Source organism: Zea mays, chromosome 6 (genome assembly GCF_902167145.1).
Source record: "Zea mays cultivar B73 chromosome 6, Zm-B73-REFERENCE-NAM-5.0, whole genome shotgun sequence".
NCBI lineage: Eukaryota > Viridiplantae > Streptophyta > Magnoliopsida > Poales > Poaceae > Zea > Zea mays.
Genome location: NC_050101.1, coordinates 19,768,855 through 19,840,453, shown reverse-complemented (window position 1 = coordinate 19,840,453; position 71,599 = coordinate 19,768,855). Strand labels below are relative to the sequence as shown.

Sequence of the window (71,599 nt, the reverse complement as noted above, 5' to 3'; positions counted from 1 at the left end):
AGGCCCAGAGCAGCCCCACCGCCCCTGAGGCGGTGGGCAGCTTTTCAAACCCCTCTACGCGCCCGCAGGGGGTGAGCGTGGAGGGTTCCCTCCTGGCGGGGGGCGTGGGCATCCTGGTGACTGCCTCCGCCATCGCTGTCGGGGGTGAAGTTGACCCGGACCCCTAGGGGAGGGTAGATATCCCCGAGCCCGGGGTCAACCCCGACGATGAGACAGAGTCAGAGGACAGGGAGCCCGGGGTGTCCTTGGCAGCGGAGCCCCCCGGAGGCGGCCCCCGACGATCCGTTGGAGGCAGACGTCGAGGGGGCAATGGAAGGAGCCCCGGTGGGTGGTCCTAGGGAAGCGGCCCCCGGGGTTGCCCTTAAGGTGGGCACTGACTCCAGCACTTGGGACACGGCCACCCAGGCGCTATGGGTTCCTACAACGCCGGAGGACAACGCCGCCTGGGCCAACACCGAGCCCCCAGCCCTAGAGCTCCCCCAGCTAAGGCACCGATTTTCTGAGGCCCGGCGAGATCTATGGGACTTGGAGGACCACGTGGCCTCAGAGTGGGGAAGGTTATAGAGGGGGCTGGCGGCAGCACAGGCGGCGGCGGAGGCCTAGGCCTCCGTGACCAGCCCGAGGGTCGGGGCTGGAGAGCTCGCAGCTGCCACCGCTTCGACGGAGACGGCGATGGTGGAGCGGGATGCCGCAGTGAAGGCGGCTGCAGCAGTGGAGGAGCAGCGGGACAGGATCGCAACGCGGTTCCTAACCATCAGGGAAGACGTGGACTTGGCGCTGGGCCATTACCAGAAGGCCACCGAAGAGTGCAGGACCACGCGGGCCTTGCTTGAAGAGGCCCAGCGGGAACAGGACTTAATGTGGGCTGCGGTGACGTCCGAGCGGGACGCCGCTCGGGAAGAGGCCCGAAAGGCCACGGAAGAGAAGGACGCCATGGTTGCTAGGGCCCTCGAGTCCTTGAACCATCGGGAGGAAGACCTGGAGCTGCGACGGTGGTCTTTGGATACGGACTTTGCCGTGTTCAAGGCGCGTCTCGCCAAGCTCCAGGCCAAAGAGGGCAAACTGGCCTAGGGCCTCTAGGGGGTGGCTAGCCGGGAGGAGGCGCTGCGGACGAAGGAGTCCAAGTAGGCCGAACGGGAGGAAAAGCACCTCGAGCGGAGCCGAATACTGCAAAATGCAATCAAGGCACTCGAGCAGAAGGAGGCCAAGGCGAGCCTCGAGTGCTTGCAAGGGCAGCTGGTGGAGCGCGAGGCCACCATTGGCCCTCGGGAAGAAGCCGCAATAAAGGTGATCGAGGAGCGGGATGCTCTCTTGGAGGTTGCCTCCAAGGTGAACTCGGTTGAGGCCGAGCTAGCGCAGGCTCGGTCTCTTCACGAGGATCACTTGAAGATGTGCTCCACGATGAGCCTGCTGGGGTGGTGGTCATACTGGGAGGTCCGCGAGGCGATCAAGGCCCTAGGACTTGACCCGCCCATGCACCCCAATGCATCCGGGAACATGCTCAGTGGGTTACGGCAGGCCATCGTGGGGCTTGCCCCCACCATAGCCGGCGCAAAGGCCCTACTAACGGAGGTCATGGAGACCGAAGGAAAGGAGGTCGACCTTCAATGCGCGCTTGATGCGCTCGTGTTGGTGAAGAGCTGACAACCGGACCTTGACGTCTCCCGGCTCATGGCTGGGGGCTCCGACCCGGACCGCACGGAGTGGGCGGAGCGAGAGTGCCAGGCTGCTGTGGAGCAGATTGCCACAGCCTGCCTTAGCGCGCGCGGGCCGGCTGGTGAGGACGCGGAGGAGACCGACGAGGAGTAGACCCCCTGTCGCCTATTTTGCTTGTAAATTTTCTTGGATACTTTGTTTTTTTGTACTGTCTTCAAGTCCTTACTGTAATTGTAGTCTTGTTTACTTGTCCGTGTCGAGAAGTCCCCGGGGCAACGCTCGGGGGTTTACTCTAGTGTCCGGGGAGTAGCACCAGGAAATCCACAAGGCAGCGCCCGGGGGTCCACCATAGCGTTGGGGGTTGTAGCGGGAAGTCCCCAGGGGCTCATTCCACTATCCTCCCCGGGGCGGCGCCCGGGGGTCCAACATAGCATTGGGTAGCGAGGCCGCCTTTCCTAAGGCCCCCGGGCCCTTACCCGGGGCTGATTATCTGTAGAAAAAAGACTCAACAAAAAGGATAGTAATTCTTCTTACGAGGACCGCTCTTCGTGCCTTACCTACTACTGCAATCTAGATCCCTGAGGGCCTACTCCGAGCTGGGCTCGAATGGCCAAGGTTAGGAGTTTTAATAATGGAGAATTGCCCTAGTTGATAAGCGACAATCTGGTGAAGGTGGGCCAGGCCAGGAGACAACGACCCATCGTAGAGGCTACGACTTAGCTACGCCCAGGGCAATGCTTCGTACCAGAGGCGGTGAACTGGTAAAGGTTGGTCAGGTCAGGACACAGCGACCCATCGTAGAGGCTACGACTTAGCTGCGCCCAGGGCACTGCTCCGAACCAGCTCAACTAGGTTCCCTAGTACTGACTCCTAACCCCGGCCCTTGCCACTGGCACTGGCTCTCCCCTAGGCTCGAGATTAGGGTAGTTTTAGGCGTTCACAGACAAGACCACGCAAGGATAACTTAATAAGTACATAAATGAATTCTCATTAAATAATTTACAATTCTATGAGCACCTAAGGTACATAATGGATGGCCTCTAGGCAGGGCAGTGGAACCGAGGGTTTGACTGCACTGCCTTAAGGCACTAGTAGAAAAGAGCTCAAAGCCTGTGGAACCGAGGGTTCGACTGCACTGCCTTAAGGCACTAGTAGAAAAGAGCTCAAAGCCTGTGGTGGGGTTTAATTTTTACAGTCGGATTAGGTTATCAACCGCCAGTGCTATTTCTAGTGGCGGTTCCTTAAGAAAACCGCCACTAGAAATCGATTTTTAGTGGCGGGTTTCTTAAGAAACCGCCACTAGAAATCATTTTTATCCTTAATTTTTTGAGTTTTTCAAACGGATGATAAAACCACCAACATAAAAGTTGTAGATCTCGAAAAGTTATGAAACTTTGTAGTTGACAACTTTTTTATTTGAAATCATCTCGGCTCTAAAAAATTGTATTCGAATTTGTCAAATTCAAAATGCAAATTTGCAAACGACCTCGGATGGAAAAAGTATCAAAATAAAAGTTGTAGAACTTCAAAAGTTATGAAACTTTGTAGTTGACAACTTTTTCGCTTGAATTCATTTACAGCCTCAAATAGTCAATTTATACTCGGATTGTTCTAATATGTGGGCAACAAAACTACAATATAGACACAAGAAACCCCCACGAACTCCCGCACTAGTTTAATTACCCCCTCTCGGGCCCAACTGTTTGGCCCAAGGTGTGGACTGGCCACCCTGCCTGGCCCAAGGCCCTTATGTTTTTGTAACACCCGGATTTTAGGGGTCCAAAACCCGGGCGCTAACATAAACACCAGGTATGCTGGGACCAAGTCTCACACATATGATGTATAGTGGCACAGGATCGAATGTCACAACTTTATATATAACAGGAGTTCTATACAAATAAATAGTTACATTATAAGGAGACAACGGTCCAGCAACCCAAAGTTGACTGGGAGACGACGGCCTAGATCTCTCACGAACACATTGCAGCATCCTCCATGAGCATCATCCTGCAGTACCTGGTCTTGACCTGTGGGGTGTGTGAGACAGCAAGAGTGAGCTCACATACGTTCATCGCTCAACAAGTTGTGGGGAATAATGTGCATGAACTCGCCAAAGGTGGGAGCTCACGTGAAGTGTAAGGCTTACCAAAGGAGATGGTTTGAAGCTGAGCATTGCTTTTAAAGTTGGTCAAAATTTTATTAGCAGTTACTAAGTATAAGTAAATACCAACCCAGTTAATTAGTAGAACAAAAGTAACAACTTCACCTGCGATGCAATGCATATGACAAATTGAGTTTAAGTTCCATAATTTAATCATGTGAGGGTCCGAGCTGCTCATGACCGTGAGCACGGCTAGTATACCAGTTTTACACTCTGCAGAGGTTGCGCATCTTTACCCACAAGTCGTGTATCCCATGTCGCCAGGGTTTGCAAGGCCCTAAGACACTTCCGAGGTGAATGGCTAGGGATCCACTACGAGGCCTTTACAAAGTTCCACTAGCTTCCGAAAACCCGCTACAGTTTATAGGAAGATCCAGTACAGGAATCCCTTGCAGGACCGCCATCGCAGCAAAATCCTCCCGAGGGCCTCCCCGCACTGACCTCTCCCCTACTGCCCTTGCCCCTTTCGGGTAAGGTAGTCTTCCACTAGCTTTCCTAATTAATCAGCCAAGGGGTCCCATTCCTCCCTTGTGGTAGCACTGTTTTCCCGGGTGGTCGCTCCATGTTCCAATTAACATAATGATCTTATCATGAACAGTAATAACAACTGATAATAAAAGTATGATCATGAATATTGTATCTTCATACCCAAAACCACGTAAAGCACTAGCAAGTACTACCCAGAAGGTTCAGTGGTAAACAAGGTATAAAGATAGACAAACTAGGGTAACCTATTGGGTCCCATCAAAATTAACCTATGCAGATCATTATGATTAATTAGAACATGAGTGGGTAAAAAGAAGTGATCAAGGGCACAACTTGCCTGGGCCTTGAGATTCCAGGTACCAGGATGATCTTCAGGTGATACGTATCCTCACTGCTAGTCGTAGCAATTCAAACAAACAGTGTATAGGCAAAATTAACATTACACCAAACATGTATGCCAAAATACATATTAATAATCTACATATTAAAATAGGATCACAGGAAAAAGAATTATTAATTTTGGAGTTGTAGATTTTAAGTTATGAATTTTCAAAGGTTTTATGTGCTTAAAATGGATTAAGTGAGAGATTAAATTTCTAATTGTTTTCATGACCAAACAGAGGTACAAAATAATAAACAATAATATTACAAAATTATAGGAATTGGAATGGATTAATTTGGACTAAATATGCATTTTCTATGAATTAAACAAATTCTAGCATTTATTTTTGTATTAAAAATCATTTTCTAATTCCTTTTACTGAATTTCTAATTTCCTGGACTGGGCGTCAAATACTGGAAAAATCAGGGGCCATTGCGCAAGATATCCTAGACTCAGGAAACAGTATAACAGGGAGGGCAGGTTTATTCCAAGAAAAGGCAGGGTCTCTTTAACAAAAAATGACCCGCGAAGGGGTATCTTCTAATCTGGACCGTTTGATCAAACGTGGATGGTTCGGATTAGATCCACGCCCACCCGAACCGGTACGCGCCCGCGACGGTTGGATTAAAGATTAACGGCACGGATTTAATGAATCACAGATCTACTCTGCACCGCTGGATCTCGCATCTACGGTCGAAGTTCGTTTGAACGAACGGGTATGCTCGATCTAATCGGGACCGTCCACGCGCCATCCGACGGCCCGAGGATCGCCCCCCCCCCCAACCCAACCGAGCCGCGCAGCGGCGTTACCCTTCCGCGGCGGCGCCCTCACCGGCGAGGTGGCCGACCCGCGCGTCCGGGTTCTAAACTTCGATCCTAACAGCGCAAAATAATGCTGGGACCATGGTGATTAAATGGGCAGGCGACATACCCACGGCGATGATCGGAGGGAAGCTGTCCACGGAGGTGTGCGGATCCGCGGCGGTGTTAGATCTCCGGTGAGGAATTCCGGAGCCGCCGGTGTACGATCCTCGGTAATTCAGTCGCGGTTGCCTTCAACGTAGCCAAAGGGAGCCCCTGGGTTCCCCAATCCGAGCCGGGTCGTCGGCGAGCCCGGATTTGCCCGCGGCGGTATCTCTCGGCGAACGCGATTATGGTGGTGGCGGCGGCGGCGGTCTTCTTTTGCTTGAGCTCACGGGTGGATGGAGGGAAGGGGTCGCGGAGCTTCGGCTTTTATGCACCACGGTGAAGTCCGAGCGGAGTGAACCAAACGGCGATCACGGCGGCGTCCGCGCGGCGAGGATCACGCAGCGTTCTGTTGAAGACGGCACTGACGACTGGGTCCAACCGGTCAGTGGCGGAGGAACGGGGCGCGATTCTGGGTCCACGCGCCAGCGATCGATCGCGGCAGCGAGCGCACGAGAGGCCGTTCGGCGGGCCCCGTGCGGCAGTGAGGGAGCGAGGCGTGAGCGCGAAGGAGGCTGACGAGGAGGGCCCAGACCGCAGTCACAGAGAAGGGGCAGCGCGGTCGCGGGCTGAGAGACTGAAGTGAGGGCCCCGCGACGTCAGCGAGAGCAGGAACGGCGGGGATGAAGTTGGGCCGCGCGCGCGTGGAAATGGGAGGATGGGCCGAAATGGCTTAGTCCGGCCCAGGTGAGGTTTTTCTCTTTTTCCATTTTATTTTCTATTTCTTTTCTTCATTTTCAAATCCAATTTGAGTTCAAGTTTAAATTCAAACTTTGTGAAATAACTTGTCCTCAGTTTGAATGGTATAATTTAATAATTTAAGGGTGAAGGATGTTTATTCTGATTTTTATTTTATTTTATGTAGTATTTTCTTAGTTCTTCCCTTCTCTTTTTCTTTTATCTTTTATTTTCTGTTTTATTTTATTCCTAACTATTTTGAATTTAAAATTTGAATTTGAATTTCAACATTGAGTAAAGTATACAAATTCAAGCTCCCAGTGGAGGAATAATATATTTTTATTTACTTATTTTTATCCACAAAATTCTTATTTTCTCTCTTTTCTAAATTCCACAATTCTTTTTTTGGATTTTAACTTCCACTTTGGATTTTAATATATTTCTTGTCACATTTATTATTATATTGTCATAAAATGCACACAAAATAAAAATCTCAGTATGATGCAATGATTTAGTGGCATATATTTTATAATTATCTGTTTTAAAATATGGTGTTCACATGTGATGATGTATAAAGATCAAACTCACAAAAAAAGGAGAAATTGTTTTCTCAATTGGTACTTTATCTAGCAATTACAAAGTGGGTGTTACAAATTCTACCCCCCTTAAAAATAATCTCGCCCTCGAGATTGCCAGAAAGAGGATATAGGAAGAGTGATTTGAAATTTAGCTTTTAGTTTCTAATTAGTTCAAAATCAAGAGTCTCTCTTTTTATTATTAGTAAGTGATAGGAGAGTATGGGTAATATATGTATGTCCACTTTATTATGTAGAATAGAAGATGTCTTTAGGGCATATATAGGTTTCGGTAAGAAAGAGTAGGATAAGAAAAGACTCCATCCTAGATTGTGGATCTTGACTCATCTTGGTGACCTCACTTGATCCTTGAAGACTTGAGTTGGTGTTTATTCCTTTCTTAATGAGGTTGATCATCTTCGGTCTCCAATCTTGGTGTCTTCATCTGAGCTAGAGAGATATAGTTAAGATAGTTGGGTCTATGAGTAGGACATTCTTTTAATCAATAGGTTCACATAAATGGATTGTGCAATTTATTGGGAGTGTATGGTTGAGTTGATCCATGGCACTAACTTAGGCTTAAGTGACTTAAGAGTATGGCTTAATCCTTGTACCAGCATTAAGTAACTCACACTAGATTAGAGCATATTAGGTTAGATAGGATCTAGATTAGACTAGTTTAGGTTAGATAGGTCCAACAGGGTAGAATATGTATTATTAAGATATGTTAGGATGTTTTGAGATTAGTTAGATATGTTATGATAAGATAGAATCTCTTGCTAGGTTAAAATTGAGGGGTTATGCAACTATCAGATGGTTAAGGTAGTTGCATATGGCCAAGTCGATCTGTCATTCTTTATTTAGTGCAGGGTGAACTAAGTTAAGACCTGTTCTATAGGGGTAGAGTCTAAACTATTTCATCAGGATTATCTAACATGTTTGATGAGTCACTTTGGATTTGATCAGATCTAGGTTAGATTGGTGTGACTAGTTTGACTAGATACGATCTAATTAATTTGCATTAGATCATGGTTGTTAAACTAGGGTGAATAAGTATGCTTATTAGGATAAGACAGATCCATAAAGATAAGATAGAATCTTCTGAGGTCAGTTAGATCTATTAGGGTAAGGATAAAATCTTTTCAAGATAAGATGAATTTATTAAGGCAAGAAAGTATCTTGTAAGATAAGATGGATCTATTAAGATAAAAGAGTGTCTTTTAAGATAAGAAGAACTTCTACGAGATAGATACCTTTTAGTGGAGGATAATCTAAGTTGTTTAGTTATCTTATGAATTCTATTTATGCCTATACGTATATGCAGATGTAATTGTGGACATTACTCCACAACTAATCACACTCAATCAAAGATCCAAATCAAACAAGTATCATAAGAACAAACATTCAAGTTCATAGATATCTATAAAAATAGTTTTGTTTTTGTTCCTAAGAGTAGGTCTCCTATTCCTAAAGGTCACTTTAGGCACAGGATTTCAAAGGGTGAAATCCACATTTGTCTTTAGAATGAAAAGGTAAGAATAATCAGAGTAAGCGGAAATAGATGAGAAAAGATTAAGAAAAGTTTAGAAAAGAATCAGAGTAGCAAAGGTAACTAGGTAAGGGTTGTCTAGTTCTATCTAGGTTTCGTCTTACAGTCAACATTCCTCTGATACCACTTCTGTAACACCCGGATTTTAGGGGTCCAAAACCCGGGCGCTAACATAAACACCAGGTATGCTGGGACCAAGTCTCACACATATGATGTATAGTGGCACAGGATCGAATGTCACAACTTTATATATAACAGGAGTTCTATACAAATAAATAGTTACATTATAAGGAGACAACGGTCCAGCAACCCAAAGTTGACTGGGAGACGACGGCCTAGATCTCTCACGAACACATTGCAGCATCCTCCATGAGCATCATCCTGCAGTACCTGGTCTTGACCTGTGGGGTGTGTGAGACAGCAAGAGTGAGCTCACATACGTTCATCGCTCAACAAGTTGTGGGGAATAATGTGCATGAACTCGCCAAAGGTGGGAGCTCACGTGAAGTGTAAGGCTTACCAAAGGAGATGGTTTGAAGCTGAGCATTGCTTTTAAAGTTGGTCAAAATTTTATTAGCAGTTACTAAGTATAAGTAAATACCAACCCAGTTAATTAGTAGAACAAAAGTAACAACTTCACCTGCGATGCAATGCATATGACAAATTGAGTTTAAGTTCCATAATTTAATCATGTGAGGGTCCGAGCTGCTCATGACCGTGAGCACGGCTAGTATACCAGTTTTACACTCTGCAGAGGTTGCGCATCTTTACCCACAAGTCGTGTATCCCATGTCGCCAGGGTTTGCAAGGCCCTAAGACACTTCCGAGGTGAATGGCTAGGGATCCACTACGAGGCCTTTACAAAGTTCCACTAGCTTCCGAAAACCCGCTACAGTTTATAGGAAGATCCAGTACAGGAATCCCTTGCAGGACCGCCATCGCAGCAAAATCCTCCCGAGGGCCTCCCCGCACTGACCTCTCCCCTACTGCCCTTGCCCCTTTCGGGTAAGGTAGTCTTCCACTAGCTTTCCTAATTAATCAGCCAAGGGGTCCCATTCCTCCCTTGTGGTAGCACTGTTTTCCCGGGTGGTCGCTCCATGTTCCAATTAACATAATGATCTTATCATGAACAGTAATAACAACTGATAATAAAAGTATGATCATGAATATTGTATCTTCATACCCAAAACCACGTAAAGCACTAGCAAGTACTACCCAGAAGGTTCAGTGGTAAACAAGGTATAAAGATAGACAAACTAGGGTAACCTATTGGGTCCCATCAAAATTAACCTATGCAGATCATTATGATTAATTAGAACATGAGTGGGTAAAAAGAAGTGATCAAGGGCACAACTTGCCTGGGCCTTGAGATTCCAGGTACCAGGATGATCTTCAGGTGATACGTATCCTCACTGCTAGTCGTAGCAATTCAAACAAACAGTGTATAGGCAAAATTAACATTACACCAAACATGTATGCCAAAATACATATTAATAATCTACATATTAAAATAGGATCACAGGAAAAAGAATTATTAATTTTGGAGTTGTGGATTTTAAGTTATGAATTTTCAAAGGTTTTATGTGCTTAAAATGGATTAAGTGAGAGATTAAATTTCTAATTGTTTTCATGACCAAACAGAGGTACAAAATAATAAACAATAATATTACAAAATTATAGGAATTGGAATGGATTAATTTGGACTAAATATGCATTTTCTATGAATTAAACAAATTCTAGCATTTATTTTTGTATTAAAAATCATTTTCTAATTCCTTTTACTGAATTTCTAATTTCCTGGACTGGGCGTCAAATACTGGAAAAATCAGGGGCCATTGCGCAAGATATCCTAGACTCAGGAAACAGTATAACAGGGAGGGCGGGTTTATTCCAAGAAAAGGCAGGGTCTCTTTAACAAAAAATGACCCGCGAAGGGGTATCTTCTAATCTGGACCGTTTGATCAAACGTGGATGGTTCGGATTAGATCCACGCCCACCCGAACCGGTACGCGCCCGCGACGGTTGGATTAAAGATTAACGGCACGGATTTAATGAATCACAGATCTACTCTGCACCGCTGGATCTCGCATCTACGGTCGAAGTTCGTTTGAACGAACGGGTATGCTCGATCTAATCGGGACCGTCCACGCGCCATCCGACGGCCCGAGGATCGCCCCCCCCCCAACCCAACCGAGCCGCGCGGCGGCGTTACCCTTCCGCGGCGGCGCCCTCACCGGCGAGGTGGCCGACCCGCGCGTCCGGGTTCTAAACTTCGATCCTAACAGCGCAAAATAATGCTGGGACCATGGTGATTAAATGGGCAGGCGACATACCCACGGCGATGATCGGAGGGAAGCTGTCCACGGAGGTGTGCGGATCCGCGGCGGTGTTAGATCTCCGGTGAGGAATTCCGGAGCCGCCGGTGTACGATCCTCGGTAATTCAGTCGCGGTTGCCTTCAACGTAGCCAAAGGGAGCCCCTGGGTTCCCCAATCCGAGCCGGGTCGTCGGCGAGCCCGGATTTGCCCGCGGCGGTATCTCTCGGCGAACGCGATTATGGTGGTGGCGGCGGCGGTGGTCTTCTTTTGCTTGAGCTCACGGGTGGATGGAGGGAAGGGGTCGCGGAGCTTCGGCTTTTATGCACCACGGTGAAGTCCGAGCGGAGTGAACCAAACGGCGATCACGGCGGCGTCCGCGCGGCGAGGATCACGCAGCGTTCTGTTGAAGACGGCACTGACGACTGGGTCCAACCGGTCAGTGGCGGAGGAACGGGGCGCGATTCTGGGTCCACGCGCCAGCGATCGATCGCGGCAGCGAGCGCACGAGAGGCCGTTCGGCGGGCCCCGTGCGGCAGTGAGGGAGCGAGGCGCGAGCGCGAAGGAGGCTGACGAGGAGGGCCCAGACCGTAGTCACAGAGAAGGGGCAGCGCGGTCGCGGGCTGAGAGACTGAAGTGAGGGCCCCGCGACGTCAGCGAGAGCAGGAACGGCGGGGATGAAGTTGGGCCGCGCGCGCGTGGAAATGGGAGGATGGGCCGAAATGGCTTAGTCCGGCCCAGGTGAGGTTTTTCTCTTTTTCCATTTTATTTTCTATTTCTTTTCTTCATTTTCAAATCCAATTTGAGTTCAAGTTTAAATTCAAACTTTGTGAAATAACTTGTCCTCAGTTTGAATGGTATAATTTAATAATTTAAGGGTGAAGGATGTTTATTCTGATTTTTATTTTATTTTATGTAGTATTTTCTTAGTTCTTCCCTTCTCTTTTTCTTTTATCTTTTATTTTCTGTTTTATTTTATTCCTAACTATTTTGAATTTAAAATTTGAATTTGAATTTCAACATTGAGTAAAGTATACAAATTCAAGCTCCCAGTGGAGGAATAATATATTTTTATTTACTTATTTTTATCCACAAAATTCTTATTTTCTCTCTTTTCTAAATTCCACAATTCTTTTTTTGGATTTTAACTTCCACTTTGGATTTTAATATATTTCTTGTCACATTTATTATTATATTGTCATAAAATGCACACAAAATAAAAATCTCAGTATGATGCAATGATTTAGTGGCATATATTTTATAATTATCTGTTTTAAAATATGGTGTTCACATGTGATGATGTATAAAGATCAAACTCACAAAAAAAGGAGAAATTGTTTTCTCAATTGGTACTTTATCTAGCAATTACAAAGTGGGTGTTACAGTTTTCCCCAAGCCATGCTCATTTAGTAGGAATATTTTCCACTCCTAAATAATCGTAGAAATAATGTAGAAACTCCGTTTGGACCCCGAAAAATATGAAACCTGTCCCGGCAAAATTCTACACTTAAACTCTACTATCTAAAACCAACTTACCCACTCATGACCAACCTTAAATATCTAGTGAAGCCTATTTTTAGTTATAACAATGGTAGATCCCAACTTAGGAAACCCCCAATAAATCTGTTCTAACTTCGAATAATACCTGATAACTTCCCATCTCCACCTAATGAATAAACCTAACCCCGGTATTACCCATCTTGCTTGGTGTTGCATCTTTTTGCGTCTTATTGAATGTTTGTGCTCCCGATTTGTTCGGGATCTTGTCGATACTAGGACCCGAGGAGCCTGAGGAGGAAGCCGACGACTCGGAGTATGTCCCCGAGCTCGAGGAGGACTTCACTACAATAGGTCACCCTAACATCCTCGCCCTTCCTATAGACATGATTATATGCAGTAGTGCTAGGCCAAAGTTCCGAGCGACAAATGGGAGTGAGACCCCTAAAAACCCGAGATCTCATTCCTAGCCTTCATGAATGTCTCGCCTTTTGATATTCATGCCGTTTGATTGATAAGCCTTTGTTGATATCATTGCTCCTACTTGATATCATGCTACTACCCTATACATATACTATTCATGCGACTTGGTGTGTGTATGTGGTGTGTGGCTGTGATGGATGGGATTGTGGTGGATTCTTGGCGTGTGTGAAGCAGGATGGGAATGAGCGGGAATAGTGACGTGAGTTGGGATTACTGGCAGGGGCAAGCATGTGTGCGTGTAAAATATTTAGGGGATGACTAAGACATCCCCTGTGAGTGATTGTGGAACGAGAAAGGTGGATGGAGTGAGTGGCCCACCATTGAGGGTGGCAACCGTTCTTAGAGGAGGCAAGCCCTTGCCATGTAAGGACCAAGATGGGTTAACAGCGCTTTGGGAATTTCCGTGCATAACATACGCCTTGTGGGTACCGGCCCAAAAGGTGGTCTCCCGTAAGCGGCACCACGAACTGTGGGCATAAGGCGTAAGTGTTAGGAACGGGGCTGATGGTGCGCCCTGCCCTTATCCAATAGACTCCTCTCGAGGGCCCTGGGTGGGGGAGTTCACAGTTCCGTTGTGTGGGAGGGAGTACCTCCCACAGATCTTGGCTTGAAAAAGCAGGTTGGTGCCGTGAGCGGGGGATTTACTGGAGGGTGTTGTGTCGAGGCTCGGCCAAGCCTCCGCTTCGTATGGGTACAGTTGTACAACCTCTGCAGAGTGTAAATCTAACGTATAGCCGTGTCCATGGCCAAGGACAATCCTAGGGACTTAGTTTTCTCGTCTTAGTATGGGAATCTTCTTTTCTACCTCTGATCTAGGATCCGGCTTTAGGCCATTGAGACAAGGACGGGAGGGAGCTGCCCTTGTCACAGATTTAGTCTAAGCATGTGTTGGGTGATGTGCTGGTGATGATGGTGAGGTGTGTGCGAGTGTGGATTGGGAATGGGAGATTTGGTGATGTGTGTGTGTGGTGAGTTAAGCCAGGAACCAGTGGTGTGAGACCGGACCTCCTGATTTGTATCTAATATACTACAGCAGTATTTTAGATAATGTCGCATGCCTGCTAGGAAACCAACAGCCACCTAAACTACTAGATTCCACCGCTGGCTAAATGCTCGAGGATGTTAACGTGGCCTGCACGCTTATCGGCAGGTTTAGGAGAGGACGAGCCGGAGTACGACTTCGCCAACGACGGGTGGTATGACTAGGTTGCGGGTCTACGCTCAAGGATGCCTGTGGAGGACCGAAGACCACGGCTGCTACTCTGAGCTTCTAGATGCTAGGAGTACTCATGTGTGTGTGCCGGCCTGCGAGCCGATGATATTTACCCCAAGTGTTAGGGGATGTAAGCGAACTATCACGCTTAAATTTTGGTATGGATGTGCTGGCAACTGGAATCTCATAATCTACGATAGCTTGATTTCCTGGGACTATCGTAGTTGTGTAAAAACCTAGTTTTCCGGCACCGCGGAAAACGGGGTCGTTTCAGTTGGTATCAGAGCCATACTTGACCGTAGCCCGCAACCATAGAACCGGCGTTAGTTAGGAAGCCAAACCATGCACTATCTAATATTTGTGAAAATCTTATCTCCTTTTTAAAGTAATGCTAACACTAAACCCTGCCTTGTTTTCCTAGGAAGATGGCTAGCTGGGAGGACTTCACCATAGAGCGCACCTGACAAAGATGGTGGACATGCTGAAGGATTTGCTTGCCTACCTGGGAGTTGGCCCCGACAAGATCCACTACTCGGCCAAGATCAAGGAGGATTGGGACCCAATGATCCTCAAGCTAGTTATCGACGAGGTGCCCGACGCTGCCCCAGGGATCCACTTCACCAAGTTTGAGCTCACTCAGCTAGTCCCGACAGTGTACCAGGGGATCCAGCAGGTTACGAGGGCTGCACTCAATGATCTCTGCAAGCACTACCACGCCCGACTGAGCCGCTCCCACTTCAGACTACTACCCTGAGCACTGACCAGAGAGTTGTTCCCCGATGAGGTTCGAGAGGAGATGGAGGAGGCCCCCGGGCTCGAGAGCGACCCCTGCCTCCGAGAGACAGGCCGGTACGTAGTGTGTCTGGACTACTACCTTGCCATGGTCACCATAAATTTCAAGCAGCTCGACAGCCACTATCTGACCACCGTCGAGTTCACCAGGCAGCAGGAGAAGGACATCTAGGAGCTGTGAAAGGAGTTACAGACCACTCACATCTGACAGAAGTCCCTAAGACGAGATGGAATTCCCACACACACACACGAGATGGATACTGGTGTATTGCTATTGCAAAGGCCACACATTCTCTGTGGTTGCTATCTCTATTTAAACAAAGAACTGACTGCATTACATGGTAGGAAATTATTCTGCTAATCAAGGCATGCTCGTGATCGGTAGTTGCCATCCCAACTCCCTGGGCCATGCCATGAATGGTGCTAATCACCTTTACCTTCTATAGTTAACTGCCTCATGGACTTATTCAAACATTCTCCTCCTAAGTCCTAGAGCGACTATCCTAGTTTCTTCATACCAATCTGACCACGGAGCTCTTGAAACCGAGTGCGCCCAAGTGCTTTTGTGAGTATGTCACCCAGTTGCAGCTCAGTGCCAACAAACTCGACGTCGATCAGCTTCCTGTCATAGCATTCCCGGATGAAGTGAAACTTCACGTCAATATGCTTACTCCGGTCATGATGCACAGGGTTCTTCATCAAAGCAATGGCGGACTTGTTGTCCACCTTGAGCTTGGGAGCGAGCACTGCTCCTCCTATGAGCTCAGCCAGCAGCCGTGCCAACCAGACTGCCTCGCAAGCGGCCGCAGCGGCTGCGATATACTCCGCCTCACAAGAAGACAGAGCAACAACCTTCTGTTTCGCCGATTGCCAAGCAACCGGCCCTCCAGCCAGGAAGAAGATGAGACCGCTGGTGCTCTTCCGGTCATTAACATCTCCTGCTAAGTCACTGTCAGAGTAACCCAGCAGCTGTGGTGCTCCTTCATTTTTCTTCCTCGGATGGTAGTGCAAGCCCCAGTGCAGCGTGCCTGCGACATACCGAAGAACACGCTTGACTGCAGCAAGATGTTCTTGACACGGCGCCTCCATGAATCGGCTAAGATATCCCACCGGATATGTCAAGTCCGGTCTAGAGTTGCACAGGTATCTGAGACTGCCGATAAGACTGCGATATTCTGTGACATCCACACTCGGCGTTGTCCCCTCCTTGAGCAGCTTCAGCTTTGGCTCCATGGGCGTGGCACTGGCATTGCAGCCAGCTAGGCCCGCCTTCTCAAGCACTTTGGTGGCGTAGGCGCTCTGACGCAGCGTGATCCCTTGTGCTCCCTGGGTCACCTCGAGCCCCAGGTAATAGGAGAGGAGCCCAAGATCACTCATCTTGAAGATCTTCTGCATCTGCACCTTGAACTTTGCCACAGCTCCTGCATCACCACCTGTGATAATCAAATCATCAACATATACGCCCACGATCAGACGTGCTTCTCCCTTGCCTCGAGTGTACATGCCATGCTCATCAACACAGCGCGCGAAGCCAAGGGCCAGCAGCTCGGCATCAAGCTTCTGGTTCCAGGCGCGTGGGGCTTGGCGAAGCCCGTACAACGCTTTGTGAAGTCGGAGCACCTTATACTTGTGCTTGTCGTCGACGAAACCGGGGGGTTGCTGGACGTAGACTTCTTCCTGGAGCTCCCCGTTCAAAAATGCCGACTTCACGTCCATATGGTGGACGCCCCAGCCGTAGTGTGCTGCGATGGCGAGGAGCAGACGCACGGACTCCAGTCGTGCGACCGGCGCGAAGACCTCGTCGAAGTCGATGCCAGGCTGCTGCACATAGCCTTTGGCGACGAGGCGGGCCTTGTACTTGACGATGTTGCCTTTCTCGTCATGCTTGACTTTGTACACCCACTTGAGGCCTATGGCACGATGACCACGCGGGAGCACGGCCAGTGACCATGTCTTGTTATCATGGATCGACGCCAGCTCCTCCTCCATCGCGGCAACCCAATTTGGGTCACCATCGGCCTCCTTCAAGGTCCTGGGCTCCTCCACGCTTACAGCATGTAGTTCAGCCTCCTCGTCATCATGGTGGACCAGCCCGGGGGCTGCACCCACGCTGTGAATATTGTCCAGCGTCCGGTATCGAAGCTCCCCCACACCACTGGTGTCGAAGCTAGAGTCGGTGGAGAGCGGCGTTGCGAACTTGATCTGAGTCCGTGGTGCCTTTGGTGTCGAGGGCGAGGATGTTGTTGCCGACGCGCTGGGTGCCGTTGGAGACACTGTGCGTGGCGCCGGTGACGATGAGGCTGACGCAGAGCGCGGTGTCAATGCCGCCGGAGCTGGCGTGCGCGCTTCGGGAGAGACGGGCTCTAGGGCCGGTCCCTCAACTTGCTGGCGCCGCAGCTCGTACTCCTCCGCGACAGTGAAGGGGTGCATGTCTACAGTGTCTGTAGCACCTCCCCAGTCCCAGCGCGCTCCCTCGTTGAAGACGGCGTCGCGCGAGACGTGGACGCGCTCGGCGACGGGGTCGTAGAAACGGTAGGCCTTGGCCCCATCTTGGTAGCCGATGAAGACCACCTTGCGCCCGCGATCATCAAGCTTTCCAAGATGTGGGCGTACATTCTTGATGTAGGCCACACATCCGAACACACGGAGGAAGTGCACGGAGGGCTTCTTCCCGTACCACGCCTGGTAAGGGGTCTTGCCGTCGAGCGCGCTGGTGGGCGCCCGGTTGAGGAGAAAGACAGCAGTATGTACTGCCTCCCCCCAGAAGTGCCCGGGCACTCCACGTGCCCGCAGGATGCTCCTCGCCATTGCTACGACTGACTGATTTCGGCGTTCCACTACGCCATTTTGCTGTGGCGTGTATGGAGCCGAGTGGTGACGTTGTATCCCTTCTCCTGCGCAGTATTCACCAAATGTGACAGAGGTGAATTCACCTCCATTGTCTGTCCGGAGCACCTTCAGTTTCTTGCCGGACTCACGCTCCACCCGCGCCTGGAATTTTATGATGGCCGCCGGTGCGTCTGTCTTGGAGCGTAGCAGCGTGAGCCACATGTACCTGCTCATGTCATCAACCAGCAACAGAAAATAAGCGTTCCCAGCCGGCGTGTGTGGCGTTATCGGGCCACAAAGATCTCCATGAACCAGCTCGAGCTCCTCCTGAGCTCGGTACTTGGCGGCCTTGGGGAACGGCTTCCTCTTCTGTTTCGCCAGGACGCAGTCTTCACAGACCTGAGCAACATGATCGATGGCTGGCAGTCCGCGCACCATGCCACCGTGTCCAAGCTTGCGGAGTGCTTGGAAGTTGACGTGGCCATACCTCTCGTGCCAGCTCCATGCCACATCCCCGGCGCGCGCAGTGAGGCACACAGGAGCGGCGAGATTCATATTGAGGAGGTAGAGCCGGCTTGGTGACCGCAGCACTTTGGCGAGCAGTTGCCGCTGCGGGTCGAAGAGACGCAGGATCCCCTTCTCGATGACGACCTTCAAACCCTCCTCATCCATCTGCCCGAGACTCACAATGTTGGTCGTGAGCCGCGGGATGTAATAGACGCCGTCGAGCCGGCGGTGTTCACCGGATCTGAGGGCGAAGAGCACAGTGCCCTTCCCCTCGATGTTGACCACCGACCCGTCACCAAACTTGACGGTGCCGGTCACGCTGCTGTCGAGCTCGGAGAAGACATGACGCGAACCCGTCATATGGTTCGTCGCGCCGGTGTCGAGGACCCATCGACAGGGGCCCTCTGCCTCCTTCTCTTCCTCTCTAAGGTGGAGGAGGACCTTTGGCTCGACGAGGTGGACGCGCTGCGGCGAATCGACGGCGCACAGCGGTGGCGGCTCAACATCGCACAGCGGCGGCGGCGGCGCTGAAGAATGGGGAAGAGGTGCGTGCGGCGCGGTTACCTCCGACTCAACGGAGATGAGCATGAGGGCCCGGTCTTCTTCCTCCTCTGCCTGGGCCACATGGGCCGCGGCCTTTTTCCTCTTGCCTTTGCAGTCTCTGGCCCAATGCCCTTTCTTCCCGCAGCTGTTGCAGAGGGTTCCTGGCGGCGGCCTGCCACCGCCCGCGTTGCCAGCGCCCGTGTTCTTGCCGGACTGGCCGTCACGGGACGACGAGCCGGCGCCGCCACGACCGCGTCCACGTCCTCGGTCCTTCCCGCGGCTGCTCAAGCTACTGCCACCACCGGAACTTTCCTGCTCGCGGCGGGCCTGGCGACGTGCCTCCCAATCTTCTTCGCAGAGCAGCAGTCGGCCCATACCGTCCGTGACCTCCTTCGGCTTGCCGCGCTCTTCGAACACGCGCAGCCGCCCGACGACGTCCTCGATCGAAGCCGTGTTCAGATCGAGGAACATCTCGAGAGAGACGGCGGCCTGAGACAGCCGATCAGGTACCACCTGCAAAAGCTTCTTTACCACCTCGACATCGGAGATATTGTCGCCGAGGATGCGAAGGTTGACGGCGAGCGACGTGATGCGGATCCCGAATTCGGAAACGGACTCCCCATCCTTGAAGGCGAGCGCGCCGAACTCGCGACGGAGCTGCTGCGCGCTGGCGTCGCGCGCGCGGCCATCACCGACCCGCAGTATCTTGATAGCGTCCCACGCCTCCTTCACGGTCCGCTTGCGACCGAGCGTCCCCCACATTTCGGAGGGAACCGAGCGCAGGAGACACGCCATTGCCTGGCGGTCTTGCTGGTACTCATCCTCATCCGGGTCCTCATCGATGCCGATGTCGACAGCGTCCCAGACGCGAAGCGTCTGGTAGTTCACTTCCATCACCAGCGCCCACTCCGGGTAGTTTGTTCGCGTGAGCATCGGCCACGCGACGTTGGCGGATGAACGCTCGACGACGCGCTCCACGATCCGTGATCCAGAGCGGTGGCGACTACCGGAACGGCCACGGCGACGGCGCGGCGAACATGATGGCTGGACCTTCTCCTCGCCGGAGCCATCACCGATCAGCGGCTGCTTGGAACGCGGCTGCGATGCCATAGCTGCGGCGAGGACTTGGCTCTGATACCAAATGACAGAAGTCCCTAAGACGAGATGGAATTCCCACACACACACACGAGATGGATACTGGTGTATTGCTATTGCAAAGGCCACACATTCTCTGTGGTTGCTATCTCTATTTAAACAAAGAACTGACTGCATTACATGGTAGGAAATTATTCTGCTAATCAAGGCATGCTCGTGATCGGTAGTTGCCATCCCAACTCCCTGGGCCATGCCATGAATGGTGCTAATCACCTTTACCTTCTATAGTTAACTGCCTCATGGACTTATTCAAACAACATCCAGAACAACACCAACGAGCGTGCCGCCAGGACTGCCCAGGAGAGCTTTGCAGCAGAGTGATACCGCCGCATGACAGCCGAGGCCCGACAGACCCACGCAGAGTTGGAGCTAACCCAGCTGGGCAGAGCACTGGAGACTATGCACTCGAGAGTGGGTGAGGTCTTTGAGGAGTAGACATCAGTAGTCACAGAGAACCTGAGTTTGCAGAGAAAGATCGCCCATCAGGACAAGAACAACTTGGCCAACGCAGCCAACCTGACTGACACACTCCAGAAGGCAGCCTACCAACAGTACAAGTGTGACAGACTCCTGCAGGTTTGGAAGGACTCTGACCAACGTCGAGTCTAAGAGTTGAGAGCTCTTAGCCGTTGCCTACCGGCAGGAAACCGACTCAAGATCAAGAAGGAGGGATTCTGGATTCCCCGCACTACACTGCGGCTGATAGAGAGTCGCTGTGTCATGAGGAAGAAGGAGAAGTTGACCCTAGAGATGGCTTGGGCCATGGAGGTCACCGACAGGTTCTACCCAGAGGGACGGTCCGAGCTGGGCAGGATAGTATCCTTCCCAACTGGTACCAGTGTCACATAGTTCTCCAACGATGACACATCTGACTACCAGATCCTCTTCAGACAAGCAGAATAGATGCTTACACAGGTGGCAGTTTCCATGACACATTCATGATGAGAGTTTAGGAGTAACCGTGCTTAGGGTTTCATAAGTTGATGGAGTTATGAGTCCATGAGAGTCTGTACCCTGCAGCCCTGACATTGACAGTGTTCGTGATAGAGTCTGTATCATTAGCCCCATTGCCACCCCCGTCATGAGTCGAGTCATATACCATGATGAGTCCATGTATGATGAGGTCGATCGTTAGTAACCATCTCGCCTTGAATCTTGATTACCACGATAGTACGATCATGACTGATACCCTTGTTTGTGTGTTTGCATCTTCATGCTTTTTGCTTGGATCTTATGCTTCTTCCCATTGTGTGCCGATTTATTTACTTGAATTATTTCAAAAACAATTAAGAATAAAAGTGTCGCCCACAACACTGCTTAAAACGCCACTATGGCAATAGTATGACCGCTATGTCACCCCATCCACATGTAGGCAGATGTCGATCCACCGCTAAGAGCAACTCCAAGAGATCATAAAAAAATGTTCCCAAAAATCTGGTATTGGGGGATGTTGAAAAAAAAAACAATGCTAAAAAACCTGTGAACGCAAATCAGAATGTGAAAAAGTGATCCCTAAAATATTTAAATCACCAACATGGGCCACGTATTCACTTAATTGGGCCACATGGTTTAAATATTCACCAAGGTTTTGCAACTGGTGGCAGCGCCGCCACATGGAGCAGCCGGCCAGGAGCTGTTGAAAAATTCGGCAAACACTGCGCGAGCGAAGCGTGAATCTCCGGCGTTCGCGTACGCGGTGATGAGACCATTGGACACGAACAGGTCGTCCCCAAAGCCGCGCTGGACCGCGACGGCGTGGACCTCTGCGGCGACGAGTGCAGACAGCCTCAGTCCGGACTCGGCGAGCGACTTGAGGAGCGCGGAGAGCGTGATCTCGTCAGGAGAGATGCCGGAGGCAGGCCGCGGCGGAGGGGTCGGTCGAGTGAAGCCAGAGTGCGATGAGGATAGCGTTCCAGGCGAAGACGCTGGGCGCGGGATGGCGTCGAACACCCTGCGATTTTCGCGCGCATTCGCGCGCGCACAGTCGATTGGGGAAGAGTCACCGAGGCAAAAATATGAGGGGAGGACGGACGCTTATTCGGGATGCCAAGCCATTGGGGGAGAAAATAGAGGGACTGTTGGATTGGTGAAAACGAGCTGTTTTGCTAATAAATTCTTTTTAGGGTGTTTTAAGCGTTCTCTTGGAGCTGATCTAAGGGTGTGTTTGGTTGAGGAGTGGAAGAGAATGGAGCGGCTCCATTCCTATTTTCTGGATGTTTGGTTTCCAACAAAAGAGGAGCGGAGCGGCTCCTGGAGTCTCCATATAGAAATTTACCATAAATAGTTGGAATGCTCCCGCTCCTCCAAAACAACCAGATGTGAGCGCTCTCCCGGACGCGAGCACTCTCCTCCCTCTCTTCCCCTCTATACTCATATGGCTCTCTAACCAAACAAAGAACGGAGCGGCTCCGCTCTATTCTACTGTTCAACCAAACAAAAAATAGAGCGGCTCTGTTTTGCTTGGCAAACGCAGAATAGAACGGCTCCATTCTCAAAAACTAGAATGGAGCCGCTCCATTCTAGTTGACTCTCCAACCAAACGCACCCTAAGTTCGCCTTTCAGACTTGTTTGACCGAACAGCCAGTATGGCCCCTCAGCCCCTAGAGAAAGAGGGCGTGGAGCCAGAGGAAGACACGGAGAAAGGGGCCAAGGCCAGGGACGGGCCACTGGTGGAAGGAACCAACCACTGGAAGAGATGCCACCGCTAGATATGGAGCAGCACCCGTCGAATCTGGGCAATCAGGAACCACCAATACCTGAACCAGACAACCTCAACCCACCCCCTGAGCCATGGATGAACCACGACTTACCACCTCCACCACCTAGCCCAAATCACCACGATCTACCCCCACCACCACCACCACCTAACCACAACCCACATAACTTACCGCCACCACCTCCCAATCCAAATCCACAAAACCCATATCCACCGCCTGAACCACCAGTACCTACTCTAGCTCAGCTGATGGCCAACCAGAACCAGTTCATGGAAGCTATGGGCACACCGCACACTGCTCATAGCTCACCAAGCCCCACACCACGGCGTCAATGGCTACCGTCGCGATCCACACCCAGAAACCCTCACTCGCAAGATCGAGGGGTTCATCAAGCTGAGGCCTCCCACCTTTGACTTCACTGAAGACCCACTGGAAGCAGAAGTCTAGCTAAGAGAAATTGAGAAGAAGCTAGACCTCCTGACATGCACCGATGAGGAATGTGTGGCCCTCGCCACTCACCAGATGACCGGCGCTGCACGAGCCTGGTGGGACAGCTTCTGTGAAACCCATCCAGACCCTGCTAGCATCTCATGGGATGAGTTCACCACTGCCTTCCGTGAGTTCTGTGTCCCCTAAGGAGATCCTGGTTCACAAGGCAGAAGAGTTTCGCAAGCTCAAGCAGGGGACTCAGCGCGTTCAGGAATACGCGAGTGTGTTCACCAAGATGATGAGGTATGCTCCAGATGAGACCAGTACAGACAAGAAGAAGCAGTATTGGTTCAAGCAAGGGCTCCATCGTGCGCTCAGAACTCACCTCGCCACCCATGACTTTCCCTCGCTCTGCCACATGGTGAGCAAAGCAATCGTTGTTGAAAGGGAGAGGTTGGACTATGAGGACAGTGTGGGGTTTAGGAGGAAGCGCACTGGTCCCCCGAACCGCCTAGGGCCATCTCAGCGCCCTCAGACCGGGCTACACCAGTCCAGCAGAGGCACACCCTGCCCCAGCGCTAGTGTGCCCAGCCCCAGCTATGGGAACACCAGTTACCAGAACCCGAGCTACCCAAAGCCAGCAGCTTCACATCAAGCAGTTAGTGTGGCAAGGCCAGCAGCCCCGGCTCCGTCCTCAGGAAGCTCGTTCATCTTCACTTGCTTCGCGTGCAGAAACCCAGGCCATCGTGCAGCAGACTGCCCCAGCAGGAGGCAGCCAGTGTACCTGCGTCCTAGACAGTACCAGACTCCGGCTAAGTCACCAGCAACCGGAGGCACCCCTCAAGCCAGTCAGGTGCGTGTACCTCCGCCAGCAGCAAGAGGAAGGCTGAACAACCTGACCACCGAGGACGCTGCAGACGCCTCCGACGTCGCGCTCGGTGAGTTTTTGGTTAATAATGCTTTTGCGACAGTACTGTTTGATTCAGGCGCCACCAGTTCATATGTGTCATCTAAATTTGCTGCGCAATAACCATTAAAGTCCATACCTCGGAGACGCCTCATAATCACTAGTTCACCAATGGGGGAAGTGAACTGCACATGGATATGCAGGGCAGTAAGTATCTTAATCGGGGGACTAGAGTTCAAGGCAGACCTAACCATACTTTAGTCAAAGGGAATAGATGTTATTTTGGGGATGGATTGGTTAACCAGACATCGCGGGATCATCTCTTGCTACCTGTAACACCCAAAAATAACATTTTGGTGATATAGAGAATTTTCCAAAAAAAAATTGAGATCAAATGGTTTCTAATAACGATTTCTTTCGTTTATAAAGTTTGCCTCTCTAAAGTAAATAGAAGACAATATTAAAAGTTTGGTAGTTCAAAACTTAGATCCAAATCTTGAGATTAAAGTTTAAGTTGAAACTTGGAACAATAAATAGAAGAAAGACTTTCAAACTATCTAATTATTCTCCTAAAGCACCCTTTACAACAATATATATATATATATATATATATATATATATATATATATATATATATGAATTAAATAATTCATGGTAAAGAATATATACACTAACTTCACCAAAAATAAATAAGAGTATAAAATTTAGAGTATACATTCAAAAGGAGTACCTTATGAAAATAAAATATGTGTATGTGGCTTATATTTTGAAGCATGTGGTTAAACAAATATTAATATGAATACAATAAAACCTTTGCATCTCATGCTGTGTCTTTTGAGTGGTGCATTTAATTTGAGTTTTGAAAACCAAGATTTGAACTTGAAATTTGAAAGAAACCAAATCTGGAAATTTAAATCTGAAAAAAACAAAATAGAAAAAAGCAAAAGAGAAAATAAAACCTGTTCTCGGGCTGAAAGTAGTAGCCGGCCCAGAAGTCTTTTTCTTACCATCGTGCGGCCCAGGAAGGAATTTGCACCCCGCCGGCACACTTCGTCCCCTCTCCTTTGCTTTTATGTAAAGTCAATGCCGTGTGGTCCCCACCTGTCTGCCCCTCACCTCTTTGGTCACGCACGCATTCACGGGGCGCTGAGTGGTGGGACCATCCCGTCGGACCCGTCTCCTCTATCGTAACCACCTCACGCGCCGCGTAACAACCTCCTCCGCATCTCGCGTCCGCGCTCCGGAGTAAAAATCCTAGCACCCTGGTTGCCTCGTCCTCATCCCAGTCGCCGAAGAAATCATCCGCGTGGAGAGCTCGTCCACGAAAAATAGAGGGAGGCCGAGGTGTGGGGGAAAGGGGGGAAAAGCGCTCGCTGTCGCCTAGAGGAAGGAAGTTGCATCCGTTGCTCTATTGCGTTGCTCCCTCAGCTTACCCTCTGTGCGCGGTCGAGGGACTTCACCGAAGCAGCAGGGAGGCGCGCGCAGAAGGAATCGCCGATCACGAGGGCCGAATCGACGGGATGCCTCACCGGCGTTTGAACGTCGCCAGTTTCCGCTACTCATCGTGGCCAGCCCCGCCACAGGCGACCATCACTGGTATGGAGCCCCCATAGCATTCGCCCTATTCAGTGCATTGTTCTGCAGTGGTGGGATTTGGTTTTGGGGCTCGTGGGTGGGGGTTGCTTGTCGATCGCCGCCTACCACCGCCACGAAGTCGCGGAGCACCGTGGATAGCGTCGCCCGACGTTCTACTCCTCGGTAAGGATGCCTCATCCGATTCGTCGTATCGTCTGCTTCACGTAGCGCTATTCGGATTGGTGGGTAGAGCACCAGAGCGTCTGGTACGATCTACGCCGGCGAGCCTCGCCGCGGTGAACACGGCGCCGCCGCCTGGTCACGGCGTGGGGAGGAGGATGAAGCTGAAGCCGTAGATCCGAGATCGAACGGTCACCAGCAGATCAGGGCACAGCGTTTCGTCGTATGAAAACTCGGTCGTGGATCTCTGATCCAAGGGCCGGTATTGCGTACCGTTTCATGCTTTAATATAAGTCGTTGATCGCGAATCCAACGGATCAGGTCGAGTACCCCTTCGGCCATTATATCAGGACCATCGGATCTGGATCCAACGGCCCCAGACGCGTCCGCGTTATACCAGCCAAACGAATTTGCAAAAAGAAACCCTGAGTTTTTGTGCAATAAACCCGCCGTCCTATACTATAGGAAGATCCTTTCAAACAAGTCCAGAAATTTGTAGTTAGACCCCTGGACTTTATAGAAACCGAACCCGCAGTCCAGCTGTCCTTGGGATTTTTAAATTAAATAAGGAAATTGAATTCTAATATAAAAATAACTCCATAAACTTAGAAAATCCATAACTAATTTGTTTTAACTCCGCTTTTAGTGGTTCTCGAACCTACGGATTCGTCTTGACACGTAGAATATTCCTACACAGTTTGTTCTCATGTTTTGTTATAATGTTATTTTTATCTATTCTTTGTTTATTTGTATGTATTGCTACGAGTAGAAGCGAGGTCACGAGAGACCTGAAGACCAAATTGGAGAAGTACCTGGAGTTGCACCCAAAAAGGCAAGTTGTGTCCTTGATCACCTTCTTTAACCCAATAATGTTTATGATCTCACCAATGCATGCACTGTTAGGTTAAATTGATGGGACCTAATAGGTTGCCTAGTTTTGTTTACCCTACACCTTGAATACAAATGAATTATTGGGTAGTCTTGCTAGTGCTCTACCAGGTTTTGGGTTAATGATACTTATGATTCACGACCATGTTCCATTACGATTTATTGTTGGTTATTTATTATGCATGATAAGATCATTTTGTTAATTGGAACATGGAGCGACCACCCGAGACAACAGTGCAACCACAAGGACTATATGGCTCTGGTCTTGGCCAATTAATTAGGAAAGCTAGAGAGGGATTACCTTACCCGAAAGGGGCAAGCGGGGAGTGAATTGCTGCAGAGCATAGTGCTGGCTGTAATTACTGCGATGGGGTTACAGACCGTGGAACAAGGCACTATGTTCCCTTTTGCCTGAAACCGTAGCGGGTTTTCCCAAACTAGTGGAACTTTGTAAAGGCCTCGTAGTGCTACCTTGCCTCGCCTCCTCGGTAGAGGTGTATGGGATTCATGACCCCGTGGCAGATGGGTATCATGACTTGTGGGTAAAGATGCGTAACCTCTGTAGAGTGTAAAACTCGTATACCAGTCGTGCTCACAGTCATGAGCGGCTCGGACCCTCACATGAGTAATTTATGGAACTAAACTTAACCTGTCATGCATTGCATTGCATTGTGGGAAGCATTATTATTATTGTTACTTATGATCTATTATTTAATTGGGTTGGTATTTACTTATACTTAGTAATTGCTAATAAAATTTTGACCAACTTATTAAAAGCAATGCTCAGCCTTAACCATTATTTGTTGATCAGCCTTACACTACACATGAGCCCCCACCGTAAGTGAGCTCATACACATTATTCCCCACACTTGCTGAGCGATGACCATATGGGAGCTCACCCTTGCTATAATCACTCCCAGGTTAAGAACAGGTACCATCGAAGGAGAATCATGAAGATGAGTTCGGAGAGATCTAGGCCGTCGTCTCCCAGTCAACTATGTTGGTGCGGAGGATCGTCATTAACATGTGGTGTATCTTATTTAGTTATTTTGTACAGAACTCCGATTATTTAATAAAGATATGACATTGATTTCTGTACCATTAGTCATCATATGTGTGAGACTTGATCGTAGCACACATTTGAGATGCGCCCGGGTTTGCCCTTAAATCCGGGTGTGACAGAAGTGGTATCGGAGCCATGTTGACTGTAGGACGTAACCTAGATAGAACTGTTCAAACCCTTACCTACTTATCGTTGCTACTCTGATTCTTTCTAAACTTCCCTTAATCTTTTCTCATCTATTACTGCTTTACTCTGATCATTCTTATCTTTTCTCTTCTAAAGACAAAATGGATTTCACACCTTGGAATCATGTATCCAAAGTGATCCTTAGGAATAGGACACCTAATGCTAGAAAAAAAACCTATTTTTGTAGGTATATATGCGCTTGAATGTTTGTTCTTATGATACCTGCTTGATTTGGCTCTTTGATTGAGTGTGATGAGTTGTGGAATAATGTCCGCAATTGCATCTGCATATAATTAGGTATAAAAATATGTTTACAAGATAATTAATCAACATAAATTATCCCCCATTGAAGGATAAAGCTATCTTAATAGATCTATCTCATCTTAGAAGATTCTATCTTATCCTAGCAAGTCCATCTTATCCTAATAGATTCATCTAATCTAAACTAGTCTAATCTAGTCATATCTCATCTAATTTGGATCCCATCTAAACTAATGAGAACTAATATGATCTAATCTAATATGGTTAATCTGATCTAATCTAGTCTAAACTAATGTGGATAAATCTAATCTTACCTAATACTAGTTTGATCTAATCAAAACTAATCAGACCTAATCTAATCTAATAAGACCTAGTCTAATCGGCTCATATTTCTTGCACCAATCAAAAGGGTAGAGCAAATTAACCCAGATTAGTTAATAGATCAAACTCTATATCTAGAAACTCTTTTCTCACTTAGTTCGCTTAATCCTAAATTAGTGCCCTAGACCAACTCGGCCATGCACAACTGCCAGACCTACCTAATGGGTTGCTTAATCCATCTATCCCAACCTAAAAGCAAAATAAACCCTGTTTGACCTATCTCATGTTTCACAACCTATCTGAAACCTTCTAAACCCTAGATGGAGACACCAAGACCGGAGAAGTAAAGGAGAAGATCAACCTCATCAACAAAGGATAGAAGTCAAACCAGATCGCGAGATGAGTCAGGCCCCACCATCCGGGATGAAAGTTTCCCTTGCCCAAATCTCTCTTACCACAACCTATCTTTGCTCTAACCAAATCTCATCTTGCCTACGCGATGGCTTGACATAAAAGATGCTTATGCTTCCCTAATCGCCAACTAATTAATGATAAAGGATAAGAAAACTTTTTGTATTGGAACCAGTTACAAACTAAAAGCTAAACTACAAACCAAACTTCCTGCATCCCTTTCCTTAATAATCTCGAGGACGAGATTATTTTTAAGGGGGGAAGAATTTGTAACACCCAAAAATCACATTTTGGTGATATAGAGAATTTTCCAAAAAAAATTTGAGATCAAATGGTTTCTAATAATGATTTCTTTCGTTTATAAAGTTTGCCTCTCTAAAGTAAATAGAAGACAATATTAAAAGTTTGGTAGTTCAAAACTTAGATCCAAATCTTGAGATTAAAGTTTAAGTTGAAACTTGGAACAATAAATAGAAGAAAGACTTTCAAACTATCTAATTATTCTCCTAAAGCACCCTTTACAACAATATGTATATATATATATATATATATATATATATATATTTGAATTAAATAATTCATGGTAAAGAATATATACACTAACTTCACCAAAATAAATAAGAATATAAAATTTAGAGTATACATTCAAAAGGAGTACCTTATGAAAATAAAATATGTGTATGTGGCTTATATTTTGAAGCATGTGGTTAAACAAATATTAATATGAATACAATAAAACCTTTGCATCTCATGCTGTGTCTTTTGAGTGGTGCATTTAATTTGAGTTTTGAAAACCCAGATTTGAACTTGAAATTTGAAAGAAACCAAATCTGGAAATTTAAATCTGAAAAAAAACAAAATAGAAAAAAGGAAAAGAGAAAATAAAACCTGTTCTCGGGCTGAAAGCAGTAGCCGGCCCAGAAGTCTTTTTCTTACCATCGTGCGACCCAGGAAGGAATTTGCACCCCGCCGGCCCACTCCATCCCCTCTCCTTGCTTTTCTCTAAAGTCAATGACGTGTGGTCCCCACCTGTCTGCCCCTCACCTCTTTGGTCGCGCACGCATTCATGGGGCGCTGAGTGGTGGGACCATCCCGTCGGACCCGTCACCTCTATCGTAACCACCTCACGCGCCGCGTAACAACCTCCTCTGCATCTCGTGTCTGCGCGCCGGAGTATAAATCCTAGCACCCTGGTTGCCTCGTCCTCATCCCAGTCGCCGAAGAAATCATCCGCGTGGAGAGCTCGTCCACGAAAAACAGAGGGAGGCCGAGGTGCGGGGGAAAGGGGGGAAAAGCGCTCGCCGTCGCCTAGAGGAAGGAAGTTGCTGCCGTTGCTCTATTGCGTTGCGCCCTCAGCTTACCCTCTGTGCGCGGTCGAGGGACTTCACTGAAGCAGCAGGGAGGCGCGCGCAGAAGGAATCGCCGAACACGAGGGCCGAATCGACGGGATTTCTCCCCGGCGTTTGAACGTCGCCAGTTTCCGCTACTCATCGTGGCCAGCCCCGCCACAGGCGACCATCACTGGTATGGAGCCCCCATAGCATTCGCCCTATTCAGTGCATTGTTCTGCAGCGGTGGGATTTGGTTTTGCGGCTCGTGGGTGGGGGTTGCTTGTCGATCGCTGCCTACCACCTCCACGAAGTCGCGGAGCACCGTGGACAGCGTCGCCCGACGTTCTAATCCTCGGTAAGGATGCCTCATCCGATTCGTCGTATCGTCTGCTTCACGTAGCGCTATTCGGATTGGTGGGTAGAGCACCAGAGTGTCTGGTACGATCTACGCCGGCGAGCCTCGCCGCGGTGGACACGGCGCCGCCGCCTGGTCACGGCGTGGGGAGGAGGATGAAGCTGAAGCCGTAGATCCGAGATCGAGAAGTCACCAGTAGATCAGGGCACAGCGTTTCGTCGTATGAAAACTCGGTCGTGGATCTCTGATCCAAGGGCCGGTATTGCGTACCGTTTCATGCTTTAATATAAGTCGTTGATCGCGAATCCAACGGATCAGGTCGAGTACCCCCTTCGGCCATTATATCGGGACCATCGGATCTGGAACCAACGGCCCCAGACGCGTCCGCGTTATACCAGCCAAACGAATTTGCAAAAGAAACCCTGAGTTTTTGTGCAATAAACCCGTCGTCCTATACTATAGGAAGATCCTTTCAAACAAGTCCAGAAATTTGTAGTTAGACCCCTGGACTTTATAGAAACATAACCCGCAGTCCAGCTATCCTTGGGATTTTTAAATTAAATAAGGAAATTGAATTCTAATATGAAAATAACTCCATAAACTTAGAAAATCCATAACTAATTTGTTTTAACTCCGTTTTTAGTGGTTCTCGAACCTACGGATTCGTCTTGACGCGTAGAATATTCCTACGCAGTTTGTTCTCATGTTTTGGTGTAATGTTATTTTTATCTATTCTTTGTTTATTTGTATGTATTGCTACGAGTAGAAGCGAGGTCACGAGAGACCTGAAGACCAAATTGGAGAAGTACCTGGAGTTGCACCCAAAAAGGCAAGTTGTGTCCTCGATCACCTTCTTTAACCCAATAATGTTTATGATTTCACCAATGCATGCACTGTTAGGTTAAATTGATGGGACCTAATAGGTTGCCTAGTTTTGTTTACCCTACACCTTGAATACAAATGAATTATTGGGTAGTCTTGCTAGTGCTCTACCAGGTTTTGGGTTAATGATACTTATGATTCACGACCATGTTCCATTACGATTTATTGTTGGTTATTTATTATGCATGATAAGATCATTTTGTTAATTGGAACATGGAGCGACCACCCGAGACAACAGTGCAACCACAAGGACTATATGGCTCTGGTCTTGGCCAATTAATTAGAAAAGCTAGGGAGGGATTGCCTTACCCGAAAGGGGCAAGCGGGGAGTGAATCGCAGCAGAGCAGAGTGCTGGCTGTAATTACTGCGATGGGGTTACAGACCGTGGAACAAGGCACTATGTTCCCTTTTGCCTGAAACCGTAGCAGGTTTTCCCAAACTAGTGGAACTTTGTAAAGGCCTCGTAGTGCTACCATGCCTCGCCTCCCTCGGTAGAGGTGTATGGGATTCATGACCCTGTGGCAGATGGGTATCACGACTTGTGGGTAAAGATGCGCAACCTCTGCAGAGTGTAAAACTGGTATACCAGCCGTGCTCACGGTCATGAGCGGCTCGGACCCTCACATGAGTAATTTATGGAACTAAACTTAACCTGTCATGCATTGCATTGCATTGTGGGAAGCATTATTATTATTGTTACTTATGATCTATTATTTAATTGGGTTGGTATTTACTTATACTTAGTAATTGCTAAGAAAATTTTGACTAACTTATTAAAATCAATGCTTAGCCTTAACCATTATTTGTTGATCAGCCTTACACTACACATGAGCCCTGAAAGTAGCCTAGAGGGGGGGTGAATAGGCTAATCTGAAAATTTTCACAACAAACTTCGAAAGATTGTTAGATACACAGTTCGACTGGTGCAGGCCGGTTCAACAGCTACGTGCGCAAGTTGAACCACTCTGAACCAATCCAACTGTTTAAAAACTTTAGACTAAAATCTACTCGAAAAGTACTTCACAAGTTCTTGAAAGAAGTAAGATATAGCTAAGTGAGGATGAAAAGATGTATATGTAAAGGCTATTTTTACTTCTAGATAAACTCTACAGAGAAATCTTTATGTCAATCTTGCAAGTAAAAGAATATCTCAAGTTGAAACAAGCAAGAACACAAGACACAAGATTTAATCCGAGGTTCGGCCACACCACAAAGGTGTCCTACTCCCCGTTGAGGAGCCCACAAAGGGCCGGGTCTTTTTCAACCCTAATCCTCCAAAAGCCGACCACAAAGGTCAAGGCAATCTCTTCTTATCTTAGCTCAAAGAGCGGGTAATACAAACTTCTTAGGGTCGTCCACAAATTTGGAGACTCCCAAGCAACCTCAAAGATCTTGAAACCTAGGGTTTCAAGAACACCAAGAACGCACAAGAGGGGTTTGCACAAGCTCAAGTCTTTGAAAGAGAGATGGGAGAGGAAAACCAAATCGTGAGCACAAGCACAAACCTCACACCCAAGAGCTCCTCCAACAAGGTTGAATCTTGAGGAAGATTTAAGTGTGAGAGAGATGGAGAGATGAGTGCTTTGTCTCAAGTTAGGTGAGCAATAAATGAGTGAGTGTTCAGCCGTCTTGAAGAAGAGAGAGAGGGAGGGGTCTATTTATAGTCACGGCTCAAAAACTAGCCGTTTGACTAAAAAACCCGTTGAAAACCGGTTGAACCGCCCCCAGGGGCGGTTGAACCGCCCCCTGACAGCTCAACAGACTGTCTGCCAGTCTGACTGCCAGACTGACTGGCAGACTGACCTGAGACAGACCAGGACCGGTTGAACCGCCCCCCCAGGGCAGTTGAACCGCCCCCTGAGACCAGTTGAGCTGCCCCCAAGGACAAGTTCAGCTGGTCTAGACCAGAGAGTTTTGGAGAGAAAACCCCAGCTCAGCTGCCCGGGGGCAAGTTCAGCTGGGTATGGTCAAAGAGGTCCACAGCTGAAGTTGAAGTTCAGCTGGAGTTGAAAAAGTTCAACTCAGCTGAAGTCCAGCTCAGCTGAAAAGCTCAGCTGCAGCTGAAGAAGCTCATCACAGCTGAAGTTAAGTTCAGCTGGAAAGCTCAGCTGCAGTTGAAGAAGTTCAGCTGCTTTTCAGCAAGAACACTCTAGGTTTCTCAACCCTAACCATGGTCAACCAAATAATGTTAAAGTGATTTTTGGTTTTCAAAAATAGCTTTTGAATTTGGGGACTTGAGCTATAGCAAACACCTGTACCTGTGCGAAAAAGAACAAGGAAGAATTACATCATGCAACACAAGATTTTACACAAATTTTATACGTCCGTTGCATGAAGTCCTTGGTGCTTCCTTAAGTTCCTGTTTCCTTTTAATCAAACACTGAGAACAAAAACTGTTAGTACCCTTATTTGTTTTGTCATTAAATCACCAAAACCCTCACTTGGGGTTGATTGCACTTACAATCTCCCCCTTTTTGGTGATTGATGCCAAAACAATTAAGGTCAAAAAGATATATATTTGCAATAGAAAGTTTCTTTTGAATGATTGTATGTAGATGGCTCCCCCTAAATGTGTGCATGATTGTGAATCCAACGTTTTGACATAATATGTCATGTGAGCAACACATTTAGAGGTAGTGACAAAAACCATGCTAAATACAATCATCCGAGGGGTGCAAAAGTGTCATAACAGGAGTTGTGATGCACATGACTATCTCTAAAAACACATTATTTTTACTTCATAGCAGAGTAGTCATTACAAACTGATAGAACAAAAGATGATGGCCAGAAGACCATCATATTCCTTTGAATAACAATCCAACAGTTTTATTTCATACAATGGTAAAGTACAAACCACAACAGTGGCCGAAAACGAAAATAATCCAAAAGAAAACCGAAAGAACCACAAAATAGAAAGAACCACAAACTAGAGATTGGATTTTCTCCCCCTTTTTGGCAACAAGTACCAAAAACGGAGAGAGAGACAAGGATACAAGAATCAGTATCCTCCAGGAGGAGGATATGACGGAGGATACGATGGAGGATATGAAGTGTAGTCAGGGAAAAAAGCCCTCATCGCATCCTCCTCAAAAGTGGAGTCCCGAGGTGGCTCATCAGCCGCAGAGAAAGCAGATGCCGAAGATGTACGATGATCAGGAGGAGGTGGAGGGTGGTTGTGGTAACCAGAGCCGGATGGCCGAGGGTCACCAGGAATGGGTCCCGGACCCGGGTAAGGAGGCGGAGGGTGGTAGGAGGATTGACCCGGATCCCCATGGTAGGGAGGCGGGGCAAACTCCTCGCGATCATCAACATAGTCTTCTTCATCTTCATCGTCTGCAGACATAAAAGGCACCCCGTAGGCCTGCTGGTGCCACTCATTGATCTCCGGGGGAGGAGGATGGAGAGGCACATCAGGCGAACGAGGGGCAAAAGGCATGCCCATGGAGGAAGCCTGACGACGAAGATTGTCGTCAGTCTCCCGCTGACGCCGTGCCACCTCATGGACGTCAGCAGCAACGTTGCGGCACATGGAGAAAAATGCCACAAACCCATGGACAAAGCGAGCACCCATCCCACGGCCACGACCACGACCACGACCACGAGCACGTGGCATGGGAGAGCCGCGGCCAGGAGAGGGACGCGAGGCAGCAGCGGGGGGGGGAGGAGGAAGGATGGTGGGGAGGCTGGCGAGGTGGCTCAGAGGAGGAGGCAGGGCCTCCAGACCGTGAGGGAACCCGCTTCGTACGAGCAGCTGGGTTGGAGGAATCAACCCAGTAGGGTACATAGCGGGAGTGTTTGACGGGTTTTTCGAAGTGGGTCTGGGTGACCACTTCGATCATCTTCATGATAAAGGGTGCATGAAGACACCCTCTGTGAGGAGACCAGGAGGCACGAACGATCTCCTCCCAGATCATGTCAAACACATTGATGCGGGCGAGACTGTTTGGAGCTAGGAGGAGGAGGAGGACTCGACTCTCCCCAAGGACGTTCATTTGATTACCGCCCTTTGGGAGAACGGTCATCCGGGACAAGGAATTAAGGTACCTGTAGTACCTATGCATGTTAGCGGTTGTCCAGAACTCCCGCTCAGTAGAGACATGAATGAATTCCGTCTCTTCCCGCATGGGCAGCCGAATGCCATGCACTCGCATGTTGCTGCCCTGAATGTCTGCATCAGAGAAGCCCAGAATATGGGCAAAACGACGATAACTGACTTTGTGCCAGTTACCCTGGATGAAGAAATACATAACTGGGTAATCATACCCATCGGCTTCCTCATCTACTTTCTTTATCCAGAGGGTGGCATAGAACTGAGCTACCACCTCATCGTTCCAGGGGTATTCCATGGTCATAATGTTACGTAATCCCTTTCTCTCTAAGTGAACGAGAGCTGACGACATGTCAACATCTCCCATATTCTCACAACCCTCCCAGTCAATAAATCTATGTCGTACGACTGGGTGTTTCTTGGTAAGAATGACAGAATTGTAGAAGTCAGCCTGGAAAAGATTCCAGAACCGAGGGTCCTGGACACCAGGATGACGAGGAGTGAGAGTAGGGTTGGAAAACCTCAGACGCTGAAGGGTTTCTATTCCCTTCTGAGTGAAGTCGATGGGAGATTCATGCGGACCGCGGCTGACGTTCGCCGGATGCATGTGCAGTCCGGTGACGTAGAGAGCATCAGGCGCCGGAAGGTCGACGAAGTCGTCGAAAGCCCCATCCTCCTCTTGGCAGGGAGCATACCCTGAGGAAGACGTGCTACGACGAGGACGAGAGGCGCCAACCTTTTGGCGTCTCCCGCGAGTCGGCTGCGAGGGCAAGGAAGAGCCCTCGCCAGGCATCCGACCAGAGCCACGTCCTCTCTTAGAGAGGGAGCGACGAGGCGGAGGAGAGGGGATGGGAGATTCCTCCTGAATCTCGTCGGAGTCGCTGCTAAACTCAACCACAGAGGGGTTGCGGCGACGCACCATGATTGAAAACGGTGGTGAAACTGTGAAGCGGTTGAAGTGTGTGAAGGAAAGGCTCTAAAGGTTGTGAAGCGACCAAGGCGAGAGTGAATGAAGTGGGAAAAGAGATGAGGAAGAGTGAAGTATATATAGGCAGTTGAGCTAGTCCTCAGAACCAGTTCAACCGCCCCCATGGGCCAGCTCAGCTGGTACTGACCAGTGTGGTCAGAGAACCAGAAACAACAGAGGAAAAAATTCTAATTTGCGCGCAGCGCAGGGGGAAGTGACCTGACGCAGCAGACTGCATGCAAAAGAAAAAAAAACTGCGCGGGGGAAAAGACAGGACGCTGCAGTCTGCAAGTACATGGCGTCGGGCGCGCAAGGCCAGTCCTCATGCAAAAAGAGACAGGACGACCGGACAGGGGCTAAGGTCCAAAAAAAAATTACTGCGCGCGCGACGTGACCGGACAGAAGCATGCAAAATAAAAAGGAATCCTGCGCGCGCCACATGCAAAAGAAGTCTGCATGCAAAAGAAAAAGGAATCCTGCGCGCCAGGGAAGAAGTGACCGCACAGGGGAAAAGACAGGACGCTGCGTGACTGCATGCAAAAAAGTAGTCTTCGTGATGCAGCAGCACAGGAAAAAACTGCGCGCCTGACACACAAACAAACAAAAAAAAATTTCGCGAAATGACCAGTCACAGAAAAGTAGTGCGCCCTGCAGAAAGCGACCAAAAAAAACTGCGCGTCAGACACTGCTGCAGCAGAGCAGGCCTGCGCGGTCAGAACAGGCGGTTCAACCGGTCCACCAGGGCGGTTCAACCGCTTTTAACCAGGATGGTCCTGGTGAACACAGGTTAAAAACAGCTGAGCTGAAGTTCAGCTGCTAAGTTCAGCTGGCCTCCTCCAGCTGAACTAGAAAGTTCAGCTGGTCAAGCCAGTTGAACCCAAAAGAAATCTTAGCACAAAAGTGCATTCAAATTTCAATATTTTCACAAAGTTTTTTGAAAGATCATCACATAGCTTTTAAAACCATCAATCAAAAACAGTGAATCAAACAATTTTTGTGACCGTTTTCAAGTTAAGTTACGAGAATCTAAGATATTTAATTCACTTCTAAGAAAGCAAAACCTAGTCTCATCGAGGGGTTTTGTGAAGATATCGGCTAGTTGATTTTCGGTGCTCACATGAAACAATTCGATATCTCCTTTGGCTTCGTGGTCTCTCAAGAAATGGTGTCTGATGTCAATGTGTTTAGTTCTAGAGTGTTGCACAGGATTGTTTGCAAGTTTTATGGCACTCTCGTTGTCACACAAAAGTGGGATTTTGTTAAACTCACAACCAAAGTCTCGAAGGGTTTGCTTCATCCATAACAGCTGTGCACAACATGCCCCAGCTGCTATGTACTCAGCTTCTGCAGTGGAAAGTGCAACACAATTTTGTTTCTTGGAACTCCATGATACTAAGGACCGCCCAAGGAATTGGCAAGTCCCAGTAGTACTTTTTCGATCTACTTTGCAACCGGCATAATCTGAGTCAGAATAGCCAAGTAAATCGAAAAAGGAGCCTTTGGGATACCATAATCCTAGGTTTTGGGTGTGAACTAAGTATCTTAGAATTCTCTTAACTGCCACAAGATGGCAATCTTTAGGATTTGCTTGAAAACGTGCACACATGCAAACACTCAACATAATATCAGGTCTAGATGCACATAAATAAAGCAGTGATCCTATCATTGATCTATATAATGTTTGATCTACGGGTTTACCTTCCTCATTTAGGTCGAGATGTCCATTTGATGACATTGGAGTCTTGGCGTGTTTCGCCTTTTCCATGCCAAATTTCTTGAGCATATCTTGTGTATATTTGGTTTGGCATAGAAAAGTACCTTCCTTGAGCTGTTTGACTTGAAATCCCAGGAAGTATTTAAGCTCGCCCATCATAGACATCTCAAACCTGTTCGTCATTACTTTGCTAAACTCTTCACAAAATTTTTCATTAGTACTACCAAATATAATGTCATCAACATATACTTGGCACACAAATAATTCATTGTCAACCTTTCTAGTAAATAAGGTAGAGTCAGCTTTTCCTATTGTAAACCCATTCTTAATTAAAAATTCTTTAAGACAGTCATACCAAGCTCTAGGGGCTTGTTTAAGCCCGTAGAGTGCCTTGTGAAGAAGATAAACATGATTTGGCTTCTTTGGATCTTCAAAACCCGGTGGTTGCTCCACATATACTCTCTCTTGCAGTGGTCCATTTAGAAATGCGCTCTTGACATCCATTTGATATAACTTGAAATCATGGTTAGTAGCATATGCAATTAATATTCTAATTGATTCTAACCTTGCTACCGGCGCATATGTTTCGCCAAAATCGAGTCCTTCCACTTGAGTATAGCCTTGGGCAACCAACCGTGCCTTGTTTCTTGTAACCACGCCATGTTCATCTTGCTTGTTCCTAAAGACCCATTTAGTCCCAATCACATTTTGTTTGGGTCTTGGGACTAAGGACCAGACTTCATTCCTAGTGAAGTTGTTCAACTCCTCTTGCATGGCAATTATCCAATCCGGATCACCCAATGCTTCTTCAACCTTAAGTGGCTCAAGAGAGGAAACAAACGAGTAAAATTCACAAAAATTAGCTAAACGAGATCGAGTTGTTACCCCTCTCCTGATGCTACCCAGGATATTGTCCACCGGATGATCCCTTTGAATTGTATGATGGACTCTTGGATGAGGCACTGATGGTTGTCTTTGAATTTGCTCCTCCTCATCATTCACTTGATCAAGAGGCACTTCACCATCAATGCTTTCGTGTTCATCTTCTACCACCGTTGGCATCCTTTGATGATTTTCTTCGTGGCTTGGATGACTTGAGGTTGATGGGTTTGCTTGAGTGGAGACTTTGTCACTCACCACCCTTGCACCCACATCAACTATCTCATTGGTCATCCATAAGGTTCCTTCTTCATCATCTTTTTCTTGAGGTCTCACCTCACCTATTGCAAGTTTCTTTATGGCCTCACAAGGTGGTTCTTCATTTCCTGCAGTGTCATTAGAAATATGCCCTTGCGAGCCATTAGACTCATCAAATGTCACGTCTATCGCTATTTCAACAAGACCGGTGGTATTGTTGAAAACACGATACCCATGCGCATTTGATGCATACCCAAGCAAGAAACCCTCGTCCACTCTAGGAGCAAACTTTGAGCTCTTGACTTTCTTGTTAAGAATAAAACACTTACAACCAAATACTCTAAAATAATCAACTTTTGGTTTGTTACCAGTGAGAAGCTCATAAGCAGTCTTTTTGTAGATCTTATGAAGATAGAGACGGTTGATTGCATGACAGGCGGTGTTGACCGCCTCTGCCCAAAAGTTGTCAGGTGTCTTGTACTCATCCAACATGGTTCTTGCAGCTTCAATTAGAGTTCGGTTCTTTCTTTCCACAACACCATTTTGTTGTGGAGTGTAAGGCACCGAGAACTCATGCTTGATTCCCTCTTCTCCTAAGAATTCTTCGACACCTGTGTTCTTGAATTCCGTCCCATTATCACTTCTCACTTTCTTGATTTTGAGCTCAAATTCATTTTGAGCTCGCCTCATGAATTTCTTTAGAATTTCTTGAGTTTCACCTTTATCACTTAAAAAGAAAACCCAGGTAAATCGAGAAAAATCATCAACAATAACTAAACCATACTTACTACCACCAATGCTAATGTAGGCCACAGGTCCGAAGAGGTCCATGTGAAGAAGCTCCAATGGCCTCTTTGTTGTGACCACATTCTTTGATTGATGTGGGACTCCATGTTGTTTTCCTGCTTGGTATGCGCCACAAACCCTATCTTTCTCAAATACAACATTTGTTAGTCCAATGATGTGATTATCCTTTTGAAGTTTGGCCAAATTCCTCATACCGACATGGGCTAGCCGGCGATGCCAAAGCCAACCCTTGTCGGACTTTGCCACTAAACAAGTCTCAGGCGTCACTTTACTTGTTGTGAAATCAACAAGATAAAGCTTGCCCTTCAAGCGACCGGTAAAGGCAAGTGAGGAGTCCTCCCTTCTAAGGATCTTCACATCCACATCCGAAAATAGGCAATTATAACCCATTCCACAAAGTTGTGAAACGGACAACAAGTTATAGCTTAAAGAATCTACTAATAAGACATTTGAAAGTGATTGTTGGTCTGAGATAGGAATTTTACCAATACCAATCACCTTACTTTTGCCACTATCTCCAAACACAATTTCTTGTGCTTCTTGAGTTAGTTGCAATGAATGAAACATGTCTTTCTCCCCGGTCATGTGATTTGTACATCCACTGTCAAGCACCCAACTTGACCCACCAGAGGAGTAGACCTGCAAAACAAGTTTAGGCTATGCTTTTAGGTACCCAAATTGAATTGGGTCCTACAGTGTTAGTTATAGCCTTGGGTACCCACACACTTCTTTTCATGACTTTTCGTTTAGTGTAGGCACCCACATATTTCACAACCAATTTTCCTAACTCCCAAGTCAACATATAATCACAAAGATATGAGCGGGAAATGGGAGCATTAGATTTTTGTCCACTTGAGGATCCTACTTCCTTCATCTTACTCTTTGTGGAACTCAAGTTAACCTTTACCTGAGGTGACTTGTCATTTGAGGAGTGAATCCTCCCCAAGGCATCATATAGGGTGGTTCCCTCTATGAACTTGGGGAATCTCCACCCCTTATGCACTGTGCTAGGGTTTTCCTTGGATGAGTTGAACCCAAGCCCCCTTCTTCCATTGTTGGTCTTAAGGGACTTGTACTTGGGTTCAACTTTCTTTAACCCATCATTGCTAGAGCATCTTTTCAAAATTTCTTTGACCTTCACCTGTGGACTATTCTTCCTTGCATGGTTAGTTAGACAACAAGAAGCATGATATTTGGCGCAGTGTTTGCAAGAATTATCATTTAAGCTAGACTTAGATTCAAGCACTAAAGATGATGCATTGATGTTCTTGCAATTTTCAAGTTGCACTTGAAGTTCTTGATTTTGATCATTCAAGCTTAACATGCTTGCTTCAAGTGCATTCTTTTCATTTGCAAGATTAGCTATAGAGGTTTTCATGTTAATTACTTCTTTATCTTTATTCTCTATAGTTATCTTAACTAAAGATACTTCCTTAGTCAAGACATCTAGCATTTCATCTTTATTGTGAAGCAATTCTTGAAGCTCTAGGTTTCTTTCCTTTTCAAGGATAAGCAAGTCTTCTTGAGCATCAAGAGTTGCTTTTCTTTTATCTAGCTTCTCCATTAATTTGGTGATAACATTGTATCCATTCAAGCCAAATTCTTTAATCATTTTATTTTTCATGGCAATTTGTTCATCATCATCATCATTTGAAAAATCATTACTAAATAAGGTTACCTTATCTCCTTTTGCCATGAGGCAAGTTTGAGTGTAGAATTCGTCTTGTAGGTTGGTGAAGAGTTGCGAGCTTGATGTAGATTGGATGGCCACGTTTGCCACCACTTCCTCTTCCTCGGAGCTAGAACTCTCTTCATCGGAGTTCCATTCTTCACCAATATGGGCTTGACCATATTTCTTCTTCTTGAAGTATCCCTTGGTCTTGCCCCCCTTTTTGAACTTGTCCTTCTTGTATTCCTTCTTAGCTTCTTGTTCCTTCTTGTTAGGACAATCCGCTATGAAATGACCGGTTTGGCCACATTCATAGCATGCCCTCTTCTTTCCTTTCCTTTGGAACTTGTCATTTTTCCTTACAAATTTCTTGAATGTTTTGATGAACATAGCAGTGTCTTCATCACTTGAGCTATCTTCATCACTTGAAGTCTCGACCACTTTCTTTGCTTTGTGGTCTTTGTTCTTCTTGGGATTGTCTTGTTCATTAGTGATCAATGCATGAGAGTCCCTTGACTTGATAGGGGCTTCTTCGGACTCGTGTTGTTGAATCTTTGCAAATAATTGATGAGGTGTCATATCCTCATAGTCATCACGATCCCTAATCATCCTTGCAAGACTCTTATCCTTTTCTTTATAAGCTCTCATGAACAATCTTGTGACCTTGGAGTCACTCCAATCTTCACTCCCAAGAACCCTTATTTTGTTGACCATTACCATCAAGCGATCAAAGAGTGATTGAAGCGACTCACCCTTTGTCCAATCATATCTTGCAAGCTCACTTTCCAAAGCCTCAACTCTATGTCTTTTAGCTTTGGGATCTCCTTCATGTGACATTTTAAGAATATTCCAAATGTCACGGGCATCTTCTCTTCCTTGAACTTTCCGGTATTCTTCCGGACAAAGACTTCCTTTAATTATGCTTACTGCTTGAGCATTTCGATGAACCTCTTGCATCATTTCCGGAGTCATCTCCTCTCCTTGGGCGGGCTTATACATACCTACATTAACAATCTCCCAAAGACTAGGATGCACACCGATTAAATGCGACTTCATCTTGTCGGCCCACTCATCATAGTTCAACTCACTAAGAGTTGGTAACTTTCCAAGTGGGGCGGAAGAGAAGTTGGGAATATAATTTCTAGAGTAATCGAATTGAACTTTGCTAAAGTCATTACCTTTGCTTTTGGTAGATGATCCTTCGGTGTTGAGACTTACCTTGCTCAATACCTTAGACACCAAAAGATCCACTAGATCGTCATTATAATCAAATGTTCCCTTACCTTTATCTTCTTCGGCCTTTCTTCTTGATTCTTCTTCTTCGGCCTTTTTCTTAGCATCTTCCTCTTTCATTTTGAGGAACATTCTCTCGGCAATCTTCATGGCGAGGTCGAGGACCTTGGGGTCCACTTCCTCACCGGAAGATGTGATGGGGATTTCCTCGAGAAGAGGATCCACATGGTCCCGTTGAGTAGACATGATCGTTTCCTCACGCGGTTAAGCGTAAAACGAGGTACGAAGCTCTGATACCAATTGAAAGTAGCCTAGAGGGGGGGTGAATAGGCTAATCTGAAAATTTTCACAACAAACTTCGAAAGATTGTTAGATACACAGTTCGACTGGTGCAGGCCGGTTCAACAGCTACGTGCGCAAGTTGAACCACTCTGAACCAATCCAACTGTTTAAAAACTTTAGACTAAAATCTACTCGAAAAGTACTTCACAAGTTCTTGAAAGAAGTAAGATATAGCTAAGTGAGGATGAAAAGATGTATATGTAAAGGCTATTTTTACTTCTAGATAAACTCTACAGAGAAATCTTTATGTCAATCTTGCAAGTAAAAGAATATCTCAAGTTGAAACAAGCAAGAACACAAGACACAAGATTTAATCCGAGGTTCGGCCACACCACAAAGGTGTCCTACTCCCCGTTGAGGAGCCCACAAAGGGCCGGGTCTTTTTCAACCCTAATCCTCCAAAAGCCGACCACAAAGGTCAAGGCAATCTCTTCTTATCTTAGCTCAAAGAGCGGGTAATACAAACTTCTTAGGGTCGTCCACAAATTTGGAGACTCCCAAGCAACCTCAAAGATCTTGAAACCTAGGGTTTCAAGAACACCAAGAACGCACAAGAGGGGTTTGCACAAGCTCAAGTCTTTGAAAGAGAGATGGGAGAGGAAAACCAAATCGTGAGCACAAGCACAAACCTCACACCCAAGAGCTCCTCCAACAAGGTTGAATCTTGAGGAAGATTTAAGTGTGAGAGAGATGGAGAGATGAGTGCTTTGTCTCAAGTTAGGTGAGCAATAAATGAGTGAGTGTTCAGCCGTCTTGAAGAAGAGAGAGAGGGAGGGGTCTATTTATAGTCACGGCTCAAAAACTAGCCGTTTGACTAAAAAACCCGTTGAAAACCGGTTGAACCGCCCCCAGGGGCGGTTGAACCGCCCCCTGACAGCTCAACAGACTGTCTGCCAGTCTGACTGCCAGACTGACTGGCAGACTGACCTGAGACAGACCAGGACCGGTTGAACCGCCCCCCCCAGGGCAGTTGAACCGCCCCCTGAGACCAGTTGAGCTGCCCCCAAGGACAAGTTCAGCTGGTCTAGACCAGAGAGTTTTGGAGAGAAAACCCCAGCTCAGCTGCCCGGGGGCAAGTTCAGCTGGGTATGGTCAAAGAGGTCCACAGCTGAAGTTGAAGTTCAGCTGGAGTTGAAAAAGTTCAACTCAGCTGAAGTCCAGCTCAGCTGAAAAGCTCAGCTGCAGCTGAAGAAGCTCATCACAGCTGAAGTTAAGTTCAGCTGGAAAGCTCAGCTGCAGTTGAAGAAGTTCAGCTGCTTTTCAGCAAGAACACTCTAGGTTTCTCAACCCTAACCATGGTCAACCAAATAATGTTAAAGTGATTTTTGGTTTTCAAAAATAGCTTTTGAATTTGGGGACTTGAGCTATAGCAAACACCTGTACCTGTGCGAAAAAGAACAAGGAAGAATTACATCATGCAACACAAGATTTTACACAAATTTTATACGTCCGTTGCATGAAGTCCTTGGTGCTTCCTTAAGTTCCTGTTTCCTTTTAATCAAACACTGAGAACAAAAACTGTTAGTACCCTTATTTGTTTTGTCATTAAATCACCAAAACCCTCACTTGGGGTTGATTGCACTTACAAGCCCCCACCGTAAGTGAGCTCATACACATTATTCCCCACACTTACTGAGCGATGACCGTATGGGAGCTCACCCTTGCTATAATCACTCCCAGGTTAAGAACAGGTACCACCGGAGGAGAATCATGAAGATGAGTTCGGAGAGATCTAGGCCGTCGTCTCCCAGTCAACTATGTTGGTGCGGAGGATCGTCATTAACATGTGGTGTATCTTATTTAGTTATTTTGTACAGAACTCCGATTATTTAATAAAGATATGACATTGATTTCTGTACCATTAGTCATCATATGTGTGAGACTTGATCCTAGCACACATTTGAGATGCGCCCGGGTTTGCCCTTAAATCCGGGTGTGACACTACCCCCACACAGTGCGCCTGGTCCACCCCTGTGGCAAGGAGGTGGAATTTGAGTCGGTTCCCTCTCCATCTCGAAACGTGTTGCACAATTTGGGGGAGAAGACCTTGGAACAAGTCCCAGTAATACGAGAGTACCCGGACGTCTTTCCTGAAGACTTGCCGGGATTACCCCCTGATAGGGATGTGGAGTTCGTAATAGATCTGGTGCCAGGGACAGCCCCACTTAACAAGCAGCACTATCGTATGTCCAAGCCAGAAATGAACGAGTTAAAGAAACAGTTGGACGAACTATAGGAAAAGGGCTTCATTAGGCCTAGCTCGTCACCATGGGGAGCGCCTGTATTGTTCGTCAAAAAGAAGGATGGCACCATGAGAATGTGCGTGGATTACAGGGGGCTGAATGCAGTTACCATCAAAAACAAGTACCCCCTTCCCAGGATAGACGATCTACTAGACTAGTTAAAGGGAGCCAAATACTTCAGTAAGATCGACCTTCGATCCGGTTACCACCATATGAAGATCCGAGAGGCGGACATACCCAAAACCGCATTTGTCACCAGATATGGGCACCACGAATTCACCGTCATATCCTTCGGACTTACCAATGCCCCGGCCTACTTCATGAACATGATGAACAAGATCTTCATGGCAGAGTTGGACAAATTCATGGTCATTTTCATTGATGATATCCTAGTGTACTCGAAGACCGCGGAGGAGCATGAGCAACACCTCCGCGTGGTACTGGATAAATTATGGGAAAACCAATTATATGGAAAGTTCAGTAAGTGCGATTTCTGGATGGAAAAGGTCGCTTTCCTTGGTCATCTATTAACAACAGAAGGGGTCATGGTGGACCTAGAAAAGATCGAGGCGGTGTCCGGATGGAAGTCACCCCGCAATGTGACAGAGATCCGTAGTTTTCTTGTCGTGGCAGGATTCTACAGGCGTTTCATCCTAGGATTCTCCGCCATAGCCAAGCCCATGACAAATCTTCTTAAGAACAACACCTCCTTCGATTGGTCGAACAAGTGCGAAGCTAGCTTCCAAACCCTGAAGGACAAGCTTACTACAACCCCTGTTCTGACGCTGCCAGACATTCAGATGAACATTGTGATATATGTGATGCCTCTAGACAGGGATTAGAGTGCATGCTAATGTAGGACAACCAGGTCGTGGCATATGCCTCCCGGTAGCTCCGGAACCATGAACAGAATTATCCCACGCACGACCTAGAGCTAGCTGCCATTGTGCACGCCCTCAAAATATGGAGGCATTATATCTCATCGGGAACAAATGTGACATATACACAGATCACAAGGGCTTAAAGTACTTCTTCACCCAGTCTAAACTAAATATGAGGCAGCGAAGGTGGTTGGAATTGATCAAGGATTATGAGCTGGAGATCCATTACCACCCCGGCAAGGCCAATGTGGTGGCTGATGCTCTCAGCCGAAAGGCTTACTACAATTTGCTCATGGGGGAAGAGCTAGCTGCCGAACTTTGTGAGGAGATGCAGCGAATGAGGATTTCCATCCTTAGCTCTGAGTAGCTGAATGAGTTACGGGTCAAATGTGACTTAGAGGATTGGATCAAGAAGGCACAAGGGGAGTGCCCAGAACTGAGAACCTTGGCAAACGAGGTGGAGAAAGGCTTGCACCCAGACTTTCGCCAGGATGAGGAAGGAATCCTCTAGCTAGAGGAACGCTTATGCGTACCTGAGAATGAAGGAATCAGGGAAGCCATCCTTACGGAGGCCCACTGTACCCGGTATTCCATCCATCCGGGTAGCACCAAGATGTATAAGGACCTAAAGGGCATCTTCTGGTGGAAGAAGATGAAGAGGGATGTCGCAGAGTTTGTGGCGCGATGTGATGTTTGCCGCAGGATAAAGGCCGAGCACTAGAGGCCGGCAGGACTACTGAACCGCCTCGAGATCCCTATGTGCAAGTGGGAAAAGATAGGTATGGACTTCATTGTGGGGCTACCTAGGACGCCCAAGAGGGATGATTCCATATGGGTCATAGTCGATCGTCTCACCAAAACCGCCCACTTCATACCCGTCAAGACGACTTACACGACTTACCAGCTTGCCATGTTCTATGTGCACCATGTGCTCCAACTGCATGGGCCCCTCTTAGCATACTCTCGGACAAAGGGCCGCAGTTTACAGCTAAATTCTGGAAGAGTCTACATGAAGCCATGGGGACAACCCTAGATTACAGTTCAGGCTTTCACCCACAAACAGATGGGCAGACCGAGAGAGTGAGCAAGGTCCTGGAAGATATGCTAAGGGCTTGTGTCTTGACTTACGGACCAAATTGGGAGGACAGCCTCCCATACGCCCAGTTTTCCAACAATAATAGCTACCAGGAAAGCATCAAGGCCTCACCCTTTCAGGCCCTGTATGGCCGCAAGTGCCGAACCCCACTAATGTGGGAAGAGGTGGGAGACCCCAATTCTTGGGCCCGGCAGGTTTCGAGGATGCCGCGGAGAATGTGGCCAAGGATAGGGAGAATTTGAGAATTGCACAAAGCCGTCAAAAGAGTTATGTCGACAAACGTCGGAGGGAGTTATCCTTCGAGGAAGGAGAGTATGTGTACCTCAAGGTATCGCCCCTTCGAGGCACCAAGAGGTTCCACGTTTGTGGTAAGCTAGCTCCCCGGTATGTGGGACCCTTTCGCATCGAGAAGAGAATCGGAGGCCTAGCATACAGGCTTGAACTACTGGAACACTTAGCCAGAGTGCACCCAGTGTTCCATGTGTCCCAGCTCCGCTAATGCCTAAGGCTACCAGAGAAACAAATTGCCCCCGAGGTTATCGATTTACAGGATACGCTAGAGTATATCGAATACCCCTTGCAAATCCTGGATTGGTTAGAGAAAGGGACCCGCGGGACTAGGATCCCCGTCTGCAGGGTGCTATGGAGCAACCACCCCGTCGAGGAAGCAACATGGGAGAAGGAGTCAGAACTTTGGGACAAGTACCCCCATCTCTTCGAGACCGGGTAAGATCTTAATCTCGGGGACGAGATTCTTGTGAGGGGGGAGACTATAACATCCCTAAAAATCACAACCTAATTTTTTTCCAAAAGTTAATGGAGTGTATGCATTCTATGCATAAACACATAGATATAATATGACTAGGGTTAAACCCAAGCGGCGATAAATGTCTAAGCTAACAATTTGACCATGCATCATAGGAGCACCCCACCCCCTTCACACATTTGGATTTTATTGGATTTCTACTTGCCTAATTAATCAAACAAATTTAGAAGGGAAAATAAAACAAAAAAGGAAATGAAAATGGAAAAAGAAAAATAGAAGAAGGGGAGGGAGCCAGGCGACCCACGCCAAACGGCCCAGCCGGCCACCACCCTCCCTTCCCAGGCCATCCGCCCGTCGGCCCAAGGCGCCCACCGTGCCAGCATGCCGACATGCGGGTCCTACCAGCCAGCCACCCAGCGCGTGCACGACCCCGTCCCGTTCCTCCACCGCGAGCCCGAACCCACCGGTCAGACCTTCCTCCCTCACCCTGCGCGCTCGCAGAGACTCGGAGCCGATGCCGAACTCCGGGGCTGCCTCACCAAACCCCGGAGCTATGCCGAGCCCCGGAGCCGCCGCCACCTCTGCTTCCACTCCCCCGTGCCGAACCCCGCCGGACCTCGCCGTCCCCTAGCCAACCCCGGTGAGCCCTTCACCCCTTCCTCGCCGCTCGGCCATCGAGCTGCTTGCCATGTCGCGCCCGAGGTTCACCCCTTGTCCACGAGCTAGCCCCGCACACCTTCCCGCCACGGTCGAGGTGGCCCCGAACCTGTGAGTTCCCCGTTCTATCCCAGCCATCGCCACCGACATCCCCTGAAACCCCGCCGTGCGATAGGGCGCTAGCCCGTGCCCGCACGCGCACCCAACCGTGCTAGCCCCGAGCCGTAGTCACCGTTGTCCCTTTGTGCAGGCCTTCGCGCCGAGCCTAAACCCGGAACGCGCCACAGCGCGCGATGTTCGCGCGCGGCGTGATGTCGCGTGGAGTCCCCTCTGGGCCCTCCCGTCGAACACCTTGCAAGCGTGAGAGGAGAGGGAGGCAAGTGGGAAAACCGCCCCTGCCAAACTCTAGCGTCGCGGGCCAAAATAGTCGGTCAGGTCGATGTCGGCCCGTTAGGGGGAGAGTTGGAAATCGAGGAAAGTCCGGATAACCCCCTTCCATCACCCAGTCTGTGGGCCGGTGACCGGCACCGCGGCCCACCACGCCCAAAAACGGCCCGACTCGCATATTTCGTCGGACCTAAGTTTAAGAAACCCCCCGGACTCTCAACCTAGTCTCGATTGTCCCCTCGCGCCCCCTGGACAATGGACCGGCCACGCGGCCCACGACCATCCCCGTGGCCTATCTCGCCATGAATACAGCCCGTCTGCACTAAGGATAAAAGTTTCGGCCGGAAAATGGCAAGAAACCCCAACGAACTCCCGCGCTAGTATAATTACTGTAACACCCCAGGTGTTTATATTCCGCTCGACAATGAGTGTGGATTTAAGTACGTAATATCAGTGAATGAAACAGATGTTAAATTTTAATCGTCTTCGTGTATCGCGATTTTAATATCACGTCTGTTTCATCTGTCGCGAGTGCGACATCATTTTTATTTTTCGTCTATCCGGGCTCTTCCGAAATTTTCGTGATGTTCGGAACGTCGTCGGTGCGTCCGATGATTAATTAAAATTCATCGTCGCGCGAATCCGAATTCAGAAGCTCGACCTCATTCTACGCCTTTTTATCCCGAACAAATTTATTTTGAACTCGACGACAGAAATGTTCGGAGCAAAATAATCTAAATCGCGCACTGTCCGAGAAAAAAATCGTGTGCGAGGCGATGATCTAATTTATTTTTCAGCACACTCGGTAAAATAATAAAATCAACTGTGCCTAGACATCGGATAAATTTTTATCCGAGATCGACTAAACCAGTATTGTCTCAAATACTGCATCCGTTATCCAGTCCGTTTATATCTTGCCCAAAATAGTCACGAAAACTATCTAAATGAAATTTAGTTAGAATCGTTAATCTCTGATTTTCCGTTTAGTGATCCGAGAATTATAATTGAGCTTTGATTCTCTGGTAAATTACCGTGACCATGGAATCATGTGTTCAGACCGTAGGTAAATTTATTAGATTTCGAATCAAATCAAACTGTGTCGCAATACGGTCGACCTTTTTGTTATTGCTAGAAATCATGATCAAAATATCTTCGATTACTGATAAAAGAAAGAGAGAAAAGAAAATCTAAAAAAAAGAGAGAAAAAAAAAGAAAATATCCTCTATCCTCACCGCCCTCTCTCTGCTTCCTATCGTCAAAGCCAGGCACGCATCCATATCTCTCCTCTCCCGTATTGGTGCTCGCCCAGGAGCCTTATCCTCCATCTGTCGACATGCTCATCTTCTCTCCTTCGTCCGTTCAGCCGGCGCAAGATTTTCCTGTGTCTTAGTTGTTCTCATCCTCTCCTTAGCCGCCGTACCTCACTGCGTGATATTTTTGCCGCCGCCCCTGTTCGCTTTATATGCGCGCTATGCGTGCTCGTGCGGCAGATTGCTCGGCTGTTTCGGGCAGATGCTGGGGCACTCGATTCCCTAGCGCCCAGACTTCCTTCTTCTCCCTGAAGCTCGCCTAGCTCGGCCGTCCTCCAAGTTTCGCCCAGCCCAGTCGTTCCTCCTATGCTCGGCGCCGGATTTCTGCTCGCCCGGCTCTGCTCCTTCGCGGCGGCAGCTTGGACCAGGATGTCAGTATTCCTGTAGGCGACCTGGAGTTGGGGGACGACAGGAGAGCAGGAACTGATGAAGTGATGGGCCGGCGAACAAGGAAGCCCAATAGCAAATGGTCCGGTGCCGAGTGGATCCGTTGAAGGGTGGGCCGGCGCTTAATAGCTGGTTGTAATAAATAGTAGCACTTGTACTGAGAAAGACAGCTTTGGGAATAAAAATACAGAACTCACCTCTCCTTCCTGGTTGTCTTCTCCCTCTCGTTCCTCTCTGCAACGAGCAGCGTTCGCCATCAGAAATGTCAGTATTCCTGTAGGCGACCTGGAGTTGGGGGACGACAGGAGAGCAGGAACTGATGAAGTGATGGGCCGGCGAACAAGGAAGCCCAATAGCAAATGGTCCGGTGCCGAGTGGATCCGTTGAAGGGTGGGTCGGCGCTTAATAGCTGGTTGTAATAAATAGTAGCACTTGTACTGAGAAAGACAGTTTTGGGAATAAAAATACAGAACTCACCTCTCCTTCCTGGTTGTCTTCTCCCTCTCGTTCCTCTCTGCAACGAGCAGCGTTCGCCATCAGGTGGAGGACGCTGACAATTGGTATCAAAGGTCTGGTTCCGGCCCTGGCGACGACCTTCCACTACACCAGGAGGGCCAAGATGTCGGGCGCAGCAGACCCCGGCGTTGCGGCGGCAATAGCCGCACAGTCCAAGTCCATTGAGGCCCAATCGAAGACGCTGGCGACGCAATCAAGACTCCTGCAGCAGATGTGCGATCGGCTGGAGTCTACTGAGGAGCGCTGGAAGCAATTGGAGTCTACCGTGGGGAAGAACTCCGAGAATATTGCGTCATTGTCTGCCAAATTTGATGGGGTGGAAGGTGTTCTGCCCCGAGCGGACCTGGGGCGCGACTTACGGGCGCATCTCGACGGCCAGATGGCGGAGATGCAGGCGGTTGCGATGGATCGTCTCGACGCGCTGGCGGCGGATGCATCGGGCCGTGTCGCATCCCTGGAGAACATCACTTCCTCCTTCGAAGAATGGCGTCCCCGCATCGAAGGGTCGGTCCACGACATCCATTCCTCCGTGGAGGGCATCAAGGCGGAGCTCCACAAGGTCGCTCGGTTCCTGGAGCGCGCAGCGGTCGAAGAACCAGCGTCCCACGCTGGGGTACTTGGCTCATTCGCGTCGGCAGCGGAGCGCCAACCTGCGTCCGCGAACCACACCGACGGGCCCATGGGGCATGGCTCTCCTCTTCTACATCGGGGGACTGGTTTTGGAAATACCCATTTCCATCACCATCTCCCGAACAATGGTATGCACGACCCTGGCCCACCTCCTCGTCATACTTTATTTCCACGGACATTTGATGTGCCCTTGGGACATCGTACTGGGCCACAGGGGGTTGGGGATCACCATAGCCGGCCTTTGGGTAATCTGCCTAAGCTCCATTTTCCTTCCTTCGATGGCGAAAACCCCAAGTTATGGCAGTCCCGATGTGAGGCCTATTTTCGCATGTATGAGGTCGATTATGTCATGTGGATTGAGGTCGCTTCCATGCAATTTGTGGGGCCTGCAGCTAGGTGGTTGCAGTCAGTGGAGAATCAGTTGGGTTATATATCTTGGGAGAGTTTTTGTGCTTTGATCCGAGAGCGTTTTGCCAAGGACCAACACCAAGTTTTACTTAGACAGCTCTTCCATATCAGACAGTCAGGATCGGTGTCATCTTATGTCGATGAGTTTTCACAGTTAGTAGACAAACTCAATGCATATCAGCACATGTCTGACCCTCTTTATTATACGATGAAGTTTGTTGATGGCTTAAGGGACGATATTAAGGCAGTAGTAATGATTCAACGTCCCAAGGATTTCGATACTGCTGCTGTATTGGCTCAATTGCAGGAAGAAGCTGGTGAGATGATCAAGAAACGTGAGCCGCGCCGGTGGCCTCAAAACTGGCTGTCGTCTCCATCTATGCAGTCCACTCAAGCACAATCGATGATGCCTAAGGACTCCAAGGTGGTGCCTAATGCGAGGATGGAGGACAAGCGACCACAAGGGGCCCCTAATTCTACTACTGACTCTCGGTTAGCATCCTTGTATGCTTACCGCAAAGCACAAGGGCTGTGCTACAAGTGTGGACTACAGTATGCCAAGGGTCATAAATGTGCTGACACTATTCAGTTGCAAATGGTGGAAGAGTTATGGCAAATGGTACCTTTGCCTGATACTGATGACCCCGAGATCCTGGAGAAGGAGGACACTTTTGAGTTGAATTCATTCTTGTCCAAGGCTGCTGAGCAAGGAGTTCATGCTACGCGAACCATGCGCTTTGTGGGACATATTGCTGGAATGGACGTATTGGCCTTATTGGATTCAGGCAGTTCCCATTCTTTTGTTAGTACAACAGTGGCTTCTATCTTGCCCAATATTGTCGAATTGGACAAACCTGTTAATGTTCAGATAGCAAACGGTTCTTACTTGTGCTGCTCCAGCCAAGCTTTGGACGCTTCCTGGTCCTTGAGTGGTGTGCCATTCTCTTCCAACTTAAGGGTGCTGCCCCTATCTACGTATGACCTGATTATTGGTATGGATTGGCTCGAGGCTCACAGTCCTATGATGGTTCATTGGGCACATAAGTGGTTGACCATTCCTATTAAAGGAACTTATGTAACCCTTCATGGTCTTACTTCGTCAGTACTGCTGGAATCAATGGTCCAGGTCTGCACCTTGTTCGAGCTCTCTGACAAAGAACATACTATATTGCAGAAGCTACCTGCTGCTATACAGGATTTGATACAGCAGTATTTTTCAGTTTTTGATGTACCCAAAGGCATGCCACCTGCCAGAGAGTGTGATCATCAAATTCCATTGATACCTGGTGCTAGGCCCGTGCAGATGAGACCCTACCGGTATGCACCTGCTCTGAAGACAGAAATTGAAAATCAAGTTTCTGAAATGTTGCAGTCAGGCATTATTCAGCCAAGCAAGAGTGCATTTTCTTCTTCTGTCATTTTGGTTAAGAAAAAGGACCAAACCTACAGGTTTTGTGTGGACTATCGTCACCTCAATGCTCTTACACTCAAAACAAAGTTTCCAGTGCCAGTGATAGATGAGTTTCTGGACGAGCTCCATGGTGCCTGTTGGTTCTCTACTCTAGACTTGAGGGCTGGTTTTCACCAAATCAGAATGGACCCACAAGATCAATATAAGACAGCATTCCAAACGCATCATGGGCACTTTGAATTTCGAGTCATGGCATTTGGGTTGTCTGGGGCACCAGCTACTTTCCAAGGAGCCATGAATTCCACCCTAGCTCCTTTACTAAGGAAGTGCGCACTGGTGTTTTTTGATGATATTTTGGTATATAGTAAAACCTGGGAGAGTCATCTTGTTCATTTGGGACAGGTCCTGCAATTGCTTTTAACAGATCAATGGCATATCAAGCTCTCCAAATGTGCTTTTGCACAACAGCAAATTGCTTACCTAGGCCATGTTATATGCAGCAAAGGAGTGTCTACAGATCCTGCTAAGGTTGAGGCTGTTAAATCGTGGCCTGTGCCTACTAACTGCAAGGAACTCAGAGGATTTCTTGGACTGGTTGGGTACTATAGAAAATTTGTCAAGCATTTTGGCATGATTGCCAAGCCCTTGACTGAGCTGCTAAAGAAGGGGGTTTTGTTTGTATGGACTCAGGATCATTCAGTGGCATTTGATACACTTAAACAATCACTATGTTCTGCCCCTGTCTTAGCATTGCCTAACTTTGAAGTTCCTTTTGCTATTGAGTGTGACACATCGGGGTATGGTATTGGTGCTGTGTTGCTACAAGAAGGTCACCCATTGGCCTTTGTCAGTAAGGCCTTAGGACCCAAGAACCAAGGACTATCAGCCTATGAAAAGGAGTATCTTGCTATTCTCCTTGCAGTCAATCAATGGAGACAATACCTACAACATGCCGAATTTATTATCTTTACTGACCACAGAAGTTTGTCTCATTTATCTGAACAAAAGCTCAACACTCATTGGCAACAGAGAGTGTTCTCCAAGTTATTGGGTCTCCAATATAGGGTGGTGTACAAGAAAGGGGTGGAAAATGGGGCAGCTGATGCCTTGTCTCGCATGCCACCTGTTGAACCCGCCTTGTTCAGTCTATCTACTGCAGTTCCTCAATGGCTACTTCAGGTTGCTGATAGCTATGTTCAAGATGTTAAAGCACAAGCTCTTTTGGCTGCTCTTGCTACCAATCAGTCTGATTCCACCCACTACACTTTGCACTCGGGCATTATACGTTATAAAGGCAGGGTATGGGTTGGTAATGATCCAAGTATTCACAAGAACATTATGTCAGCACTACATGACAGCCCTCTTGGGGGGCATTCGGGTTTTCCTGTTACTTATCGCAAGATCAAGCAAATCTTTGCATGGGTTGGAATGAAATCAGCAGTCAAAGAATTTGTGGCCAATTGTTCTGTGTGCCAACAGGCTAAGTCTGACAAGAGCAAGTACCCAGGGTTATTGCAACCCCTTCCAGTACCAGAACAGTCATGGCAAGTGGTCGGAATGGATTTTGTGGAGGGTCTTCCTCGCTCTAATCGTGCTGATACAATCTTGGTGGTGGTGGATCATTTTTCCAAATATGCACATTTTCTACCATTGTTGCATCCATTCTCTGCACTCAAGGTAGCCCAACTGTTCTTAGATTCAGTTTACAGGCTCCATGGCCTTCCCACAGCCATTGTGTCGGATCGTGACAAGGTGTTTACAAGTCGGTTTTGGCAAGAGTTGTTTCATCTGTCGGGTACTACACTAAAGATGAGTTCATCATATCATCCTCAGACGGACGGGCAGACGGAAAGGGTGAACCAGTGCTTAGAGACGTATCTTCGCTGCTTTGTGCATTCCTGTCCTTCCAAATGGTCGGCATGGTTGCCCTTGGCTGAGTATTGGTACAATACCAATTTCCATTCCTCTTTGGGTCGGACTCCCTTTGAAGTACTTTATGGACATGTTCCTCGCCATTTTGGATTTACAACTGAGAATGTTCCTACTTCGGATGATCTTCAGTCCTGGTTATCTGACAGAGAGTTGATGGTGCGACTTGTCCGACAGCATCTCTTGCGAGCTCAACAGAGGACAAAGGCACAAGCAGATAAGGGCAGGTCTGATCGGGAATTCAGTATCGGCGATCTTGTTTATCTGAAGCTCCAGCCTTACGTACAGTCATCAGTTGCTACACGGGCCAATCATAAGCTGAGTTTTCGTTACTTTGGACCATACACAGTCTTACAGCGAGTGGGCAAGGCTGCTTACAAGTTGCAGTTGCCCTCGACAGCGCGAATACATCCTGTATTCCATGTGTCTCAGCTTAAACAATCCAAAGGGCATCACCAAGTCAGCACCACATTGCCAGACAGCTTCGCTGCTCCCCGTGTTCCTCTTCAGATTTTGGACAGGCGGGTGATATCTCGTAGTGGAGCCCTGCTGCCCCAAGTACGTGTACGTTGGTCCGAGTCTGATGAAGCGCTGGATTCTTGGGAAGATGAAGCAGCTTTGCACGCTCGTTTTCCAGGGGCCGACGCTTGGGGACAAGCTGTCTCTCAACAGGAGGGGAATGTCAGTATTCCTGTAGGCGACCTGGAGTTGGGGGACGACAGGAGAGCAGGAACTGATGAAGTGATGGGCCGGCGAACAAGGAAGCCCAATAGCAAATGGTCCGGTGCCGAGTGGATCCGTTGAAGGGTGGGCCGGCGCTTAATAGCTGGTTGTAATAAATAGTAGCACTTGTACTGAGAAAGACAGTTTTGGGAATAAAAATACAGAACTCACCTCTCCTTCCTGGTTGTCTTCTCCCTCTCGTTCCTCTCTGCAACGAGCAGCGTTCGCCATCAGGTGGAGGACGCTGACACAGGAGCTGGACATCACGTGGGGCGACGGCGGGGCAAGGCCCTGGGCAACGAGCGGCTGCTGACACTGTCGCTGGACCGGCTGGTGTCCTGCTCCCTCAAGCCGACAGCTTTATCTCTGCTCGCCCCGGCTCCTCGCCTCATCCATGGCCGAGCGCCCTCTGCCAGCTCATGGAGCTCCCTCTGCTCCTCTGCCGCGCGCTGTCGGAGCTCCCTGCGCTCGCCCATGGACGCACGCTTGCTCTGTCCTGAGTTTCCTTGCCGCGCGCAGCAGTGCCCTCTCCCTGCGTTGCACGCTCCTGCCCAGTTTCCTGTGCCGCGACCTTGTCGAGTTCCATCCTTGCTTCTTGCTCCCGGCTTCTTGTCTCTTCCTTGGACACCTGCTCTACTGCGCACCAGGATGCGATGAGTTCGGCTCTGATTCTTTTCCAGCGGCGCGTAGCTCCTTCCCTAGTGTCGCGCCCTTTTCTTCTGCTCGGACCTCGCCATGGAGATTCCTCACCGCACCGAGCGCCGTGAAAACCCTGTGCTCACCATGCCGATTTCCCCTGCGGCAGCTTTCTCGACGTCCATTTCCCTGCACGCTGTGTCCTGCTCGATTTGCCATGCCACATCGCGTCCCTGCACCCAGCCTTTAGCTCAATACCTATGCTGCGCCATTGGATGCTGGTCGAACTAGGGACATGCTTCCTTCTCTGTCATTTGAACAGCAACCCCCTTGCTCCTCGCCATTGCGCCGTCGTTGCCTACTATGTCAGGACACCTCCCCTCGTGCTCAGACGCTCATCAGGGAACCCGTCGTCGACAACTTTGGTTCTACGTCGCCGGATCCGTGCTTCAGACAGCAGGTAGGGTATTCGGAAAATACCTTATGATCGACATCATCTCAATCCATGTGTCGTGATCTGTGTTTTCCGTGTGATGGTATGTGTGAATCACAACATGCGATTGGTATAGTGAGCTAGATGGTGTACGTAGTAAAATGCGTAGGCGACGCTTGTTAGGTGCTCGACGTTACGCTTGAATTGGTGATCGTCGTGATTCTTGTAGAATCGGGCTTGGGATGGGGTAAGCCGGTTGATTATTTTGTTAGTTAGCTTGCGTCGGTAAGCTAGTCTACTTATTCGAGCTAGTTCTATTTTGTAGAGTGTAGTATTTCGGTGACGCGTAGGTTAAATTCAGTATTTTAAAATGTCTAAACAATAACATTGTTAATATTACTATTGACGAATTATAATTGTTTGGTAAAATTAAATTAGTTCTCGGAAAACAAAGTGGTATAATTCATAAAACGAGGGATAAGTTTAGAATTCAATTAATTAACTGATAAGTTGTGGTTAGGTTAATTGTATTAAAGGTGTATAATTTGTTGTTTTGTGATGTTCGCGTTAGGTTCGGTTAATCTAGAGAAGCGTAATTATTGCGCGTAGTCATATATTAATAACTAGTGTTTTCGTATAAAATTGTACAACGCCTCGCCGCTAGGTGTTTAAATTCGCCATCGCATAGCACTATTTAGGGTTTTTGATATTCCTGTCTATATGCATTCATGTGCATAATGCATTTCATTTAGGTACGTTAATTAATCGCGCGATGCGGAAGACAAGCCAAGTCGACCCCAAGCGCGGGCTACTCCGCATGGTGAAGCTGATGGACAAACCTGAAGATGGTCGTCAAGTGGACGTCATCTAACAAACACTAACATAGTGTTTATTCCAGGCAAGCCCCGGTGCATGCAACCCCTTCCTTGTGTTTTCAAATAATTTTCGCACACTTTAAGTCTAGTGAAATGTGCATTAGGTTTATAGGAGTTGCTTGGAACCCTTTGATGCATTGCCTTCCTTGATATCCATACCTTTATAGATACTTCTGATGAAGTATCAAAATATGATTTACAAAATTGCTTAGCCTTGCTTAGAGGTAAATCTTGTGGATAGAGCTTGCCTTTGCGTTGATGCCTAGCTCAGGGGTTATCCTGAGGAAGGATGGCTTCTACTTGCAAGAATATATTTTCATTGGGAGCATGGTGGGATCTTACTGCAAAGTTCCCTGTGATGCTCTTTTCATCCTAAGGAACACAAACAATCCTAAGGATGGAAGTACTTAAATCGGGACTTGGGCTAGGAACAGGTGATGTTCTACCCAGGTTGATTAAGGATTGGATGCGTATGTAGGCTTGATGATCGAGGACCCTTTAACTGGTCACATGCCTCGTCATGGGTAAGCTTTGCCTCGGGCAGACTAAGGCCGGAATAAGATAACACGAAATGGGCGTGGAGCGATGGCGAGAGTAGCGTGTACCCTCCGTGGCAAGAGGCCGGACGGTGGTGTATCTGTGCTCTCGGTTTGCGTGAACCTGATCCGGTCTTAAGAACCCCGGTGGCGGGTTGACATATGCAAGGGTTAAGTGCTACATATGTCGTGTGATTGGAGATCCTCAGCTGAGTATAATCGATTCGGATCGCCGTACCTTCGCGGTTATGAAGACTTGGTCACTGACCTACAACCTAAGTCTGGATGTGAACATTATGAATAAAAATGATGTTGTATTGATGAGATGGTGAAATTAGACCAGCTGCAAACAGCGTCTATTAATACTTAATTTGGCGTTAAAATATTGAAAGTAAGGACTCACTTTAGTAAGCTATTTCTGCAAAAGTATCTAAGTTGATTCTTGCTAAAGCCTCTCCTTGATTCCCAATTCCAGCATACCCTTGAGAGTCTTTTCTTTAGTCAGGTAAGTCTTGCTGAGTAATTCCATACTCAGGGTTTTATTCCCTGTTGTTTTTCAGGATATAACTTTGTGCTGCTGTGATGGTGTTAAGTGCCGGTGGGCTCGGCCTTCTTATATAAGTATACCCCGTCTTTATCTTCTTACTGAGGATGGTCATTTGAGCTAGCATATATTTCAAACTTATACTTTTGTAATCACTCCGATAAAATATTATAAAACTTTTGTAACCTGTAAAATTTGGTAGTAAGATTTCCGCTGCAACAATATTGGGGTGTGTGATTTGTATTACTTAATCCCGCGGTTCTGGTTGAAAGTGGTTTATCCGATGTCCTTGGGGCAATCGGACAGATCCTATTGAGTTATCTGGTGCACATGCATGGTTGTCTGAGGTCTTTGGGACAAGGACAGGTGCATGTGGGCCCAATAACTTGGATGTTCTGTCACAGCTGGTATCGGAGCTGGATTAAGTATATACGGTCACATACGTATTTTCAAAACAAAAGTTTTGGTTTCAAAAAAAAACTATTTTCAACTAAACACATTGTTTGGCTTTGAAAAACAGTTTTGATAATGCTAGCGACATCCTCTCTTAAGCCCTAAATTAAGGACTATCAGGTGGCTTAGTTCAAAACCACTAACCCACAATCGGGGGTATTGCATACATGTGTATTGTTATTTTTAGGCCATTCAGTTGTGAATGGATCGACGCTCAAGGTAAGGTGAGATGTGAGAGCATGACCGAACAAACGTCGGTCTAGGGGTGTGCTTAATTGTGGCGCCTGACTATATACATGTTCTACATATGTATATATGAAGGCTACGATGTGGAGTATTTATTTTTTTGGGATTCAGTACCCCATGGATGTGTATGGGTATACAGACATGGGAATTCTGAGAAGTGTATTGTACTTGTAACGACACACCTACGCTAAGGTAAGAAGGTGAGTTACCATAATGAGTTGCCCTATGGTTAAAGTGTGGCAACAGCGCCTATGCGTGGCTCGGCGCTTAATGATGAGCTGGCCTCCATATAGCAATATATGGAGTATAAAATGTGATAAAATGTCATGTGTGACTTGCATCATTGGGAAAATGGGCTGTGATGAAATTTTCTGCAGGTACACTAACCTCGAACACGTATGTGTAGCTGACGACTAGCAAAATACCGTGAGAGTCGTAAGTACGCCACCGATATAGAACGTTATTGCCACATTATGTTGGCAAAAACTTGTGAGGACGTATAGGACGAGCATGCATCCTGATTGTTGCATCGTGTTTGTCACCTATACACCTAAGATGCTTCTCTTATCTTTATTCCAGAAACCATTGGTTGTAGATAATATGGTGTAATGCTGAATTAGGAACTTCGATGAAATAGGTGTCCTCCATTCTTAGGTAATCTATTTAGGTATTATATGTATTTACATTGGTACTTGATGTACCGATAGAAGGTTGGTAGTTTGTCTGCTTAAACCGAAAAACTAGGTCATATTCTTAGTTAGTGAACTATGACCCAAATTCGAATTCTCCCTTATCGCATTGTCGACCCATCAACCTAACCCAGAAAAGACCTGCTCGAGTATTTTCTTGAAATTGATGCCTTTGGTTTCCCCCTATTTATCGAAGGCATATCAACTTAATCCTTGACCTTGTGATCTCTACGATGTGCATAGAAATATGCTTGTGGCTGAATTAACAGTCTCCCATCGTACTCCCTTCATTAACAAGTTTAGGTTATGGCCATACCTTGTTTATTTCATCGGGCCATGATCTATTTGGCTCTCTACTTGTAACCTTTTTGATAGGTAGAGTATCTTTGTATATTGTCACCCTTGCTCAATTCATTTGTGTCACGTGAGATTTCTTATTGGTTATGTCTGGTATTGGCGTTATGACTAAAATTGAGGATGCCGCGCCAAAACCGAGGGCCTCCTGTGGGTGATCAGCACATGGTTGCGCTACTTGGTACGCGCTGGTATCACCGTTAGTAGTCATAATCCATTATAAGACTATGTCGATATGTTATCTCTGCACAAATTGTTCTTACCACGTGAGATTCATTATTGGTGCTAGTTTTGTAATGGTGTCATGGTTAAGGACTTATGGTACTGCGGTGAAACTGAGAGCCCCTTGTGAATGTACACGCAAGGTTCTGCTGCTTGGCACATGCCGATATCGAAGTCTCTAATCATGATCCGTTATAGAATTACACTGATGTGTTGTCTTTCGTGGATATCTTCCTTGAAACGATTTCTATGTTGTTTGTCAAGTGATCAAGCAACATCTATCATCTCTATTGGATAAAAGGGCATACCCCTTTCATGTGTGGCCTCTTTTCCTTGACTTTGATGGTGACTTCACACATACACGTTCCCTTTGCATCCTTTGTGTAAAGGTGAAGCCTTGGAGCTTTTTAGTGTTGAGAGACAGCTAATTAGTTCTCAAAATAGAGGTTTGTTCCCTGCTGCTAAGATGCAGGAGTTTGTTCATTCACTTTCTTATTAATCCATGTATTCCCTAACCGAGTCTATTCATCTTGCATGAAGAAACGGATGAACAACATGACCAAATGGATTTCTACCCAAATACATAATCTCTTGTTAACAAAGAGAGCTCTCAACCATTGGCTTACCGATGGTACTGAGAGGACCTGCTCAATGTCAAAAGTAGTTCAACAAGCTGGTTTTACTAACTTGTAACTGCTTTGTGAACAAAGGTTGAGTTTAGAGATCATTTTATCGAGTTGTCTAAACTCACTTTTGTACAACCCCTCTAAAGGAAGTACTTGCAAAAATCAAGTTAAGCCGACTGGTAACAACCTAGTCATCACTCTAGTCATGCCTCGATCGCGTCACGTGTGCTTTTCCAGCATGTGTGATCAAGTCGAGCCGTGCTAAGTATTTGATGAAATGGGTTGGTCGTGAAGTCAACATCAACGGATCTCTTCATTGATATTTTCTCGAGTCTCTATCATTTTTCTTGAACTTGGATTTTTTTGGCTAACACGAGTTAACTGTGATGTTGTTCGACATTCACACTCGTCTCGTGTGCTATGAACTTACCATAACCATTTGTTGGTAAACCTCTTTCTGTGTGTTTTACCCAAGAGGTTGCATCTGATTCTGTTTGGGTAAAATCGCATATCTGCTGCTTCCTCAACCGACTCAGATAGTACAGTGTCATCAGAAAAAGCAAACTGCACACATGGAACATTATGTGTACCTCTGGTAGATATCGTCTCTATTGGTGGACATTTCTAAATTAGCTTATGGCGATGCATGCTATGTCCACTAAAGAAACAATATCCTGAGACACTTGCCTTTGCTTGAAACTGTCTTAGGGTTATCGCTGATATGGATATGGGGTACATGCTTCTCTATCCTTAGAAGTCTTTCACTCCGAATCTCGGGACGAGATTCTTTTAAGGGGGGAGGGCTGTAACACCCCAGGTGTTTATATTCCGCTCGACAATGAGTGTGGATTTAAGTACGTAATATCAGTGAATGAAACAGATGTTAAATTTTAATCGTCTTCGTGTATCGCGATTTTAATATCACGTCTGTTTCATCTGTCGCGAGTGCGACATCATTTTTATTTTTCGTCTATCCGGGCTCTTCCGAAATTTTCGTGATGTTCGGAATGTCGTCGGTGCGTCCGATGATTAATTAAAATTCATCGTCGCGCGAATCCGAATTCAGAAGCTCGACCTCATTCTACACCTTTTTATCCCGAACAAATTTATTTTGAACTCGACGACAGAAATGTTCGGAGCAAAATAATCTAAATCGCGCACTGTCCGAGAAAAAAATCGTGTGCGAGGCGATGATCTAATTTATTTTTCAGCACACTCGGTAAAATAATAAAATCAACTGTGCCTAGACATCGGATAAATTTTTATCCGAGATCGACTAAACCAGTATTGTCTCAAATACTGCATCCGTTATCCAGTCCGTTTATATCTTGCCCAAAATAGTCACGAAAACTATCTAAATGAAATTTAGTTAGAATCGTTAATCTCTGATTTTCCGTTTAGTGATCCGAGAATTATAATTGAGCTTTGATTCTCTGGTAAATTACCGTGACCATGGAATCATGTGTTCAGACCGTAGGTAAATTTATTAGATTTCGAATCAAATCAAACTGTGTCGCAATACGGTCGACCTTTTTGTTATTGCTAGAAATCATGATCAAAATATCTTCGATTACTGATAAAAGAAAGAGAGAAAAGAAAATCTAAAAAAAAGAGAGAAAAAAAAAGAAAATATCCTCTATCCTCACCGCCCTCTCTCTGCTTCCTATCGTCAAAGCCAGGCACGCATCCATATCTCTCCTCTCCCGTATTGGTGCTCGCCCAGGAGCCTTATCCTCCATCTGTCGACATGCTCATCTTCTCTCCTTCGTCCGTTCAGCCGGCGCAAGATTTTCCTGTGTCTTAGTTGTTCTCATCCTCTCCTTAGCCGCCGTACCTCACTGCGTGATATTTTTGCCGCCGCCCCTGTTCGCTTTATATGCGCGCTATGCGTGCTCGTGCGGCAGATTGCTCGGCTGTTTCGGGCAGATGCTGGGGCACTCGATTCCCTAGCGCCCAGACTTCCTTCTTCTCCCTGAAGCTCGCCTAGCTCGGCCGTCCTCCAAGTTTCGCCCAGCCCAGTCGTTCCTCCTATGCTCGGCGCCGGATTTCTGCTCGCCCGGCTCTGCTCCTTCGCGGCGGCAGCTTGGACCAGGAGCTGGACATCACGTGGGGCGACGGCGGGGCAAGGCCCTGGGCAACGAGCGGCTGCTGACACTGTCGCTGGACCGGCTGGTGTCCTGCTCCCTCAAGCCGACAGCTTTATCTCTGCTCGCCCCGGCTCCTCGCCTCATCCATGGCCGAGCGCCCTCTGCCAGCTCATGGAGCTCCCTCTGCTCCTCTGCCGCGCGCTGTCGGAGCTCCCTGCGCTCGCCCATGGACGCACGCTTGCTCTGTCCTGAGTTTCCTTGCCGCGCGCAGCAGTGCCCTCTCCCTGCGTTGCACGCTCCTGCCCAGTTTCCTGTGCCGCGACCTTGTCGAGTTCCATCCTTGCTTCTTGCTCCCGGCTTCTTGTCTCTTCCTTGGACACCTGCTCTACTGCGCACCAGGATGCGATGAGTTCGGCTCTGATTCTTTTCCAGCGGCGCGTAGCTCCTTCCCTAGTGTTGCGCCCTTTTCTTCTGCTCGGACCTCGCCATGGAGATTCCTCGCCGCACCGAGCGCCGTGAAAACCCTGTGCTCACCATGCCGATTTCCCCTGCGGCAGCTTTCTCGACGTCCATTTCCCTGCACGCTGTGTCCTGCTCGATTTGCCATGCCACATCGCGTCCCTGCACCCAGCCTTTAGCTCAATACCTATGCTGCGCCATTGGATGCTGGTCGAACTAGGGACATGCTTCCTTCTCTGTCATTTGAACAGCAACCCCTTTGCTCCTCGCCATTGCGCCGTCGTTGCCTACTATGTCAGGACACCTCCCCTCGTGCTCAGACGCTCATCAGGGAACCCGTCGTCGACAACTTTGGTTCTACGTCGCCGGATCCGTGCTTCAGACAGCAGGTAGGGTATTCGGAAAATACCTTATGATCGACATCATCTCAATCCGTGTGTCGTGATCTGTGTTTTCCGTGTGATGGTATGTGTGAATCACAGCATGCGATTGGTATAGTGAGCTAGATGGTGTACGTAGTAAAATGCGTAGGCGACGCTTGTTAGGTGCTCGACGTTACGTTTGAATTGGTGATCGTCGTGATTCTTGTAGAATCGGGCTTGGGATGGGGTAAGCCGGTTGATTATTTTGTTAGTTAGCTTGCGTCGGTAAGCTAGTCTACTTATTCGAGCTAGTTCTATTTTGTAGAGTGTAGTATTTCGGTGACGCGTAGGTTAAATTCAGTATTTTAAAATGTCTAAACAATAACATTGTTAATATTACTATTGACGAATTATAATTGTTTGGTAAAATTAAATTAGTTCTCGGAAAACAAAGTGGTATAATTCATAAAACGAGGGATAAGTTTAGAATTCAATTAATTAACTGATAAGTTGTGGTTAGGTTAATTGTATTAAAGGTGTATAATTTGTTGTTTTGTGATGTTCGCGTTAGGTTCGGTTAATCTAGAGAAGCGTAATTATTGCGCGTAGTCATATATTAATAACTAGTGTTTCCGTATAAAATTGTACAACGCCTCGCCGCTAGGTGTTTAAATTCGCCATCGCATAGCACTATTTAGGGTTTTTGATATTCCTGTCTATATGCATTCATGTGCATAATGCATTTCATTTAGGTACGTTAATTAATCGCGCGATGCGGAAGACAAGCCAAGTCGACCCCAAGCGCGGGCTACTCCGCATGGTGAAGCTGATGGACAAACCTGAAGATGGTCGTCAAGTGGACGTCATCTAACAAACACTAACATAGTGTTTATTCCAGGCAAGCCCCGGTGCATGCAACCCCTTCCTTATGTTTTTAAATAATTTTCGCACACTTTAAGTCTAGTGAAATGTGCATTAGGTTTATAGGAGTTGCTTGGAACCCTTTGATGCATTGCCTTCCTTGATATCCATACCTTTATAGATACTTCTGATGAAGTATCAAAATATGATTTACAAAATTGCTTAGCCTTGCTTAGAGGTAAATCTTGTGGATAGAGCTTGTCCTTTGCGTTGATGCCTAGCTCAGGGGTTATCCTGAGGAAGGATGGCTTCTACTTGCAAGAATATATTTTCATTGGGAGCATGGTGGGATCTTACTGCAAAGTTCCCTGTGATGCTCTTTTCATCCTAAGGAACACAAACAATCCTAAGGATGGAAGTACTTAAATCGGGACTTGGGCTAGGAACAGGTGATGTTCTACCCATGTTGATTAAGGATTGGATGCGTATGTAGGCTTGATGATCGAGGACCCTTTAACTGGTCACATGCCTTGTCATGGGTAAGCTTTGCCTCGGGCAGACTAAGGCCGGAATAAGATAACACGAAATGGGCGTGGAGCGGTGGCGAGAGTAGCGTGTACCCTCCGTGGCAAGAGGCCGGACGGTGGTGTATCTGTGCTCTCGGTTTGCGTGAACCTGATCCGGTCTTAAGAACCCCGGTGGCGGGTTGACATATGCAAGGGTTAAGTGCTACATATGTCGTGTGATTGGAGATCCTCAGCTGAGTATAATCGATTCGGATCGCCGTACCTTCGCGATTATGAAGACTTGGTCACTGACCTACAACCTAAGTCTGGATGTGAACATTATGAATAAAAATGATGTTGTATTGATGAGATGGTGAAATTAGACCAGCTGCAAACAGCGTCTATTAATACTTAATTTGGCGTTAAAATATTGAAAGTAAGGACTCACTTTAGTAAGCTATTTCTGCAAAAGTATCTAAGTTGATTCTTGCTAAAGCCTCTCCTTGATTCCCAATTCCAGCATACCCTTGAGAGTCTTTTGTTTAGTCGGGTAAGTCTTGCTGACTAATTCCATACTCAGGGTTTTATTCCCTGTTGTTTTTCAGGATATAACTTTGTGCTGCTGTGATGGTGTTAAGTGCCGGTGGGCTCGGCCTTCTTATATAAGTATACCCCGTCTTTATCTTCTTACTGAGGATGGTCATTTGAGCTAGCATATATTTCAAACTTATACTTTTGTAATCACTCCGATAAAATATTATAAAACTTTTGTAACCTGTAAAATTTGGTAGTAAGATTTCCGCTGCAACAATATTGGGGTGTGTGATTTGTATTACTTAATCCCGCGGTTCTGGTTGAAAGTGGTTTATCCGATGTCCTTGGGGCAATCGGACAGATCCTATTGAGTTATCTGGTGCACATGCATGGTTGTCTGAGGTCTTTGGGACAAGGACAAGTGCATGTGGGCCCAATAACTTGGAGGTTCTGCCACAATTACCCCCTCTCGGCCCAACTATTCGGCCCAAGGTGTGGACAGGCCACCTTGCCTGGCCCAAGGCCCTTATATTTTTCCTAAGCCATGCTCATTTAGTAGGAATATTTTCCACTCCTAAATAATCGTAGAAATAATGTAGAAACTCCGTTCGGACCCCGAAAAATATGAAACCTGTCTCGGCAAAATTCTACACTTAAACTCTACTATCTAAAACCAACTTACCCACTCATGACCAACCTTAAATATCTGGTGAACCCTATTTTTAATTATAACAAAGGTAGGTCCCGGCTTAGGAAACTCCCAATAAATCTGCTCTAACTCCGAATAATACCAGATAACTTCCCATCTCCAGCTAATGAATAAACCTAACCCGGGTATTACCCATCTTGCTTGGTGTTGCATCTTTTTGCGTCTTTTTGAATGTTTGTGCTCCCGATTTGTTCGGGATCTTGTCGATACTAGGACCCGAGAAGCCTAAGGAGGAAGCCGACGACTCGGAGTACGTCCTCGAGCTCGAGGAGGACTTCGCTACAATAGGTCACCCTAACGTCCTCGCCCTTCCTATAGACACGCTTATATGCAGTTGTGCTAGGCCAAAGTTCCGAGCGACTACCGGGAGTGAGACCCCTAAAAACCCGGGATCTCATTCCTAGCCTTCATGAATGTCTCGCCTTATGATATTCATGCCATTTGATTGATAAGCCTTTGTTGATATCATTGCTCCTATTTGATATCATGCTACTACCCTATACGTATACTATTCATGCGACTTGGTGTGTGTATGTGGTATGTGGGTGTGATGGATGGGATTGTGGTGGATTCTTGGCGTGTGTGAAGCAGGATGGGAATGAGCGGGAACAACGACGTGAGTTGGGATTACCGGCAGGGGCAAGCATGTGTGCGTGTAAAAGATTTAGGGGATGACTAAGACATCCCCTGTGACCCTGTGAGTGATTGTGGAACGAGAGAGACGGATGGAGTGAGCGGCCCACCGTTGAGGGTGGCAACCGACTCTAGAGGAGGCAAGCCCTTGCCATGTAAGGACCGAGACGGGTTAACATCGCTTTGGGAATTTCTGGGCATACCATACGCCTTGTGGGTACCAGTTCGGAAGGTGGTCTCCCGTAAGCGACACCACGAACTGTGGCATAAGGCGATAAGTGTTAGGAACGACGCTGATGGTGCGCCCTGTCCGCATCCGATAGACTCCTCCCGAGGGCCCTGGATGGGGGAGTTCACAGTTCTGTTGTGTGGGAGGGAGTACTTCCCACAGATCTTGGCTCAGAAAAGTAGGTTTGGTGCCGTGAGCGGGGGATTTACTGGATGGTGTTGTGTCGAGGCTCGGCCATGCCTCCGCTTCGTATGGGTACAGTTGTACAACCTCTGCAAAGTGTAAATCTATATGTATAGTCGTGTCCACGGTCAAGGACGATCCAAGGGACTTATTTGGTGATGTGTGTGTGTGTGTGTGTGTGTTTGGTGAGTTAAGCCAGGAACCGGTGGTGTGAGACCGGACCTCCTGACTTGTATCTAATATACTACAGCAGTATTTTAGATAATGTCGCATGCCTGCTAGAAAACCAACAGCCACCTAAACTACTAGATTCCACCGCTGACTAAATGCTCGGGATGTTAAGGTGGCCTGCACGCTTATCGGCAGGTTCAGGAGAGGACGAGCCGGAGTACGACTTCGCCAACGACGGGTGGTACGACTAGGTTGCGGGTCTATGCTCAAGGATGCCTATGGAGGACCGAAGACCGCGGCTGCTACTCTAAGCTTCTGGATGCTAGAAGTACTCGTGTGTGTGCGCCGGCCTGCGAGCCAGTGATATTTACCCCAAGTGTTAGGGGATGAAAGCAAACTATCATGCTTAAATTTTGGTATGGATGTGATGGCAACTGGGACTATCATAGTTGTGTAAAAACCCAGTTTTGTCGTTTCAAGGGTGCTCTTTAGTCTCTAGGGCCCATGTCAGCTCGTCCTTTTCTCTGTCATGGGGGAACTCCCCTTCGAAGACTTGTCGATGGCCTCTAGAAGCCTTTCTATTGGGTGCTTTATTTTGTCAGTAAACACCAGCTTTCTCTCATCATCTGACAAACTTCCCCCATGGTTTTGAAGTAGAACCAGGAAACTTGCCCACAGTTTTGGGAAAACTGCGAAACCCCAGTAGGGCGGTGGTTTTGAGGGAAACCACCAAACCATCCCCGTGAAGACGCGTGTCCATCCTTGCCGTGGGCCTCGGCCACCCGTCAAGTCCATGACGCTGTCTTGCACCACACCCGGCGAAGGCTCCGGCCTTCCCGCAAACCACCAAACCGTTCCAGCTTGGATGCGTGTCACCACGAGCATGAGCAACCTGTCAAGTCCATGACGCCGCCTAGCCCCGCACGATCATGCCGTCGACTCGTTGCCGCACCCGTGTCCTTGCACCTTGGCGCCAGGATGGTCGCCCAAGCTACAGAACCGTCCTTCACTGCCGCACGGTCCATCGCACCCGGTTACTCGCCTGTCCCAAATGCCACCGCTTGGTACATCGCACTCGAGCGCTCCACAACTAAATACATGGAATATTAAATATAGACGGAAAAATAACTAAATACACAGATTACGATAATTTTGTGCGATGAATTTTTTGAGTCTAAAAATCTATGATTAGACAATGTCGTGCTACAGTAAACATGTGCTAATGATGGATTAATTAGTTTTAATAAATTCGTCTCATGATTTTCAAACGGGTTCTGTAATTAGCTTTTTTTTTATTAGTATCCGAATACCCCTTCCGACATCTCATAAAACATCCGATATATAAAGAGGACTCTGAGCTGGAAACGCGTGCCAAGGAAGAGCAGTGCGCAGGGAATGAATCAGCCTCTGGAATCCCAGCTGTGGCACTTGTACCTAAACAAACACACCGAAATGAATGATCCTTGTGGGGCTGACTGCCAGGGAAGAAACGGGGGTCTGGATCAGGAGCTGAACTGGAGCATAAACCAAAATAAGCGCTTATTTTTCAACGGTATTTTTCTCTCACAACATATCAGTATAAACGTTTATTTTTTAGTTCAGCGAACAGGGTGTAAGTTTACGTCACATCAGACGTTCGGATGCTAACTAGGAGAACTAAACATGAGCTAATTACACAGCACTAGACTAATCCGCGAGACGAATTTTTAAGGCTAATTAATCCATCGTTAGCAAATGTTTACTATAGCACCAAATTGTCAAATCATGAACTATTTATATGCTTAAAAAAAATCATCTCGCAAAAAAAAACCTTAATTTACCAAATTAGTTTTATAAATAGTCAATATTTAATATTCTAAAATAGTATCAAAACATCCCACGTGACAGGAGCCGAAAAAAACGCGCATCACCCCCAATTAGTTCCACTTCCACCTCACTGCCTGCTACCTGTATTTTTGGCGCTGAAGAATTCTGACTGACATCTGAGGTTAAGAACACAAAGGAGAATGTGGCAGTTAGCCAGACGCGGCCTTTCCAGATGCCCCTGCCTGCGCACCCGGCCTGGTGGTCGGCTCGCTTGTGCTGCCGCTCCTGTCTGCCCTCACAGCTTGCTGCACCTCCAGCAGCACTAAAATGGTGGCGCCCAGCATCTGGTGGCTGGCTGGCGCTGGTGCTGAACCCGCCAGCCCAGCATCTGCAGGCACCACCCAGCCATTTCAAACCGGCTGGAAGGGGCATTTCAAATTCAAACACAAAAAAAGGCGCCAACAACAGGTTTTCCAAACCACATGCCGATTCTGGATGTTCACAGCACATATGTCATCCGAACAACAAATAACAACCTCCCACAGGTTACTAACAGTCCATTTGTAGTTATTAACAGTACATCAACCTTCACTACTCCCTACATACAAACAACAAAGGACAGTCCATCCACTTGTGCAGTCCATACAACAAAAGAATACAACATCTGTTTCGTCCTTTCTTCTATAACCAAGTTTATCCCTGCTATCATGTCTCCTTTTTATTAAAAGACTACACAGACGACTGTGCGTCAGGACGCAGGACTGGTCGAGCAAAATAAGCCTCCGTCGGCGCCAACAGGCGCACTAGACGTCATTGAAAATTGGCCACCACCTTTCCTCCCTATGCGTAGATCATAGAGCCAGCAAAGCCATCAGTTCCAGCATTTTCAC

The 71,599-nt window shown here is 47.5% G+C and overlaps 4 protein-coding genes across 5 annotated transcripts; 3 read left to right on the top strand and 1 right to left on the bottom strand.

Moving 5' to 3' along the window:
* The first annotated feature begins 22,548 nt into the window (after positions 1-22,548).
* Positions 22,549-27,577, top strand: LOC100383725 (uncharacterized). Of its 2 annotated transcripts, XM_008649920.2 has the most exons (3): positions 22,549-23,871; positions 26,365-26,427; positions 27,404-27,577. In XM_008649920.2, exons 1-2 carry the CDS (start codon positions 23,100-23,102, stop codon positions 26,385-26,387), a joined length of 795 nt encoding a protein of 264 aa, XP_008648142.1. In that variant the 5' UTR covers positions 22,549-23,099; the 3' UTR covers positions 26,388-26,427; positions 27,404-27,577. The 2 variants fall into 2 exon arrangements, with proteins under 2 accessions (XP_008648142.1, NP_001169833.1); NM_001176362.1 differs by lacking the exons at positions 26,365-26,427; positions 27,404-27,577 and having other exon boundaries at positions 22,552-23,975.
* Positions 27,578-34,800: 7,223 nt separating this feature from the next.
* Positions 34,801-36,525, bottom strand: LOC118472285 (uncharacterized). The gene has a single exon (XM_035960266.1). It carries the CDS (start codon positions 36,262-36,264, stop codon positions 34,801-34,803), a length of 1,464 nt encoding a protein of 487 aa, XP_035816159.1. The 5' UTR covers positions 36,265-36,525.
* Positions 36,526-56,808: 20,283 nt separating this feature from the next.
* Positions 56,809-58,426, top strand: LOC103629074 (uncharacterized). The gene is made up of 2 exons (XM_020539732.2): positions 56,809-57,651; positions 58,377-58,426. The coding sequence occupies exon 1, from the start codon at positions 56,950-56,952 to the stop codon at positions 57,439-57,441; it is 492 nt and encodes a 163-aa protein (XP_020395321.1). The 5' UTR covers positions 56,809-56,949; the 3' UTR covers positions 57,442-57,651; positions 58,377-58,426.
* Positions 58,427-61,188: 2,762 nt separating this feature from the next.
* LOC118472161 (uncharacterized) lies at positions 61,189-65,732 on the top strand. The gene has a single exon (XM_035959883.1). The coding sequence runs from the start codon at positions 64,403-64,405 to the stop codon at positions 64,892-64,894; it is 492 nt and encodes a 163-aa protein (XP_035815776.1). The 5' UTR covers positions 61,189-64,402; the 3' UTR covers positions 64,895-65,732.
* Positions 65,733-71,599: the final 5,867 nt, after the last annotated feature.

Bases quoted from the DNA above. Each gene is read 5' to 3' on its own strand.
- LOC100383725 (NM_001176362.1), top strand. From the start codon at position 23,100: ATGAGTTCACCACTGCCTTCCGTGAGTTCTGTGTCCCCTAAGGAGATC.
- LOC118472285 (XM_035960266.1), bottom strand. From the start codon at position 36,264: ATGGTGCGTCGCCGCAACCCCTCTGTGGTTGAGTTTAGCAGCGACTCC.
- LOC103629074 (XM_020539732.2), top strand. From the start codon at position 56,950: ATGGCCGAGCGCCCTCTGCCAGCTCATGGAGCTCCCTCTGCTCCTCTG.
- LOC118472161 (XM_035959883.1), top strand. From the start codon at position 64,403: ATGGCCGAGCGCCCTCTGCCAGCTCATGGAGCTCCCTCTGCTCCTCTG.